The sequence below is a fragment of the Hyla sarda genome, chromosome 3, assembly GCF_029499605.1.
Source record: "Hyla sarda isolate aHylSar1 chromosome 3, aHylSar1.hap1, whole genome shotgun sequence".
NCBI lineage: Eukaryota > Metazoa > Chordata > Amphibia > Anura > Hylidae > Hyla > Hyla sarda.
The window spans coordinates 265,449,179-265,521,267 of NC_079191.1; the positions used below are offsets into that span (position 1 = coordinate 265,449,179).

General features: G+C 41.8%; 1 long non-coding RNA gene across 1 annotated transcript; it reads right to left on the reverse strand.

The window, feature by feature from the left end:
* Positions 1 to 11,268: 11,268 nt before the first annotated feature.
* LOC130360751 (uncharacterized) lies at positions 11,269 to 59,719 on the reverse strand. The gene is made up of 3 exons (XR_008890781.1): positions 59,615 to 59,719; positions 11,951 to 12,263; positions 11,269 to 11,360 (listed from the first exon to the last, which is right to left on the reverse strand). It is a non-coding gene; the product is annotated as an uncharacterized LOC130360751 (long non-coding RNA).
* Between the last annotated feature and the right edge of the window lie 12,370 nt (positions 59,720 to 72,089).

The window sequence follows — 72,089 nt, forward strand, 5'->3', positions numbered from 1 at the left end:
AACATAATATATCCTAATATATGATGAGTATCCATAGATCTACAGATACACTACTGCAGATATTGGAAAACATTTATAAATCAAAATGTATCATACGACACTCTTTATAATAATTAATGAATATATATAAAATACAATTTAAATGTAAGAAATAATGTAATAAAATTATGTGCCCAAATTTATAGTTATATTCTCTCATACCTACATATATAAGAAGGATCATTACTAACCAAGGACAGGTAAGTATATTAATAAGTCCATTGATCCACATATGAAAAACGAGGATCGATATATATGCTGTCATCATAAGGATAAGTCCACATTTAAAACTATGTCCAACTAATTGATCGTATATATTTATTTACCGCTTTGGGGCTAAAAATACGAATATATGGGGATAATCACTCTATAGCACTATTAAGGTTTGACATAATCACAAAAATGCAGCGAATGAGAAGCCCTTTGGTGTCTGACTTTGAAGCCTAAATATCCATTTAGCCTCCTCCTTAAGGAGGCAGGCATCGATATCTCCCTTTCTTTGTCCTAGTTTAATTTGGTGCAAACCGATAAATCTCAAATCCTGTGTTCTGCCACCGTGTATGGCATTAAAATGTCGGGCCACGGGTGTGTCTACATGTCTCCTTATATTACTGAGGTGCTGGCACATTCTCCTCCGAAATTCTTGTGTAGTTTCCCCTACATACACTTTAGGGCAAGAACATATGATGAGGTAGATGATGTTATGCATACTGCAGTTAATAAATTCCCTGATCTCATACCTCCGGTCATCAACAGGAGCACCGAATTACGCTAATATTTTTTTAGGGTGGTGGGAGAGCACGTTTGTTTTTTCTGATGAGTTGAATTTTTTCACCGAGCACATTTTATTTTTCAGACGGTATATAGATGACGTCCTGATCTTGTGGGACGGTACCCCTAGCCTCTTTGAAGAATTTGTGAAGAGACTGAACCAGAATAAAATAGGAATGATGTTCACTTCAGAGATTGGAGGAAGATCCATAAATTTTTTGGACCTCAATATCTACATCGATGAGGATAACCATATCCAGACAGACATATATCAGAAGCCTACGTCCACCAATTCCCTCTTGCACTGGGGTAGCTGGCATCCGGGGTCTCTTAAAAAGAGTATCCCGATTGGCCAGTACCTCAGGGCAAGGAGGAATTGCTCGGAAGAGTGCCGATTCCTACGGGAAAGTGATAACCTCTATCATAGGTTTAGACAGAGAGGATATCCCCGACAACATCTTAAGCGGGCATTTCGAAGAGCAAGGCAATCCGACAGGAACATGCTCTTGTCCTCTACACCTAAACCTACTGCATCTACACAAGTGAGATGTATAGGGACATTTGATGGACACTGTGGAGAGGTCATGGCCATACTTAGGAGGCTCTGGCACCTCTTAACAAGAGATCCAAATCTATCATCAGTCATCAGTACAAGACCGAGTGTTACGTACCGGAAAGGACCTAGCCTGAGAGACCAATTGGTCCATTCGCACTTACATAATAAGGAGAGGAGTGGCACATGGCTGCGAGACCGCAGTAAGGGCTCGTACCCGTGTGGGCACTGCAGTGTTTGTTAACATGTACCAAAGATCAAGGAAATAACCAATCCTGTTGATGACCGGAGGTATGAGATCAGGGAATTTATTAACTGCAGTACGCATAACATCATCTACCTCATCATATGTTCTTGCCCTAAAGTGTATGTAGGGAAAACTACACAAGAATTTCGGAGGAGAATGTGCCAGCACCTCAGTAATATAAGGAGACATGTAGACACACCCGTGGCCCTACATTTTAATGCCATACACGGTGGCAGAACACAGGATCTGAGATTTATCGGTTTGCACCAAATTAAACTAGGACAAAGGAAGGGAGATATCGATGCCTGCCTCCTTAGGGAGGAGGCAAAATGAATATTTAGGCTTCAAAGTCAGACACCAAAGGGCCTCAATGAGGGCTTCTCATTCGCTGCATTTTTGTGATTATGTCAAATGTTAATATTGCTATAGAGTAATTATCCCCATATATTCGTATTTTTAGCCCCAAAGCGGTAAATAAATATATACTATCAATTAGTTGGACATAGTTTTAAATGTGGACTTATCCTTATGATGACAGCATATATATAGATCCTCGTTTTTCATATGTGGATCAATGGACTTATTAATATACTTATCTGTCCTTGGTTAGTAATGATCCTACTTATATATGTAGGTATGAGAGAATATAACTATACATTTGGGCACATAATTTTATTACATTATTTCTTACATTTAAATTGTATTTTATATCTATTCATTAATTATTATAAAGAGTGTCGTATGATACATTTTGATTTATTCATTTTTTCCAATATCTGCAGTAATGTATCTGTAGATCTATGGATACTCACCATATATTATTGACTAATCATCACTGTTATCAGTGATTAATTAACTTATCACACATTCATTGCACATTTTATGTTGCGTTATAGCCATTCATTAATGAATACTTACCAGTATTCTCCTTATAAGTACACATGGACTATTTGTATTATTTTATTTTCTTATTTTTTATTTATATCTCTCCTTCATATAAACATATACCTACTTAGCTACGATACTAGTGGATCACTGACATATCATTAATAATAACATATACAGTGTCTTTACAGTGAATGAGTTAGAAGTCCATTTTTCCAAGTTCAAAAGATAGAGTACGTGCAGGTTTCTAAGACCGGACGCATGCACGATATTGAGACTGACTTGGAGATTAGTCTAAGTTCGGGCGCATGCGCGGCCGGCGGTACGCAGCGAGTACGCATGCACAGTATGAGAACGAGGCGACAGGGAAGACGTCGGCACAATGCGACATAGCGCATCACACAGAGGAGGTGCCAGGCACCCGGATTGGACATAAGGACTGGCGCTCACCCGGAAATAAACACCAGGTGAGTACCAGGATTGGATGGAGTCCACAACAGATTTGTAATCACAGTAGCCATTGGATGGTTGATGCTGTCCACCAATGATTACATCATAGGGGTAAACTATAAATACCCCATGCCGCCATTTTGGGGCTATAGTAGCCACATATACCTCTTGAAAACGCTGCGATGCAGCGAAACATGTAGGGGTGGGCATACTGTTGAGTTTTAAACAACCCTCTGACAGTACAGTGGGAGTGTCTGCAGCACCGCACTGAATACCGGAAGGGAATTTTCCCTCATTAAGCCTGCATATACCTGTCAGGGGTTATTTTAATTCCACACTGGGGAGTTTTTAATATATACCAATAAAGGTTATTTTTTAAGGGTTGAGCAATAAGGGTTTTTTCACTCTGGGCTTTGGCCTCGGGGTTAGGTTAATTTGTCTATTGACCCCCAACCAACCTGGGTAATTTTTTTCAGGTTTAGGTAACACTAGGGATGCCAATGTTTATACCATGAACAGTATTAGTGGAAAACTTTTGCATAAATGGCTTTTTTGCATTTGTCGGAAAAGCATGTGGTCAATGCCTTCAAGCCTAATGTGAAAGATTTTAGAGAGAGACCATGACCATGATAAAAATGTCTATTGGTATTTTCCAGTTATTATCCAGTATATGTATTGTTTATATACTGTTTTGTACTGTGCTGTGCTTCACACTACTTGTATATAATTTGCTGTATTGAGTTTATATCTGTAATATTAACTTCCACCTTTAGTACTAAAGACCAGGATAGCTTATATAAGGAACTGATATCAGGAAGTCGGTACATTTTGTGGCCGTGTTGCTCAATGTGGAGCCTGTATACCCCAGTTAGTGAGCTCTGATAGAAGTGCTTTGGTGCCAGAAAGGAGAGTATGGGCTGTATGGATGCAGTGTTAAGTAGACATGGGATTGGCCTGTAAAACAGGGCTGGGGTCTGTTCAACAGAGACACGTTCTATGCCAGATAGGGCTTATATCAGAGGGCATTGCTGGGCTGAAGGGCAGTGTGGAATTGTTTATCATTGGAGGTTTTGTAGGCTGGAGGTCTATAGGGGGCTTGTTCATCGTGGGCCAGAGACCTGTAAGAAATATGAAGCAGGGCATGTAGGGGTGCTGTATAGTTGGTCACTTAGCATACACTTTGGGAAACTCAGACAAGAATTGGCAATGGGCAGTAGATAAAAATGTCTGGAAAATGTTATGGAGAGCAGACAGAGAGCTGACTAAAGATTAATAGCATAGTGGGCTGAGCTAGTGTAGACACAAAAGAGGATTGCTTGCATAGTAGAGCTCCAAGAGATAATGTTGGGTATAGTAGTAACCTTTCTTCTGATTGTACAACGCAAGTTATGTTGTGAAGTTGAATTATGAATTATTAAATGTACACTTTTTTTAAAAGCCATAATGAAAAGCTGTAAAGATATTCACTGTTGGGAGATCTGTGTGAAGTTAAGGGGGGGGGGGGGGGAGGGGGGGTATTCCAGGATTTTTGTTTTTTTTTGACTATTCTACAGTGGCTGTAAAGTAAGTGTAGTTCATAATGTAGTGTACTTGTGTACATTGTAACTGTGTTTGATAGCAGTCTCACAATTCTTCTGTGATTTTTGCTCCAATATTTATTTTTAACAACATACAAAATGACATCATCTTAGGTTTTCCCAGGTTGCAGTGCGGCCTGAGATATTACATCAAAAAGGTAGCCTGTCTTTGCTTCAATAGGTGGAGTGACAGCTGGGTGGAAGGGAGATCATTCTGCAAGGAATTGTAGTTTTGCAACAGCTGGGGGCACCCTGGTTAAAAACACTGATCTATTGCATGGAAGGGAGCACAGGTGCGTTTTAATGGGTGGGGTGGATGAGGAGTGCTATCGGACAGGAGAGAGCACAGAGGAGTACAATCAGACAGGAGAGAGCACAGCGGAGTCCTATTAGACAGGGGAGAGCACAGAGGAGTGCTACCAGACAATAAAGAGCACAGAGGAGTGCTATCAGACAGGAGAGAGCACAGAGGAGTGCTATCAGACAGGGGGAGCATAGAGGGGTGCTATTAGACAGTAGAGAGGACAGAGGAGTACTATCAGACAGGAGAGATCACAGAGGAGTGCTATCAGACAGGAGAGAGCACAGAGGAATCCTATTAGACAGGATAGAGCACAGAGGAGTGCTATCAGACAATAAAGAGCACAGAGGAGTGCTATCAGACAGGAGAGAGCACAGAGGAGTGCTATCAGACAGGGGGGAGCATAGAGGAGTGCTATCAGACAGTAGAGAGGACAGAGGAGTACTATCAGACAGGAGAGATCACAGAGGAGTGCTATCAGACAGGAGAGAGCACAGAGGAGTACTATCAGACAGTAGAGAGGACAGAGGAGTACTATCAGACAGGAGAGAGCACAGAGGAGTACTATCAGACTGGAGAGAACACAGAGGAGTGCTATCAGACTGGAGAGAGCACAGAGGAGCCCTATCCGACAGGAGAGAGCACAGAGGAGTACTATCAGACAGGAGAGAGAACAGAGGAAGACTACCAGACAGGAGAGAGGACAGAGGAGTGCTATCAGACTGGAGAGAGCACAGAGGAGTACTATCAGACAGGAGAGAGCACAGAGGAGTACTATCAGACTGGAGAGAGCACAGAGGAGTACTATCCGACAGGAGAGAGCACAGAGGAGTACTATCAGACAGGAGAGAGCACAGAGGAATACTACCAGACAGGAGAGAGGACAGAGGAGTGCAATCCCATCTCACTTACTGGACTTTGTCCATGCCTGTGCTTCAGCTTGGACAAAGCCATGATTTTATAAGCCATGATTTCTATAAAAAGGAAATACAATTTTTTTATGAAGTTTGTTAGAAAGGTTAATGTTTTGTCAAGATGTACAACATATACAAAAGTTTTTGAATCTGACACTGCCCATTAAAATCATGTAAGGTAAAGCGACAAAGGGTTACAAAGATCTTATTTCTTCTTAGCATCAAGTGACAGCCCTATTTTGACAGCTCTGTAGGGCCCCTTCTTCTATTCTCTATTTAGATCTGTGATTGGAGAATAAAAATAACCCAGCACAATCCACGTAATATTCAAGATTCTATATTCTATTAAAGATATTGGGGAGATTTATCAAAACCTGTCCAGATGAAAAGTTGCCCAGTTGCCCATAGCAACCAATCAGATCGCTTCTTTCATTTTTAACAAGGCCTTTGTAAAATGAAAGAAAAAATCTGATTGGTTGCTATGGGCAACTGGGCAACATTTCCATTGCGCAGGTTTTGATAAATCTCCTCCAATCAGTCTAAAGAGGCAGTGTAAACAGAAACAAAAAGTCCACGTTTTGCACTTATTTATTCTTATTATTAAACAGGTGATTTAAAACCGATACTAATTAATGAAACAAAAATTGCTTAAGGGTACGTTCCCACACGGCGTATTTTGCTGCGTATTTGCTGCGTATTTGGTGCTGCGTATTTTCCTACCCAATGACTTCAACCGAGAAAATAAAATACGCAGCAGCAAATACGCAGCAAATACGCCGTGTGGGAATGTACCCTAATAGGTAAAGTACTGGCTAAATATGTTTCGCTAAGGTGAATTAGTTTGTTGGAGGTGCAGCCAACATAAATCTACACTGTACACTAGTACAACTGAAATTAATATAAATAAATTAGTATAAAAGTGAATATTCCTCAATTTCTTTGTTGAAACTGTAGATTTACACACTCAACTACTTTTCCGATTATTAATACTATTATTAATACATGTATAAAAATGTATAAGGCTAAGTTTCCACTTTTTTTTTTTTCTGGCAGTTTTTGGAATGCTGCCACTGCAGTTTTGGAGCCAAAGTCAGAAGTGGATCCATAAGGGAGGAGAAGTGTAAGTCCTTCCATTATATGCTCTATTCCTTTTGAATACACTTCGGGCTTTGGCTCAAAAGCTGCAGTGGCAGTATTCCAAAAACTGCCAGAAAAAGAACAAGTGGAAACTTAGCCTAAAGGAAAAATAAAAAGAAATAGAGCGTAGTTTGGTATTCACTTATTTGTAAGTGTACTAATGATATGAAACTATGTATTACCAGGCTGGCATCTTGGCATTCTTTGAGTATGAGTAACTACTTTTCTATCAAACTGTCTTCTGTAAAAATCATTAGGCGTATAAATATGTTTGTGTTGCCAACATGATTCTTATGACAACTTATGTAAAAAAAAAAAAAAAAAAAAAAAGGGCAGCCAACATTTTTTATAGACACATTGGAAAACCACAAAGAGTCATAAAGATGAATGGTAATATATTCCAAAAACTCAGATACCAATATAAACACATTAGCAGCATTGTCTACTGTACAATGGCAACTATTACAATAATAATAATCAATATCAGCTCATCCCATTGAAGAAAAAAATCACAAGATTTTTTTCACAGACAGAGAAAACATGTCTCCTACTCATACAGACTGTAAATATTAATGGATGACTGCCACCCCTAAAATAGGCATAGATGTGTTCAACATCAGGCAGCTAAAAATATATTTTTATGTGTTTTATAAAGGATATTTAACTATGTCAATAAACTATTAATTAGTCTACAAACATTATGAGAACAAAGATATATTGAATTAAACATGTGTAAATAGCAATAAAGCTTTTTTAATTTTTTATTATTTTTTTTTAAACTTTTTTATATTTTGTCTTTCCTAGTTGGGCACACACTGCAAGTTACAGAAAAAGTCAACAAAAGGGTTAACAGAAATGAAAGAATTCTTTTCATCAGATAAGCGGCTGACTAGTAACCCTAGCCTTTTTGTGACACACCAGTTGGCAGGTACATTGGTACAGAGCGGTTGGCTTCCTTCCCTCCTCCCCGTGGGACAGTCTCAGTGCTTTTGTGCCTTATTGGTCTCTTGTGACTGTCTTCCAACATTAGGAAGTCCTGCAAATATGGACCAGCTGGTAGAACTAATAGCTTCATGTTTGGACAGGCAGATGGCAGCAAAGGTGCTTACACATATGCTGTATACCTGAAGAGCTGGGCCTCGCCAAGCATCTGTCACATGGTTACTAAAGGGTCTCATTGTAGTATGCTTCCACCTCAGTTGGGTGTGCCTTGATGATTTACAAACCTTGCCTGAAGGAAATAGGTAGGGCGATTTTCCTGAAATGTCTCACCAAAAGATCTTCCAATGACTGTCCTTCTTACTTATTGTCTGTCTTCTCTCTGTTCAAGTCTTCAATTACTAGTCATCACATCTACTGCATTCATGAATGAAACGTAACATGCTAAATGACTGATGTCCATTAAAGCTTCCTGAAAAAACGATGGTCTTTATTCAAAAAAAAAAAAAAAAAAAAAAAAGCCCTCAGAAGAAAAAGAATTGTGTGCTCTTTGAATCTTAGTCTGCTGAATGTCTGCCAAATGTGGCCTGTTCAATTCAAAAGACTGAGTGAATAAATGAGAATAACATCCTTGGGGACCTTCTGGATCAGTTTACTCTGAAAATGCTCTGCCTGACAAAGGGTCAGAGTCACAAGGTAAATGAAAATGGCTAGGAGGGGACTTTGATGCTTGAGACACTGTAACAGTAGAGGACTTGAAAGAGAACTTCATGTTTTCTTCTGCTAAGGAAAAGATGGAAAGCAAAAGAATCTTTGAAATACTAAGCTACCTGAAGATATAGTGGATATGTGATAAAATATAACACACTGTAAAAGTGTGTCATTTTTTTTTTTTTTACAGAGTTGGCTTAAAATACTCTTCCTTATGTATATTCAAAAAAGACAAAAAGGAGCGCTCCATGGTGCAATAAATAACAAATGTGGAAACGCTAATGGTGATAGAGCGCTTACCAATGTAAGTTGTGCAGATGCCAGCACAACTTGGATGATAGCATGAAGCAGATCCCTCTGCTGCCACTCCACAATAAAAGCAATAAAAACAACGACCTCCAGACCAGTGGATAGAAGGGCGCTGAGGGACCAGGCAACAGTAGAAGCAATCAGCTTTATTCCCAACATGCAACGCGTTTTGCGCTAGTGCGCTTCATCAGGCAGGCCTGATGAAGCGCACTAGCGCGAAACGCGTTGCATGTTGGGAATAAAGCTGATTGCTTCTACTGTTGCCTGGTCCCTCAGCGCCCTACTATCCACTGGTCTGGAGGTCATTGTTTTTATTGCTATTATGTATGTTCAGGCTGTGTAGAAAGCAAGCAGTTATGAAATAAATTAATAGGTAAATCCAAAAAAATGCAAGTGGTTCTGAAATGTCCCAAAAGAGTCCTAAAGCTAAGAATAACACTACCTTCATCCCCTGCACTTGTTGTTTTTGGACATTCAGCCATGCGCATGATAGCGTAAAGGGTGATATTTGTGTGTGTGTGTGTAACTCTTTATGGTAGCCAGTAGGGCTTGTCTGAGACCCAAGGTGGTTGCCTAGAGGACCTGTCACTGGCTCTGCAATTCATGCTTTTTATGGTTGTTCTCACCTACAGCTGCAGTGGCCCAGAACAGTGATCTATTGAACCAACCATAATCTGCCCATGCAAGTTCAATTTGGCCAACAAATAAATTAAGAACATTTACTTGAAGACAGAAACGTATATCATTGCTGTGAGATGGGCCTTTTGTATCCAACTTTTAACTTATTTAAGGTCTTACAGAGTATTAATAAACTGTGGTCTGATTGTTATCTAAGTCAGAAAAGCATAATCTAATTTAACTAATAACACACAGACAATTGTACTGTTCATCTCATTGTGTAAACATTTGCAGTGCAGGTGAAAAAAGTAAGTCAAATTATTATTTTTTTTTTGCAAATGAACTGGTGCCAGAGAGTTTGTAAATGACTTCTATTTAAAAAATACAAGCCTTCTAGTACTTATCAGCTACTGTATGCACTGCAAAAATTCATGTTGCCTTTGAAGTTAAACACAGTGCTCTCTGCTGCCACCTCTGTCGGTGTCAGGATCAGGAACTGTCCAGAAGCAAATCCCCAAAGGAAACTTCTAGTGATATGGGCAGTTCCTGACACAGACAGAGGTGGCAGCAGGGAGCAATGTTTTTGACTGGAAAAACTACATTACTTTCTCCTGGGCATTTAGCAGCTGATAAGGCTAGATTTTTTGTATAACTGTAGGGCAAATAATTCAAAAACTTTTTTTTTCTGGAGTACCCTCTTACCAACTGATACCCCTTTAGTAGAAAGTACCTGTAGCTGCAAATACGATTAGCACAATGTTGTGAAGGAATTTTGGACCATTCATCCCTTCGAATGTACAGCAGTTTATCAATATTTCTGGCATATAATGCACTCATTTAACAAGGGATTTAGAGCTCTTTTTTTGCTTACAAAAGTCGCACAAAAAGTTAATTTTCATGCGACTTTTGGCTGTTAGCAAAAAGCTACAAAAGAGCTTACGAAAGTGAATTTCATTTCTTACTTTGCAGTTGTCAGGGATTCATCAAGTGCGAAAGTCGCACAAAAAGTCGCAACCCCTCCAAAACACCGTAAATGTAAGCCAGCTCGGAGCTGGCTTACAAAACGGCTTTGGAGAGCAGATTTTATTTTTTCCGCTTTCAGCCGTCACGGCTCCAGCGGGGAATATGATATTACAACCCTATAACTGAGCCCGGGCTGGCATCACTCTGCAGCCGCCCAGGCTCTTTCTGATTCTATCCCCACTACCCTAGCTTAATGATTTACAATAGGCCCAGAGCATCAAAAATTGTGCTCCTGGGCCTAGGTGGTAACAGGCTGGTGTTATTTAGGCTGGGGAGGGCCAGTAACAATGGTCCCCGCTCACCCTGGTAACGTCAGGCTGTTGCTGCTTGGTTGGTATCTGGCTGAGAATAAAAATAGGGGGAACCCTATGCTTTTTTAAATATTTAATTATTTATGCAAAAAAACATGTAGTGTTACCCATATTTTCATTCTCAGCAAGATACCAATCAAGCAGCAACAGCCTGACATTGCCAGGGTGGACGAGGACAGTTGTTACTGGCCCTCCTCAGCCTAAATAACACTAGCCTGTTACAGCCTAGGTCCAGGAGCGCCATTTTTGACACTCCAAGCCTGTTGGTATCAGCTCTTCCCGACTCCCCTGTGGCGGTGGGTACCGGGAAATAATTGGGGGTTAGCACTAGCTGTTTTTGTGGCTAATATTAAGCTCCAGCTTAGCAATGGACTCCATCTATAAGACAGCTTTCACTACTAAGCCTGTTAAATAAATAAAAAATAAAAAAACAGAACACATTTACAGAAAAATGTATTACAAAAAAAAAAAACTCCCCTTAAGCCCTTATTAAACATTTTATTAACATTAAACCCAAAAAAACGCTGGTCATGGTACTTCTCACAATCTAAAGTAGTCCAACAGGATACACAGATCTGAAATGAGAATTAAAAAAACAAACAATAAATGGGTTAGTACATTTTGGGAGGAAAAAAAAGTGGAATTTTTTTTTAATAAACACACACACATATATATGGATATAGGGGGAGATTTATCAAAACTTGTGTAAAGGAAGATTGGTGCAGTTGCCCATGGCAACCAATCAGATATTTTCTTACATTTTTCACAAGTCTCTTCAAAAATGAAAGAAGCAATCTGTTTGGTTACCATGGGCAGCTGCACCACTCTTCTCCTACACGGGTTTTGAAAAATCTCCCCCATAGATATATATCGCATATTTTTTTCAATGCTGCAAAGGGGTGTTCTGAAGTCATTTATTGGTTTTTGCTTGTGTGTGCTAAAAAAATTGTATTCAAAAGCGATTTTTTTATGTAAGTCAAATGTATCAACCCCGTGATAGTATGATAAATATGTCACACACAAGCAAAACTAAAGCGAAAAAAAAATGACAACAGAACTTTCTTACCTAAGCAACAATGATAAATGTCTTCAAATATGGTTAAGGACTCTGACTTGGTCATTCCACAAAAAAAAAATATTTTTCAACCCTTCTTTGACCATTTACCTGTGTTCATTTGGTACTTTGTCTTGTTGCTTTGTTGAATGTTTCTTCAGCTTGAATTAATGGACTGGTGCCCTTGCATTATATTGTAAAATGTTTCATATACCTTTAGATTTACTGTTCACTCAATGTTTGCAAGGTGTTCAGACCATGAGACAGAAGAGCAGCTTCAATCCAGGATACTCCTAAACTATGCTTTTGCTATTGGTGTGCTGTGTCAATTTTCAGTAGGTCAAAGGGGTAAGATTTCTCCTTGAGGAGAACACCATTAGCAGTGTGTGGAGATTCATAGGCTATCATCACTCCACTGGGAATTCTGGAAAGAGGGAATTTGAAAAGTAGATCATTTGTCATAACATGGGTTAATACACAGCCAGGTCCTTAGCAATACTTTTAAGCTTTTTCCAGCTGAATGCATCTCTATGACCCATCTTCTGAATGTTGTTTGCATTAGTTACAACTAGTGGAAAGTTATTTAGGTGAACAGATTTATGAGTACCTAGGCCTTGTGTATCTTATTTAAGAACGTCACAGAAAAGGACCCATATTTCAGGGCCCCATAACACCTGTGCGGCAGGAATCCACATTGCAACAGATATAAGCATATAACTAAAATGCCATGGAGTAGCAAGAATGGATACTCAATATGTTTTTAGATATTCATCCTCTCGGCGCGTTTCTCTCGGTTACGGGTCATCAGGGGAGAGTTATAGCCGAGTAGGCTTGATCCACCGGAGCTCTTGTCATGTCGATCCAGCTGGGGGTGGCGATCCTATATTTTTGTGCTATATTGCTTCTCCATGGCATTTTTGTTATATGCTTATCTCTGATGCAATGTGGATTCCTGCCGCACAGGTGTTGCGGGGACCCTGAAATATAAGTGGTGAACTGGGATATTATGCCCGTTAATGCCGTATCTTTGGCAATGTTTGTTTTATACACCTTTGTGAGAAGGCACATGGGACTAACTATGTTCATCTACTAGGTGTTAACTATGGTTCCTTTATGGAGGTGTACTTTTCTATGATTTGCTATGGGCATGCAAGGATCGATAATTAGGGACTAATGTCCATGCGATGTGTATTATATACTATATACTTATGGATTTGATGCATCGTAAATACATTACCCCATATGTGGTAAATACTGCTATTTCATCCTACCTTCCCTTTACTATCACCACTGTTGATCATTACTCACACTGACTCTATGAGATACATACCCTTGGTCTCTTATTGATCATCTTCTCAGTTGACCACTATCTTAGGGATATGTCCGGGTAGTAAGTTAGCTCATCATCAGTAGCAAGTGAGTTAGTGTACGTAGGGGAAGAGTAGCAGTGCAGGTTAGGTTCCAGAGCGGGACCGTCCTTTTTAGGATGACAATTCCGCCTAGGCATAGGTCCTAGAGCAGATCTAGCGGTAGGGAGTGTCAGGTACCAACCCCCCTCCCACCCTGTTGTCCCGCCCCAAGCCACTACCTGAGCCATGAGGGATAGGGCCTAATAGACCTCATCAGTTTGGATACTCTATTTTTGATATCTTCGTTGTATGATACTATCTGGTAACCCGATATCTGTGGTTTTCTATATCTTCAGCATGTACTGTGTTATCTGCTTTACCAGTACTTTATCATAATATTTAATGAGCTTTGTGCTCCATTACTGTATGTATTTGCAATGTATTTTGGTTTTGTTTTTCTTTGTGGCTCTTGGAGCATAACAGAAACCTAGTGGGTTTCTTTTTAGGGGCAAGTAATAAAGATTTTAGGTCCTTTTCTGTGGCATTGTTGATCTTTGGACTTGCAATTATTTCTGTCATTTGCATCTTATTTAAGGCCCAAAACACCTGCAAATGAACATAAAACGTAATTTTTCCAACATTATCCATGCTTTGGCAAATTTTTTTATCACGTCATTTAAAAACATTGAGATCTACATAGAAATATTGAAAAATCAAACTATAGATTGATTTTTCAATATTTTTAAACCTATTTCTTTTTTTTTCATGATGATCATATCCACGTGGACTAATGCTTCCAAATTTAAAGCACCTATAAAATCTACACTTTCAATCTAATCTCCTTAAAGTGGACCTGTCAACAGGAAAACAGGGGTGTAAATAATCCTCATGGCTAGACAGAGCTAGTTATCAGGATTCCAGACATACCTTTTTTTTTTCTTTTAATAGACCTCTCATCAGCCAAATTACAGTCTTTATTGTTGGGCAATCTAGCTCATGTCCACTTTATTATCACCCCATTGCCCTCTTGCATCCGCCAACCTTGTTTGACTAAGATAAAGATAAAAAGGACATAAGTTCTTCTGGGGCTCTCGTGTTGCGGAATGACCCCTGGGCACTTGAGCCCCCCTCAATCCTCATGTAGCGATTAGGTCTTCCACACTGCTTCTATAGAGTAGTTAGACCCCAAACTGCTCCAATATAGTAGTTAGGCCTCACAATGTTACAATATAGTAATTAGGCCTCCACTGCCCCAATATGGTAGTTAGGCCCCATAAAGTAGTTATGCCAAACACTGCCACCATATAGTAGTTAGGCCCCACACACTGCCTCTATATAGTAGCTAGGCCCCCCACACGCTGCCGCAATATAGTAGTTAGGTCAACCGCACTACCCTTTTATGGCATTATGTCCCCTCTATGCTCCATATAGTAGTTAGACACCTCTGCGCCCTCATTTACAGTGGGGCAAAAAAGTATTTAGTCAGCCACCAATTGTGCAAGCTCTCCCAATTAAAGATATGGGAAAGGCCTGTAATTTTCATCGTAGGTATACCACAACTATGAGAGACATAATGAGAATCCATAACATCACATTGTCTGATTTTTAAAGAATTTATTAGCAAATTATGGTGGAAAATAAGTATTTGGTCACCTACAAACAAGCAAGATTTCTGGCTCTCACAGACCTGTAACTTCTTTAAGAGTATCCTCTGTCCTCCACTCATTACCTGTATTAATGGCAGCTGTTTGAACTTGTTATTAGTATAAAAGACACCTGTCCACAACCTCAAACAGTGACACTCCAAACTTCATTATGGCCAAGACCAAAGAGCTGTAAAAAGACACCAGAAACAAAATTGTAGACCTGCACCAGGTTGGAAAGACTGAATCTGCAATAGGCAAGCACCTTGGTGTGAAGAAATCAACTGTGGGAGCAATTATTAGAAAATGGAAGAAATACAATACCACTGATTATCGCCATCGATCTGGGGCTCCACCCAAGATCTCACACCGTGTTGTCATAGTGATCACCAGAATCATGAGCAAAGATAACAGAACCACACAGGGGGACCTAGTGAATGACCTGCAGAGAGCTGGGACTAAAGTAACAAAGGCTACCATCAGTGACACACTACTCGCCAGGAATTCAAATCATGCAGTGCCAGACATGTCTCCCTGCTTAAGCCAGTACCTGTCCGGGCTGGTCTGAAGTTTGCTAGAGAGCATTTGGATGATCCAGAAGAATATTGAGAGAATGTCATATGGTCAGATGAAACCAAAGTAGAACTTTTTAGTAAAAACTCAACTCGTTGCGTTTGGAGAAGAAAGAATGCTGAGTTAAATCCAAAGAACACCATACCTACTGTGAAGGATGGGGATGGAAATATCATGATTTGGGGCTGTTTTTCTGCTAAGGGACCAGGATGACTGATCCATGAAAAGGGAATAAAATTATGGGGCCATGTATCATGAGATTTTGAGTGAAAACCTCCTTCCATCAGCAAGGGAATTAAAGATGAAACGTGGCTGGGTCTTTCAGCATGACAATGATCCAAAACACACCACCCGGGCAACGAAGGAGTGACTTTGTATGAAGCATTTCAAGGTCCTGTAGTGGCCTTGCCAGTCTCCAGATCTCAACCCCATAGAAAACCTTTGGAGGGAGTTGAAAGTCTGTGTTGCCAAGAGACAGCCCCAAAACATCACTGCTCTAGAGGTGATCTGCATGAGAAATGGGCCAAAATACCAGCAGCCGTGTGTGAAACCTTGTGAAGACTTACAGAAAGCATTTGACCTCTGTCATTGCCAACAAAGGATATATAACAAAGTATTGAGATGAACTTTTGTTATTGACCAAATACTTTTTTTCCACCATAATTTTCAAATACATTCTTCAATAATCAGACAATGTGATTTTTTGAATTTCTTTTTCTCATTATGTCTCTCATAGTTGAAGTATACCTATGATGAAAATTACAGGCCTCTCTCATTTTTTTAAGTGGGGAAACTTACACAATTGGTGGCTTACTAAATACTTTTTTGCCCCACTGTAGTAGTTAGGCCTCCCCATGCTTCCCCCCATATAAAAGTCCCAGCAGCCCACATTCAGCGGTGCAGTCAGGTGTACAGTTAAAATTTGTCCATACCACACATCTCGAATCCTCAGACAGGCCTCCTTCCCCTTCATGCACAGTCACGGTTACCCGCAATTGTGGGATCACAATTGTTACAGCCCTGGCTGTGTATATGCCTATGTTATGTATGTATTACATTGTGTCCCAGATATTCCTACTAAGAGCTTTGCTGCTCTGAAAATCCAGAGTTATGAAGAATGTGCCACATATCAATGTAAGTACTGTTAATCTTCAGGGTAAACATTTATAGTATCATGCATGTAAGCATTAGCTTATTCTTTACAGATTATGAGATATTTCATCAGAGATTACAAAGCTTTTGTTTACATAAAAGAAGTCCCATACATGACAAGTTCAAATTCATGACATGCCTTTTTTTTTTTGCTGCTTTTCTTTTATATCATAAAAAGAAATATACCTCAGTTTTCTTCTTTTTAGTATTTCCCCACACCTGTTCTATTGTAATAGGACTTCAACCATTTTCATTAAAAGTTTGAGCTGACATAAGTGACATTCACAACAAAAGACAGGTAGTAATCCTCTTATTTTGCAATGCCTTCAAGGCTGACAATGCCTCACTGTCATGCCACCCCCTGGCACTTACTTTTTTCGCATAGTTGGCTTCTTAGGCTATGTTCATATTACATTACTTTGTAATCCAACTGCAAGTTAGCAATTTGCTACTTTTAAGAATGTTCTAAATGATTGTTTCTATCACCATTAAAGTTTTTTGTGTTTTAGTTTTTTTTGGCAAAAGTAAGATAGCACCACAAATAGAGAAGTAGGAAAGATATAAAAATATACACATTAACGTAATAAAAAAATTAAATTACTTGCACATAAGTAGAGAATCTTTTAACACCTTCCCAATTTATGACGTACTGGTATGTCATGGGTCAGGTGAGGGGAATATGACGCGGGCCCGTGGGTTTGATCTGCGTCATAACCAGCAGATCCACGCTGCTATAAGCTGCTGACTGGCTTCAATGTCTGACATTGAAATGGTTTAATGCCATGATCAAAAGTGATCATGGCATTTAAACATTAAATGCCATAATCTCTGAGATCTAGGGGACCCATCAGCAGCTCTGCAATTTAATTGTGGGCTGCAGATTGGTTGCCAGGGAAGAACGGGGACTTATCTGTCCTTCCCACTTCTCCATGGATCAGTGATTACTTAAGGCTGTCTTTGGCGGCCATAAACAATCGAGCATCGAAAACATAGATCAATGTAATGCAATAACGTTACATTGAGCTATGTAAGCCACCTAATTAGATGGCTAATGATAAACCTCTAGGGGGGGCTAAAAAAAGGAGTAAAAAAAGTTTAAATTTTTTTTTTTAAATATTAAAAATCCTCCCCCTAACAAAAGTTCAAATCCCCCCCCCCCCCCCCCGTTTTCAAATAAACATATTTGGTATTGCCGCGTGCATAATTGTCTGAACTATTAAATTATGATGTTCCTGATGCTGCGCGGTAAAAGGCTTAATTGCAAAAAAATTCCAAATCCAAAATTGCTGATTTTTGGTTACATCACATCCCAGAAAATACATCATAAAAATGTATCAAAAAGTCATGTGTATGTAAAAGTGGTACCGTTAAAAACACCAGCTCATAACAAAAAAAATTAAGCCTAACATAGCTTTTCAAGTGAAAAAAATATAAAAGTTATGGGGGTCAGAAAATGGCATTGAACCAACTTTTTTTTTTCTTTTTCAAGTTTTCAATTGTTCTTTAAAATAAAACAAAAATTACCCAAGTTTGGTATAATTGGAATCGTACTGACTAATAGAATATAGATAAAGGTAGCATATTGCGAATCCTGAAAAAATTATTGCCCCTCAAAATTGCACAATTCCATATATTTTTTCAATTTTGCCTTACATATATTTTTTTTCTAGCTCCATAATACATTATATGATAAAGTATGCCAATTAAAAGTTCAACTTGTCCAACAAAAAAAGAAGCCATAATACAACTTTGTCAGTAGAAAAATAAAAAAGTTATGGGTTTTAGAATGTAAGGAGCAAAAAAATAAATAAAAAAATCGTTGGGTCATGAAGGGGTTAAAGATGAGACTTCTTGGGGTTCTAAATGACAGGTTTAGGAAACCCTATTTTCAGGAATATGGGCACCTTTGAAATGCATTTACTAATTGTTACCTTGTAACTGTCACGATTCGGCTGGCTGGAGGTGGATCCTCTGTGCCAGAGAGGGATTGGCGTAGACCGTGTTGGTGGACCGGTTCTAAGTTGCTACTGGTATTCACCAGAGCCCGCCGCAAAGCGGGATGGTCTTGCAGCGGCGGTAGCAACCAGGTCGTATCCACCAGCAACGGCTCAACCTCTCTGACTGCTGAAGATAAGCGCGGTACAAGGGAGTAGACAAGAGCAAGGTCGGACGTAGCAGAAGGTCAGGGCAGGCAGCAAGGATCGTAGTCAGGGGCAACGGCAGGAGGTCTGGAACACAGGCTAGGAAGACACAAGGAAACGCTTTCACTGGCACAATGGCAACAAGATCCGGCGAGGGAGTGCAGGGGAAGTGAGGTATAAGTAGGGAGTGCACAGGTGAACATACTGATTAAGCCTGCTGCGCCAATCAGTGGCGCAGTGGCCCTTTAAATTGCAGAGACTCGGCGCGCGCGCGCCCTAAGGAGCGGGGCCGCGCGCGCCGGGACAAGACAGACGGGGAACGGGTCTGGTACGGGAGCCGGGATGCGCATCGCGAGCGGGCGCCTCCCGCATCGCGAATCGCATCCCGGCTGGGAGAGATATTGCAGCGCACCCGGTCAGCAGGTCTGACCGGGGCGCTGCGAATGAGAGGATGCTGCGAGCGCTCCGGGGAGGAGCGGGGACCCGGAGCGCTCGGCGTAACAGTAACTATGGTACAATTTTTTTCCCTTTTCTCCATTTGTGCTTACTCTCTTCTGCAGTCTCTTCAGTTTGCTGTTGTTTCGCTCTACACTTGTATCAAGCCTGTATCATTCTTCCCAGCACACTGCTTTATGTGTGCTCACCTCTCTATCTACAGCTTATGAAAGCTAGCCAGCCACCACAGTTTCTCTCTCTCCTACCTACATTCTGAGCTGGTGTGTAACCTACTCCCTCCTTCCTGCCATTATTTCTAGCATTGAAATTGTAATGTCCGTTTATCTGTTTTTGCATTTTTCTGCTTTCTGCTACTGTGACTTTCATAGAATATGGTGACGTAATATTAGCTAATATTGCATCATCTTGGTAAGCTTGGCGGTTTTCTATTGGTCACCAATAGGGACTATGCAATCTATGGTGTAAGTTGCATCATGCATTTTATAAACCTTACTTCATTAGTTGGTTGCTTATATCATGGAAACTGAAGCCAATATACATTTTTAATGTTATTTTCATTTTTAGCACCCCAAAATTATGTAAGAACAGCTGTTTTCATGCTCGCAACTTTTTACCTGTAAAACAGTTTAATTACACCTGTTACCCAGACCAAGTTTTCATTATTTTGTCTGTGTATGTGCACTAATGTCTTTAGTTAGCCATTGCTCCATGTCCTAATTATTTGATATAGATTTTAGCTTGCCTTGTTTTAGTACCTTTGTCGGGTTTCAGTATTCTTCTGTATTGTTTGTTCTGCTTTGTGTTTCCTAAGTCCGTTTGTCAGTCCTGTTTTGATCATTGTTTGATCCTGGATCTCCTAGGACAGAATCCTGTTCTGAGCCTTGTTGTTACGCCTAGCGCTCCGGTCCCCGCTCCTCCCCGGAGCGCTTACGGCGTCTCTCTCTCCGCAGCGCCCCGGTCGGTCCCGCTGACCGGGAGCGCTGCACTGTCATGGCCGTCGGGGATGCGATTCGCACAGCGGGACGCGCCCGCTCGCGAATCGCATCCCAGGTCACTTACCCGTCCCGGTCCCCTGCTGTCATGTGCTGGCGCGCGCGGCTCCGCTCTCTAGGGCGCGCGCGCGCCAGCTCCCTGAGACTTAAAGGGCCAGTGCACCAATGATTGGTGCCTGGCCCAATTAGCTTAATTGGCTTCCACCTGCTCCCAGACTATATCTGATCTCTGCCCCTGCACTCCCCTGCCGGATCTTGTTGCCTTAGTGCCTAGAGAAAGCGTTTACTGTGTTTGTCCATACTGTGTACTTGACCTCCTGCTATTGCCTTATTGACTACGATTCTTGCTGCCTGCCCCGACCTTCTGCTACGTCCGACCTTGCTCTTGTCTTCTCCCTTGTACCACGCCTTCTTCAGCAGTCAGAGAGGTTGAGCCGTTGCTAGTGGATACGACCTGGTTGCTACCGCCGCTGCAAGACCATCCCGCTTTGCGGCGGGCTCTGGTGAAAACCAGTAGCAGCTTAGAACCGGTCCACTAGCACGGTCCACGCCAATCCCTCTCTGGCACAGAGGATCCACCTCCAGCCTGCCGAACCGTGACAGTAGATCCGGCCATGGATCCCGCTGAGGTTCCCCTGCCAGCTATCTCTGACCTCACCACGGTGGTCGCCCAGCAATCCCGACAGATCGCCCATCTAACTCACCAGCTGTCGGAAGTGTCCACCATGGTGCAGCAACTTCAGTCGCAACTTCTGCCTCTGCTACAGCAGCAACCATCTCCTCCGCCAGCTCCTGCACCTCTTCCGCAGCGAGTGGCCACTCCTCGCCTCCGCTTGTCCCTGCCGGACAAATTTGATGGGGACTCTAAGTTTTGCCGTGGCTTTCTTTCACAATGTTCCCTGCACTTGGAGATGATGTCGGACCAGTTTCCTACTGAAAGGTCTAAGGTGGCTTTCGTAGTCAGTCTTCTGTCTGGGAAAGCTCTGTCATGGGCCACACCGCTCTGGGACCGCGATGACCCCGTCACTGCCTCTGTACACTCCTTCTTCTTGGAAATTCGAAGTGTCTTTGAGGAACCTGCCCGAGCCTCTTCTGCTGAGACTGCCCTGCTGAACCTGGTCCAGGGTAATTCTTCCGTTGGCGAGTACGCCATACAATTCCGTACTCTTGCTTCTGAACTATCCTGGAATAATGAGGCCCTCTGCGCGACCTTTAAAAAAGGCCTATCCAGCAACATTAAAGATGTTCTGGCCGCACGAGAAATTCCTGCTAACCTGCATGAACTCATTCATCTAGCCACTCGCATTGACATGCGTTTTTCTGAGAGACATCAAGAGCTCCGCCAGGAAAAAGACTTAGATCTCTGGGCACCTCTCCCACAGTCTCCGTTGCAATCTACGCCTAGGCCTCCCGCCGAGGAGGCCATGCAAGTGGATCAGTCTCGCCTGACCCAGGAGGAGAGGAATCGCCGTAGGGAAGAAAATCTTTGTCTGTACTGTGCCAGTACCGAACATTTCTTGGTGGATTGCCCTATCCGTCCTCCACGTCTGGGAGACGCACGCTCACACCCAGCTCTCGTGGGTGTGGCGTCTCTTGATTCAAAGTCGGCTTCTCCACGTCTCACGGTGCCCGTGCGGATTTCTCCTTCAGCCAACTCCTCCCTCTCAGCCGTGGCCTGCCTGGACTCTGGTGCCTCTGGGAATTTTATTCGGGATTCCTTGGTGAATAAATTCCGCATCCCGGTGACCCGTCTCGTCAAGCCACTCTACATTTCCGCGGTCAACGGAGTCAGGTTGGATTGCACCGTGCGTTACCGCACGGAGCCCCTCCTAATGTGCATCGGACCTCATCACGAAAAAATTTAGTTTTTGGTCCTCTCCAATTGCACTTCCGAAATTCTCCTTGGACTACCCTGGCTTCAACACCATTCCCCAACCCTGGATTGGTCCACAGGGGAGATCAAGAGCTGGGGTACCTCTTGTTTCAAGGACTGCCTTAAACCGGTTCCCAGTACTCCCTGCCGTGACCCTGTGGTTCCCCCTGTATCCGGTCTCCCTAAGGTCTTTATGGACTCTGCCTGCCATAAGAAGTGCCTCTCCCCCCCTCCCAGTCCAGTCAGGCAAGCCTCGGTGCCTCCTCATGGCCCCCGTCCTGTTGTCACACTGCCCCGTGCCAGGCCTCGCCCTCTGCCCTCCCTCCCCATTCCCACTCCTGCCGTACTGCCTGCCGTTGAGGAAACCCTCCATTCTTTCCCGGTGTCCTCATCCCAGGGGAGGCAGTTACCGGACAAAGAGAAGGGGAGACCTAAGGGGGGGGGTACTGTTACGCCTAGCGCTCCGGGTCCCCGCTCCTCCCCGGAGCGCTTACGGCGTCTCTCTCTCCGCAGCGCCCCGGTCGGTCCCGCTGACCGGGAGCGCTGCACTGTCATGGCCGTCGGGGATGCGATTCGCACAGCGGGACGCGCCCGCTCGCGAATCGCATCCCAGGTCACTTACCCGTCCCGGTCCCCTGCTGTCATGTGCTGGCGCGCGCGGCTCCGCTCTCTAGGGCGCGCGCGCGCCAGCTCCCTGAGACTTAAAGGGCCAGTGCACCAATGATTGGTGCCTGGCCCAATTAGCTTAATTGGCTTCCACCTGCTCCCAGACTATATCTGATCTCTGCCCCTGCACTCCCCTGCCGGATCTTGTTGCCTTAGTGCCTAGAGAAAGCGTTTACTGTGTTTGTCCATACTGTGTACTTGACCTCCTGCTATTGCCTTATTGACTACGATTCTTGCTGCCTGCCCCGACCTTCTGCTACGTCCGACCTTGCTCTTGTCTTCTCCCTTGTACCGCGCCTTCTTCAGCAGTCAGAGAGGTTGAGCCGTTGCTAGTGGATACGACCTGGTTGCTACCGCCGCTGCAAAACCATCCCGCTTTGCGGCGGGCTCTGGTGAAAACCAGTAGCAGCTTAGAACCGGTCCACTAGCACGGTCCACGCCAATCCCTCTCTGGCACAGAGGATCCACCTCCAGCCTGCCGAACCGTGACACTTGTGTTGTTCCATCTATCTAGAAGTGAGTTAGCCTTGTGTCTGTATTCGTGCTTCTTGTATCTTGGATTTTTGTTTCCTCCTACGCTAGTATCCTGTTCACACTGTGGAGTGTGTCCACTAGCTAGGAGCCTATTTGCCTTTTAGTATTGATGTCCCTCCATGATGGGAGTAGGATATCTAGTGCGTTTCTTATTCGGAGTCCAGTGCTCTTAATTTCCTGACCCATTTAGTGTTCTGACATTCAGTCAACCTGTTCATCCCCTGCATCTCCTGGTTTTGCCTGCTGTATACTAATCCTCATATTTAGTCTTGTTCATATTATCATATCTTCTGTTAATCTTGATCCTGGTTCTTGAACTGTATGTTAGTATTCTATATCCTGCCTGGTATATCTGTTTGTAGCTTTGGAGTATTCCCTTTATGTTCCTGACTTATTTCCAGACATGTACACCCATGCACTTCATCACTGTATAGGGTCCGTCCTCGTGGTTGTCGTTTAGGGTGGATTGGCAATAGGAAGGGACAGTGGTTGTAGGGACATTTAGGGCTCACTAACTCCCTGCTCCCTGCCCTCTTTCATAACAGAACTGGATTTTTGTTACCTTTCTATGAGTAGCAGCTAAATGATAAAAACTTGCGAAAAATCTTACGAATACTATTTAGAAACTTGCTTAATGTTGTATTCAGGCAATGACTAATATCAGTGTTTTCTATCATCTAGATGTAGTGCTGTCTCACCTCACATAGGTAACAGAAAAGCAACAGGCATCACAAGTCTCCATACTGCTTGATGCATCTTTGCAGTACTGACACGCAGGCAAAAATAAAAAATAAATAAATAAATAGGGGCAAGGGCTCTCAATTAAGTGCAGTGTTACACATAAAATATATCAACATATAAAAAGAGAAGAAAAGCCATGAACAAGTATTATATGTGTGTTTTGGAAAGCAGCTGGAATCATGTAGAAGGGACTTGGTGGCATGTATATTTTTTTATTACTTTACAGCTAGCATTAATTGACTCAATAGCTATCATAAATGGGGCTTTAGGAACAACTATGTGTAACAAATCAGTCATACCTGGAGCTGGTCCTTCAGCATGGGTCACAGTGATTCAGATTCAGTTTCAAATTTATTTTGTTGTGGTTGAAATGTGATAAGTTTATGAATTGCTTCCCACGTTAGAATGCTACAGTGAGGTCAAAGTTCAGTGGTAGAGATGAAGGAAGTATTGGTGTGATTCTTCTACAACTCACAGTTTGACTTATGCATCTGCCAATTGTTTTATTTGGTTAACACAATTTGTATAGCCTCTAATGTGTTTAATCAGCTGTTGTGTTTTTTCTTCAAGTGCAGAACTGCATCTTTATGCAACCTGCTTACAATAGCCACCACTAAATATTACAATATAATCAAAATACAGAGCTTTTTCTAAAATAAAATCTATAAGTGGTTTAAAACAGTGTATGCCTCCCCACTTTTTGAAATAAGTTTCTGCCCCTGTACGTATAAGTGTTTGCATGGTTCCCTACACTGATATTGTAAGGCCCCACAGAAAATACACACTTAGCAGCTAGGCAGAATGCATGACCGAGCAGATGTGGTGGGCTGCTTGGAGGTACTGGACAATGCTGTACACTTTACTGCTTACATTCACTACTACTCACTACTTTGTGCCTGGTCCACTGAATGTAATGCCTAGACACTGAGTATACAGGTGCAGGAACTCCTGTCTTTTGACAAGAGTCCCTGCTCCTGTATGAATCCAATTCTGCTATTGACTCCAAATCAGATTTTATGGCCCCTTTAAGCTGATCATCCTAAAATTAAGTTTTGGAGATTCCCTCTTTTCTATCTATTACTTTAGGCTCATGTTCTAACTGAAATTTCACCCCACTTAATTTATACAAACCCGAAATGCAGATTTTTTTTTTACTGAAAGCTCTTTAAATATAGAGTGGTGTAACAAACCTACATAGACCATGGTTAAGACCAAAATAAGGAAACAGGAATTATTACAACTACTGGACGGAGACGTAAAAGACAGGACAATGTAGAAGAAAACTTTTAGGCTTATGTCAGTTCATCGGGGTGGTCTACTAGCACAGAAAAACGTTCATGGAAAAAAAAACACTACATGTAGTATTGTAGTATTAAAGGGGTTATCCCAAAAATAATCTTCATAGTAGCCCTGCCATTAAAAGCTGTTTTGAAGCTTTTAAAACTATTTTTTCATAGCCTTTTATTTCCATTGTGTACCGATTGATACTTCTGCTAATCTGTGTGTTGGGGGTGGGAAAAAACAAATTCGAACTCCTTCACTATTACGAGCTGACAAAGGTCTCTTCCAATTTCCCCTGTAGAAGAGTCTTCTAAGCTATGCTGCCATACTACTGAAAATACTCTGATCCTACCGGACAGGCAGGGCAGAAGCTATCTCTGTTGGCTGATCTGGAGTGAATAGAGGATCCTTACACAGAGACCTGAATGTGAGAAGAATGACTGAGCAAGCGTATCCTCTAACATTCAGCTCATTATCTGGATGTGTACTTTCTTTTAGACTTTATACACCAGGTGGCGCCATACTATGTACGTAAAAGTCAAAACTCTTTACTGAATCAACAAGATGTAAATGGCAAATATTCTTTACTTTTATTATCAACAACACAATAAAGAAAAAAATGTTGGAGCTGGTCCATTTAGTCTGTCCTGACAGGTTTAAATCCACTTAACTGTTAATGTACCAGCCATATCTGAAATATGAAGAAAGGGTAGAGAGGGTACTTTCATAGACTAGTTTTGGTGTACAAAGTTTCTATACAAAACTATAAAATTAAGGAAGTATTCTAGCGAAACACAGAGATACTTCATGGATCAGTAACCTTTACTATATTATATACTGTATAATGTCCTTTCTACTGCTTTTGCATATTGTGCCATAAAATTGGCTGTGGCTACATCTCTATGACAGTATTGATTATTGCTATTTAATTATTTAGGACTGTATTGCAAGATCATATAAACAAAGTATATTTATGTAAGTTGATATGTGTAACAAATACTGTATGCACAATCATAAATAAAAGCATCCCCCTTAAAAAACAGTCACATCCACACCAACCTTTATAAACAAAAGCAAGGCTCTGGTTGCTACAAATAGTGTTGCTCGCGAATATCGCATATTCGCGAATTCGCGAACATAGCACTATATATTCGTAATTACAAATACTGTTTTTTTATTTTTATTTTTTCACAGTACACATCACAGTGATAACCCCTCTCTGCTTTCAGCTTGTGTGGTATAAAGAAGGCTCTAATACTACTGTGTGAGACTGGCGTGCAAATTTTCGCATATGCAAATTTTCACTTATGCTAATTTTTGTATATGCTTATTTTCGCATATGCTAATTTTCGCATACGCGAAGATAAAAAGCAAATATTACGAATATGCGAATTAAGCGAATATATGACGAATATTCGTCCATATATTCGCGAAATATCGCGAATTCGAATATAGCCTATGCTGCTCAAGACTAGTTACAAATACACAATGGGAGTGATTTATCAAAACCTGTGTGAAGGATAAGTGTGCAGTTGCCTATAGCAACCAATCAGATTGTTTCTTTCATTTTTCACAGGCCTCTTTAAAAATGAAAAAAAAAAAGCTATCTTCCTCTGCACAGGTTTTGATAAATCTCCCCAATGTGAACATTAGTAGGTAGCAATTTTTCCCAGAGAGTTCACCAATAAATAATGCCCTATACTGAATATAGAATGTGGTACCTTGCGTGTCTAGTACATTATATATTTATGTATATTGAACACTGCAAGGCCTAAATCTCCTCCTTATGCTGAACTAGAGGTGAGGCTCAATTACACCACATCCGATGTATACTGTGATTATTTTTATGCCAATTTCTATGCCAACGTGCCTTTATAGTTTAATGGTGAATCATATGCAAAAACGATGACTGTTTGGCATATGTTTATCCAGAATATGTCTGAATTCTACAGTCCCAACGTTTACTTCAAAAGTAAAGTAAACTTTGCTTTTCAGTATAAGTGTATACAAAGCAGGCAGTACAATTCTTGGGTATGTTTTTAATGGCAGGAGTAGATATATTGTATATGCTGTGAATTAAGCGTAACCTCTATTGGAGTAGCAGGCATACTAACAAAGCAGAAGAAATGCATTATCTAAACTTTTCTTCTTTCCTTGGCTTTGAATGAACGCACCTCGCACATGGTTTATATGTAAGCACTAGAGATGAGCAAATTTTTTGAAACATTCGATTCGGCTGATTTGCTGAATTTTTAGAAAAATTTGATCCGATCCGAAAAAATTCATGGCGAATTGATATAATAAAGTGTGTGTGTCTTTTTAACTTTTTTCTCATTTTTAAATTTTTTAGGTAGCACTACTACTCCCAGCATGGAAAAGACTGTTCCATGATGGGAGTAGTAGTAGCTATACTAATAGACAGATTGCCCCAGGGTCTGACACACGTTGCGATCCTCCTATATAATGTATAGGTGGCCAGCCGCTCTTTCTTATTCATAGTTCCCACAGAGAGCTGTAATTGGCCAGATGGTTCAGCCAATCACAACTCTGCGGGAAATATGAATAATAGGTATATATATATATATATATATATATATATATATATATAAATGTATATATATATATATATATATATATATAGCAGTGCAGGGGACCAGAAAAGAGCGTCCGTGCCCCGCATCTATACATTATACAGGACAATCGCAGTGGGTATCACAGTGAGTGACACCCGCTGTGATCTTTCCTTTACTGCAGGTACTACAGCTCCCAGCATGGAGCTGAGTGTGCTCCAGGTTGGGAGCAGTAGTACCTGCAGTTAAAGCGCAACTGTCACGGATTTTAACCCATTAAACTAGCCCCAGGATGACAACGTTGTAAGAAATTACAGTTCAAGCATACCTTTTGCTGCTTTCTAGCAGCTTTAATCAGGTGAAAAACAATGTTTTTTTAAGTCAGCAACAGTCTGATATCCTCTGTATCTGATATCCTCTGTATATGTCAGCGCTGAACCCACTGTGTGATTGACACACAGGTCCCAGCTCATAGGCCCCTTATTCTTCTTATATGTGGGTGGAGCATATACAATGCCTATTCTCCTGTGCCCAGCAGTGATGCGATGCAGGCAGCCACAGCAAGCGCTCGGTCCCTAAGGCCCTATGCCCAACGTAATGCAGTAGCGGAATGAGCCGGCCGCCCATTCTCCTGTCTTCCTATAGCGCACAGCGGTGATGTGATGCACACGGCCAGCTCATTTTGCTACTGCATTATGCCGCCCATGGGGAGCGAGCGCTTGCTGTGAGAGATGGCCGCCCCATCGCATCACTGCTGTGAACAGGAGAATGGACACTGTTTATTCTCTTACAGTAGAAAACTCGCCGCCCACATATAAGAATAAGGAGCCTATCCACTGGGACCTGTGTGTCAATCACACAGCGGTCCCAACGCTGACTGTTGCTGACTTTCATAAAAAGCATTTTTTAGCCGATTAAAGTAGCTAGAAAGCAGCAAAAGGTATGCTTGAATTGTAATTTCTAACAACTATGTCATCCTGGGGCTAGTTTATGGGGGTTAAAATCTGTGACAGTTGCGCTTTAACTGCAGGTGCTACTGCTCCCAACATGGAGCACCCTTGGCTCCATGCTGGAAGCTGTAGTACCTGCATTAATTGAAAGATCGCAACAGGTGTCAGAAGTGACACTCGCTGCGATCTGTCTATTAATGCAGGTACTACAGCTCCCAGCATGGAGCTGAGTGTGCTCCTTGTTGGGAGCAGTAGTACCTGCAGTTAAATGGGCACTGTCACCAACTTTATTTTTTGATATGTTGTAGTACTTATGTACTACAACATATCTCTAATATACTTTTATTATTATTTTTTTTTATTAAAATAGTTTAATTTACATTTGAAAACCGGCCACTAGGGGGTCTCCCTCCTAGTGGCCGGCTGCAGCCTGGCGTGACGTCACGCCTTAAAGAGGACCGATGCGGCCGGGCATCGGTCCTTTTTCATTCAGCCTGCGCTCGCTCCCTGCCTGTGAATCAGACAGGCAGGTAGCGAGCGCATTGGCTCCCCGGCCACTGGCTGGGAGGCCACTCCTCCCACACATCGCCGCCGCCGCCTCCGCCTCGTCGCCGCCGCTGTCCCTGCATGCCCACTGCCGGACTCTGCAGTAAGTGTGATGGGGGGGGGGTGTGATGGAGGGAACGGGGTATGGCGCGGGGGGGGGAGGTCAACGGAGGGGACAACCTAGCGCCGCATGTAACTAATAGTTTATCTACACGGGGTGCCTCCAGCGGTTTCAATACTACAACTCCCAGCTTGCCCTGAAAGCCAATAGATGTCAGGGCAAGCTGGGAGTTGTAGTGATGAAACAGCTGGAGGCACCCCGTGTAGATGAACTAAAGGTCGGAAGTCCCCCCCAGCAGGCATCAGTGACGTAGTGCCTGCTGGGGAAGTCTGCCTGGTAGTGAGCACACTGCCAGGCAGACAAAATGCATTTTTAATATAGTAAAAATAAAAATTAAAAGCAGGGAGGGGGTTAGGGATAGATTGGCAATAAGCAGGGACAGAAAAAAAAAATAGGATGGTGGGAGCTACCCTTTAAGGACCAGTCACAGCGGGTGTCACTCCTGACACCCACTGCGATTGTCCTGTATAATGTTTAGATACGGGGCGGGGCATGGCTCTTCTCTGGTCCCCTGCACTGCTATATATATATATATATATATATATATATATATATATATATATATATACCTATTTTTCATATTTGGCCAATCACAGATCTCTGCAGGAAATATGAATCTGTGATGTGAAGAACTTAACATCGCAGAACATAGTGAAGGATCGCGCAGAAGAGCGGCCGTGCCACCTGCATATATACATTATATAAGAGGATTGCCACGAGTGTCAGACCCTGGGGCGATCTGTCTATTAGTACATGTACTACTGCTCCCATCATGGAATGGTCTGTTCCATGCTGGGAGTAGTAGTACAAAAAAAAAAAGTGAAAACTGTTGAAACACACATACTTTAACACATTATTAAAATGTACTACTAATAAAAAGTTTAACATAATGAATTCTAAAAAAAAAGATTATTTTTACATTTAAATTGTTCCTTTCTACATTTTTATTATTGCCGGCTACATTTTTAGGTCCCTGCCACCCACATAAATTGGTCCCTGTTCAAACATATATTAACATTTTGTTATAGAAAATAAAAATGTTGTTAAATTAATTTTTTTTTACTGCAAAAACTCAGTGGAATCTTAGCCTTAGGGTAACAACAAAATGGAGTGGATGAAGAAATTTGTTATTTCAAATCAAATGGAAATTCGGATTCGGTCAGAATAACATTTTTCATGAAATTTGCAACAAATTCAGACTCATCCGATTCAATTCGCTCATCTCTAGTGAGCACACACAATATGGTGTTTGTTTCTTTGCCTTCTGCACTTTGGTCCTCGTTCTGTTTAACTCAATTTCTATTCCTAGGTGGTCATCTGAAATTCTTTCACAATCCTTTCCAATGTGCAACATTCTATTGCTTCTCTAAAATAAACCGAGAAAATTACCTGTGACCTTTCCCAAGAGCATGAGCAAAACCTCTGTGTGAGTGAGATAAAGAAATTAGGACTTCATTCTTCCATGGGTTTGCTCCCAGGAATGTGTGCTGGCAAGAGGCTTGAACTAAATCAGCTATTGAAGCAGGGAGCTGGGAAGCGGACAAGCTTGGCTAAGCCCACTAAAGAAACCCGATAAGGGAATAAGAATCCTTGTTGATCAGTGTGTAGTGATTAGACTCCTGAATGCTGGGATTCTTATGCATACAGCAGTCCACTCCCTGCAGACAACTTCTAGCCTGCTTTTCAAATACACAAGACTTAGAACTGGCCACATGTTTCTTCATTTACTCAGGAAAGCCAATTTAATACTATGAGGGGGAGTGTATTTGTTTTACTAAAGGCTAAATGGGAGTTGTAGTCCCCTGGTAGCAAAACATAGTGATGTCATGTGGTAAGGTGGTCTTACTAACCTTGTGAGCCCAAAAATCCTTTTTTCAAGTAAGTTATACGCATAGTGTCAGGTGCAGGGATAAGATATCCAGAAACTTTTATAACTTATGTAAAACTTCACTTAATGTTACGTGCAGATGTATACACAATATTGTGTAGGTTACAGGTTTGTAGGTTACAGGTTTTGGGCATATCAGAATTATTCATTGTGCCTTTAACCCCTTAAGGACTGGGGGTTTTTCCGTTTTTGCATTTTCGTTTTTTGCTCCTTGCCTTTAAAAAATCATAACTCTTTCAATTTTGCACCTAAAAATCCATATGATGGCTTATTTTTTGCGCCACCAATTCTACTTTGTAATGACGTCAGTCATTTTGCCCAAAAATCTACAGTGAAACGGAAAAGAAAATCATTGTGCGACAAAATTGAAAATAAAAACGCCGTTTTGTAAATTTTGGGGGCTTCCGTTTCTACGTAGTACATTTTTCGGTAAAAATGGCACCTTATCGTTATTCTGTAGGTCCATACGATTAAAATGATACCCTACTTATATAGGTTTGATTTTGTCGGACTTCTGGAAAAAATCATAACTACATGCAGGAAAATTAATACGTTTAAAATTGTCATCTTCTGACCCCTATAACTTTTTTATTTTTCCGTGTATGGGGAGGTATGAGGGCTCATTTTTTGCGCCGTGATCTGAAGTTTTTAACGGTACCATTTTTGCATTGATAGGACTTATTGAATTTTTTTGCGCGCACGCCATTGACCGAGCGGTTTAATTAATGATATATTTTTATTATTTGGACATTTCCGCATGCGGTGATACCATATATGTTTATTTTTATTTTTAATTACACTGTGTTTTTTTTTTTATTGGAAAAGGGGGGTGATTCAAACTTTTAATAGGGGAGGAGTTAAATGATCTTTATTCACTTTTTTTTTTCACTTTTTTTTTGCACTGTTATAGCTCCCATAGGGACCTATAACACTGCACACACTGATCTTCATCATTGATCACTGGTTTCTCATAGGAAACCAGTGATCGACGATTCTGCCGCTGGATCTCAGGCACTGAGCAGTCATTCGGCGATCGGACAGCAAGGAGGCAGGTAGGGGCCCTCCCGCTGTCCTGTAAGCTGCAAAGGATAGGGCATAAGATGTCTGATCGGATCCCACTGGGGACCCCCATGATCTCTGGGCTGGCAGAGGCGGCATCCAGAACATGGAAGCTTGGAGCTTCCCCGTTTGTGACATCACGCCATGCCCCCTCCATTCATGTCTATGGGAGGGGGCGTGACGGCTAGTACGTAGCCATCACACCTTCTCCCATAGACATGAATAGAGGGGGCGTGGTGGGTTTAGTCGCCAGTCATCTGGCACAGAGCGGAATTCGCTCCATGCAGGGATGACTGGAGCGCCGCGTGGCAGGACCCTGGCAATCAGACATCTTATCCCCCATCCTTTGGATAGGGGATAAGATGTTTTTTGGCAGTGTACCCATTTAAGGCTATGTTCACATGGCAGAAGTTCTGCACGGAATTGTTCATGAAAATTCTGCTTGAATTTATGGCCAACTCACCTTTGTGGAATTGCTGCAGAAAAAATTCTACTGTGTGAATGGGACAGCAGAATCCCATTGAAGTGTATTGGCTATAAATTCATGCAATATTTTCAAGCAGAAGGCAATGCAGAAACTCTGCCGTGTGAACCTGGCCTAAGAGTTGCCTTATTAGGAGATACAACATCAGTGGAGATAAACAGGGATGGCTGCACATCTACATCTTGCACAAAGGTCCGATGCTTCTCATATAAATAAAACTAACAGGTTGTTATTGTACGTTATGATCATTATAATAATGCACTAGCCATGGCACAGCCACTTATGTGTAGTTCAAGGCTCATCTCCAGCACCTTTGGGTGCATACGGATACGGCAGCACATCTCGCTTTACTGCACAGTAGTAAAGTGAGTTACTGTCTACTAGAACCAGAATGGTGGTTTAGAAGACTAATTTGTAAATAATCATATTTATATGACTGAACTATTGTGGTAATAGATGGATGATTTTACCACAATCTCATTAAGACAATTAGGTACAATCTATGACAACTTATAAATCTGAAAAACTTCTCTTTGTTGAAATAGTTCAAATCGATTGTAAAATGTTTCTGAAATTAAACTGATCAGCAGGACAGAAATAAGATTATTCTCAGTTTGGTGCAATTGTGTACAATGTCGGAATAGTCTGCGTTGCAGAAATATATTCCGTATTTATACCGAATAATTTTCTTGTTCCTTCACATAGTCTGTTTATTTATATTCTGTTCATACAACCTTTCATATCTCTTTTCTTGATGTGGCTTTTATACATATTTATGTATATTTTACCTTTTTGATCTCAGACTAGTGACGTCACCAGGGGCGAATCCAGAGTCTAGTCTCGAAAGGGGCACAATCAGAGTATCGTGCAGTGATGTCATGTGAGGTCACATCCATGCCCCTCTTGACATCACACCACACACCCTTAATGCAAGTCTATGGGAGGGGGTGTGTTGACCCCCACAGTCTGCACCCAGCGTTCGGAACAAAATGTTCCGAACGCTGAAGCAGTGGACTATCCATTTAAGTACACAGCATAGTTCCACCCACATTTATTATGATTTTATTAGGATTATAAGATTCTGTTTGTCATGTGACACCATGACCTGGCTATGATTGTCCAGGTCTGTATATAGGCCAGGTCCATATAATAGTTTGGTATCAACTAAAGTGCTGGCTGACTTATTCTTTCTCTGTATTGTACATACGGGGGAGTGGCTACCTCCATGTTGGCCTTGCACCCCACCCACCTCTATCAGGTGTGTATATAAGGTGTCTTGGATGTTCCAGATCCTGCCATGCTTACTGAACTGTTCACACAGAGGCATATACACAGTGTAGGGTCCGTCCCAAGGAGGCTACCTTATCGCGGTGCGACGGTCCAAGCTATTTGACCGCCGGCGGAGACAAATTTGCGAGCTAAGTGCCTCACTATTTCATAGTTTCACATTTTGCATCTATTACACCATAGCTGTATAGCTCTCCATGTTTTAACTGCATATTCATGTTGCACCTATATCCTTGTGCTGGCAGTGTGCTGCTGCATTCTTCTGTTGCTGTATATATATATATATATATATATATATATATATATATATCAGTATCTTGTCACTGCATGTTATCCATTGCCTGACGATGAATCCTGCTCGAATTCAACATTTTTATGTAGCAATCTATACAGCTTGAAAAGTGTGTAGGGTGAAAACAGCACTCTATTTTTTCCAATTTATCCAAAGTAACACCAAGTAGATATTGTCCATTTTCTTCATGTAGACTTCGGTCCTAGTTGTTTTCATTGCTTATACTCGTGGATGCTACGGCAGCTAACCACAGTCCACGGCATTGCAAGTCTACAGAGGTGTCATGCCCTCAACACAACACATTGCAGTGACCATACTCACTACTTTCCCACATCGTCCTTCTCACTGACATACTGTACTCGGAGGGCACCTTTTTTTTTTAGATTACTCTTACACAGGTAAGCTCACAGAGGGAGTCAAACAACTTAGGTGCCCTCTTAGTGCAGCATTAAGCTAGTTATTTACAATGGTGGAAATTGCAGCAAGATGCACCCAAGATAGCATCGCATTGGGCTGGTATGGGTTATGGCTATATATAAACTTTAAGTTAGTGTTCAAAGGGGGCATCATGTATTGATACCTTTAAAAGTCATCAGAAGTAATTGTTCACAATCACTTTTTTTATTAGAAATATATTAAAATAAAGAATTAGTATATATTTTTATACATTAGATCATCCATTATATTGTGGGCTAGTTATCCAAGCCGATTGCATTATGTATCAATTTGTCACGGCATTTCTTAGTGCAAACAATTCTTATATTAAAACAGTTTACAGAATCTTTCGGCCACATCATAAACAATCATGTTGTCATCATTGGAATGTGCAGTATCTAGATATAAATCATACATGCACAGGTCTTTGACAGAAAGCATTTTAGGAAATATTATAGACTTGGTGGAGAGTGCCCGCTAGCTAGGAGCCTATTAGGCTTTGGTATTGATGCCCCTCCATGATTAGAGTAGGGTGTCTATTGTGTTTCTTGTGAGTCCAGTGTGAACAGTGCTTTTGATTTCCTGACCTGTTAGTATGCTATTTCCTGCCTTATTTGTATTTATATATCTATTTGTTGATTATTGTATTGCCGTTATGTTCCTGACTTGTTCCCTGAGTTTGTAAAATTCTGTTTGTTTTATTGACTTTGGCGCCCATGCACTTTTTAATTTTATGATTTTTTATTGCACTTGCTTCTAAGAAAAAAATTGTCACCATCTCTTCTCCTCACGCCCAAACTCAAGGTACAGCAACATGAAAACCGCACAAAGGGAAATTCAATATCCTAACAGCTAATTAAAAAAGCATTACCTTCCTACAAAGGATAACTATGGGTGTCTGTCACTCGGGTTTACCGAGCAAACTTTGCAGCGGTATCATAATGAATGAACCGTTCTAAAAAAAGTATGTTATTGCTAAGAACTCATAAGTACTGTTAATACCTACTCAAAAAGCACTTTCCTTCTTCAGTAAACTGAAACCTCAGCTTTACTTGTAAACATTACACCAATCTATATATATATAAAACTCAATGTGTGTGTGTGTGTGTGTGTGTGTGTGTTTGTATGTATGTATGTATGTATGTATATATATGTATGTATGTATGTATGTATGTTCCACAAAAACGTCAAAATGGCTTAAGATATTAACATGAAACTTGGCACACATGTTACTTATATGTCAACAACAAACATAGGATAGGTGATTTAACCCTTACTCACCCCCATTTGCCAGGGGCAGGGTTTATGTTTAAAGTCCCATACAAGTCAAAGGGAAATATATGTTACTGCACAACTTCCAAATGGCTGGAGATATTTCGATAATACTTGGTCACATGTTACTTATATGTCCACTTAAAATATAGGATAGTTAATTTAATCCTTAACCACCCCCATTTGTGAGTATCGGGGTTTTTGTTTAAAGTCCCATGAAAATCAATGGGAAATGTATGTTCTCACAAAACTTCTGTACGTCTGGAGATATTTCAATACCTGGTGCACATATTACGGGTCGGGATAGGAGGTCGAGTTAGGAGGTCAGGATTTGAGGACGGGATTTGAGAATGGGATGGGAGGTCGGGATATGAGGACAGGATAGGAGGACGGGATAGGAGGTCAGGATAGGAGGTCGGGAGAGGAGGTCGAGATAGGAGGACGGGATAGGAGGATGGGAATGGAGATCGGGATAGGAGGTCGGGATAGGAGGTCGAGATAGGAGGACGGGATAGGAGGTCGGGATAGGAGGTCAGGATAGGAGGTCGAGATAGGAGGTCGGGATATGAGGTAGGGATAGGAGGATTGGATAGGAGGTCGAGATAGGAGGACAGGATAGGAGGTTGAGATAGGAGGAGGGGATAGGAGGATGGGATAGGAGGTTGAGTTAGGAGGTCAGGATATGAGGATGGGATAGGAGGACAGGATAGGAGGACGGGATAGGAGGATAGGAGGATGAGATAGGAGGTCGGGATAGGAGGACGGGATAGGAGGTCGAGATAGGAGGTCGGAATAGGAGGTCGAGTTAGGAGGAAGAGATAAGAGGAGGGGATAGTAGGTGGAGATAGGAGGACGGGATAGGAGGACGGGATAGGAGGACAGGATAGGAGGTCGGGATAGGAGGTCGGGATAGGAGGTCGAGATAGGAGGAGGGGATAGGAGGATGGGATAGGAGGTTGGGATAGGAGGTTGGGATAAGAGGTCAAGTTAGGAGGTCAGGATATGAGGGGGAGATAGGAGGTGGAGATAGGAGGACAGGATAGGAGGTTGAGATAGGAGGTCGGGGTAGGAGAATGGGATATGGGGTTGGGATATGACAACAATATATGGGGATTGGATATGAAGTCAAAAGCTTCCTCCTCTGTTGATTTTCCTCCCCAACTAGGATGAGTAAGGAAAAACCGGGCAACGCCGGGTATTCAGCTAGTATATATATAAAACTCAATGGGAAACATGTATCAAAGATTTTACCCCTGTTTTGTGTTTAAATTTTTGCGCAAAAGTTTGCTCAAGCTGTTTTTTTGCATCTTTTATTGCGCACATTCTGGTGGAGCATTTCCTCCAGATGTGTAGGTTTTGGTGTACCTTGGAGTGACATATTTAGTATGCACGAATGTATTAACTGCGTACATTTCATTTACCTGCAGAAATCTTGCGCAATCACCATATTTTAAATGCAAATATAAGCCATCTTGGACTGCATGTAGCAAGATGCTCTAAATCATCGATTCCATTTTCAAAGAGTGTGTTGACGAGATTACTATGCTTCTGCCACCAGTCAGATTATCTCTGAGATACTTAAAACCTTTCCATGTACATTTTAAAAACAATGCTATGTTTATGGACTGCTTGTGATCACCCTTCACCCGGAGTCTAACCCCATACATCGGGATAATACACCCGGTTGTAGTGCGGGTGAAATACTTCCCGTCACAGTTCATACTTCGAATAGTGTAAATTTCAAACTTCCCACTGTTCTTGATGAGAGCAGGAGATTGCACATTTGTAATGTAACCATGGTGACCGTACAGCTAAGAATATACCACTGTATGTGCAGGGAGGGAGAAGGAGGTAAAACTGCTAGGTCTATGTTTATGTGTGATTGCGTGTATGAAGCAGAGTTGAGTGTGCGAGCCATGTGTATGCCGCAGAGCCGAGTGTGTGTATGTAGCAGAGTTGAATGTGTGTGTATATGTAGCAGACCTGAGTGTGTGAGTGTGTATGTAGCAGAGCTGAGTGTGTGAATGTGTGTATGTAGCAAAGCTGAGTGTGTGAATGTGTGTATGTAGGAGAGCTGAGTGTGTGAATGTCTGTATGTAGCAGAGCTGAGTGTATGATTGTGTGTATGTAGCAGAGCTGAGTGTGTGTGTAGCAGAGCTGAGTGTGTATATGTAGCAGAGCTGAGTGTGTGCATGTGTATATGTAGTAGAGCTGAGTGTGTGAATGTATGTATGTAGCAGAGCTGAGTGTGTGTGTATGTAGCAGAGTTGAGTGTCTGATTTTGTGTATGTAGCAGAGTTGAGTTTGTGTGTATGCCGTAGAGTTGAGTTTGTGTGTATGTAGCAGGGCTGAGTGTGTGAGTGTGTATGTAGCAGAGCTGAGTGTGTGTGTATGTAGCAGAGTTGAGTGTCTGAGTTTGTGTATGTAGCAGAGCTGAGTGTGTGTATGCAGTATAGTTGAGTTTGTGTGTATGTAGCAGGGCTGAGTGTGTGAGTGTGTATGTAGCAGAGCTGAGTGTGTGTGTGTGTGTGCAGCAGAGCTGAGTGTGTGAATGTGTGTATGTAGCAAAGCTGAGTGTGTGAATGTGTGTATGTAGCAGAGCTGAGTGTGTGAATGTGTGTATGTAGCAGAGCTGAGTGTGTGATTGTGTGTATGTAGCAGAGCTGAGTGTGTGTGTAGCAGAGCTGAGTGTGTGTGTATATGTAGCAAAGCTGAGTGTGTGCATGTGTATATGTAGCAGAGCTGAGTGTGTGAATGTGTGTATGTAGCAGAGCTGAGTGTGTGTATGCCATAGAGTTGAGTTTGTGTGTATGTAGCAGGGCTGAGTGTGTGAGTGTGTATGTAGCAGAGCTGAGTGTGTGTGTATGTAGCAGAGTTGAGTGTCTGTGTTTGTGTATGTAGCAGAGCTGAGTGTGTGTATGCAGTATAGTTGAGTTTGTGTGTATGTAGCAGGGCTGAGTGTGTGAGTGTGTATGTAGCAGAGCTGAGTGTGTAAGTGTGTGTATGTAGCAGAGCTGAGTGTGTCAATGTGTGTATGTAGCAAAGCTGAGCGTTTGAATAAGTGTATGTAGCAGAGCTGAGTGTGTGATTGTGTGTATGTAGCAGAGCTGAGTGTGTGGGGGGTGTATATGTAGCAGAGCTGAGTGTGTGTGTGTGTATGTAGCAGCGCTGAGTGTGTGAGTGTGTATATGTAGCAGAGCTGAGTATTTGTGTGTATGTAGCAGAGTTGAGTGTGTATGTAGGAGAGATGAGTGTGTGAATGTGTGTATGTAGCAGAGCTGAGTGTGTGAATGTGTGTATGTAGCAGTACTGAGTGTGTGATTGTGTGTATGTAGCAGAGCTAAGTGTGTGTATGTATGTAGCAGAGTTGAGTGTGTGAGTTTGTGTATGTAGCAGAGCTGAGTGTGTGGGGGGTGTATATGTAGCAGAGCTGAGTGTGTGAGTGTGTGTATGTAGCAGCGCTGAGTGTGTGAGTGTGTATATGTAGCAGAGCTGAGGATTTGTGTGTATGTAGCAGAGTTGAGTGTGTATGTAGGAGAGATGAGTGTGTGAATGTGTGTATGTAGCAGAGCTGAGTGTGTGAATGTGTGTATGTAGCAGTACTGAGTGTGTGATTGTGTGTATGTAGCAGCGCTGAGTGTGTGAGTGTGTATATGTAGCAGAGCTGAGGATTTGTGTGTATGTAGCAGAGTTGAGTGTGTATGTAGGAGAGATGAGTGTGTGAATGTGTGTATGTAGCAGAGCTGAGTGTGTGAATGTGTGTATGTAGCAGTACTGAGTGTGTGATTGTGTGTATGTAGCAGAGCTAAGTGTGTGTATGTATGTAGCAGAGTTGAGTGTGTGAGTTTGTGTATGTAGCAGAGCTGAGTGTGTGTATGCAGCAGAGTTGAGTGTGTATGTATAAGTAGCAGAGCTGAGTTTGTGAGTGTGTATATGTAGCAGAGTTTAGTGTGTGTGTATGTGGCAGAGTTGAGTGTGTGAGTATGTATGTAGCAGAGCTGAGTGTGTAAGTGTGTGTATGTAGCATAGCTGAGTGTGTGAATGTGTGTATGTACAGAGCTGAGTGTGTGTGTGTATGTAGCAGAGCTGAGTGTGTGATCAGGTGTATGTAGCAGTGTTGAGTGTGCATGTGGTCATGCTTACACATAATCACACATTCAGCTCTGCTGCATACCCATGTCGAACACTAATTTCTGCTACCAGGGTGCCTCCAGCTTTTTCAAAACTGAAACTTCCAGCATGTCAAGTTTTGCAACACTTGGAGGCATTCTGGTTGGTGAACACTGATATAGAAGTAAGGGGACAGATTGTTAATCAAAAGTATATATTTTCTAAACCCAGACATTCTGGGGGAGATTCTCAAAAACTACTGTAATTTCTGTTCCAGCGAAATTATTCACACCTTTTTTTCTCCTCACATTTTCAAAGGTCTCTTTTGCTGCTTTGAAAATATTTTTGCACCACTTTATTTTTTTGCACCAAATTTTTTTTTTTTTTGCAGCCATATAGTTTATGATTTTTTTTTTGCGCCAAAATTGCAGAGTTTGGTGCTAAAAATGGCAATTTTTGTGCCAACTTTTACAGCCAAGAAAATTCTGGTGGAAACATCTCACAAAATATTCCATTTGTGGGGAGATATATGATTTTACTATTGTGGAAAGTTTTGTCCGGCACAATTATATGTTACTGCATAGCTTCCGAACGGCTGGAGATATTTCGATAATACTTGGTCACATGTTACTTATATGTCCACTTAAAATATAGGATCGTTAATTCAACCCTTAACTACCTTCATTTGTCAGGGTAGGGGTTTTTGTTTAAAGTCCCATGCAAATCAATGGGAAATGTATGTGTCCACATAACACATATGGTACACATATTATGGGTCAGGATAGGAGGTCGGGATATGAGGACGGGATATGAGGTTGAAATAGAAGGTCGAGATAGGAGGACGGGGAATGAGGTCAAGATAGGAGGTTGGAATATAAGGACGGGATATGAGGATGGGATATGAGGTCGGGATAGAAGGTCGGGATAGGAGGTCAGGATAGGAGGTCGGGATAGGAGGATGGGATATGAGGTCGGCATATGATAACGGGATATGAGGTCGAGATAGGAGAACAGGATAGGAGGTGAGGATATGGGGGCTGGATATAAGGTCGGGATAGGAGGTCGAGATATGAGGACGGGATATGAGGACAGAGATAGGAGGATGGGATAGGAGGACAGGATATGAGGTCGAGATAGGAGGTCGGAATATGAGTACGGGATAGGAAGACGGGATAGGAGGTCGAGATATTAGAACGGAATGAGGTCAGGATATGAGGTCGAGATATGATGACTGGTTATGAGGACGGGATATGAGGTAAAGATATGAGGACGGGATATGAGGTTGAGATATGAGGACAGGATATGGGGTTGGGATATGACAACAATATGTGAGGATGAGATATGAAGTCAAAAGCTTCCTCCTTTGTTGATTTTCCTCCCCAACAAGGATTAGGAAGGAAAAACCGGGCAACGCCGGGTACTCAGCTTGTATTAAATAAAATAAAACATAAAAAAAAATAGAAGGAAATACAGCATTGTGAGTTTTCATCCCAAAGAGAATGTATATGTCATTTAGAGCAGAATCCCAATCTGGGCTATTTATGGCAGATCCACAGGATATTATAGAAATGTCCCCTAAATGTGGGAACTACCTCTGGGAAATCTTGACATCAAGGGCTTCCTAGTCCCTTATGGCCTGTTTGTAGCTTCAAAAAGAGGTCATAGCTCATGGTGCTACAGTGTTTACATAACTTCCATTAATGTAACTGGGAGTTATATAAATTGTGAAAAGCAGTTCCCTCCATCTGCCACAAGCAGAGGAATACCCCTTTAAGTTAGAAAAGCAGCCCAGCAGATGTTAACTGAGCAAGGCCTTTAGGGGGGGAATTTATAATTGGTTTTACACAGTTTTTGTGGTGTTCATTTGTCACACAATTTGTCTTAATTTCCTTTTAGAGACTTTTTATTGTGACTTTTGCTTTAGAAGTGTCATGAAAGGGGGGCAGGGAGAAGTGAGCCCTAAGCTGTCCCGAAGACAACTCTTCCTGCCTACTTGCCTAGATACACTTGCGGTGAATGACAACTGGGTGCCTGTCCCTTCGTGCGCTAAAGTGCATGGTCACCAAAGTCAATAAAACAAACTGAATTGTACAAAGTCAGGGAACAAGTCAGGAACATAACGGCAAAACAATAATCAACAAACAGATATACAGTAGAAATACAAATTACGCAGAAAATAGCATACTACCAGGTCAGGAAATAAAAAGCACTGTTCACAAGAAACCCAATAGACACCCCATTCCAATCATGGAGGGGCATCAATACAAAAGCCTAATAGGCTCCTAACTAACAGGCACTCTCCACCGAGTGATCAGGATACTAGCCCAGGAGGAAACAAAAATCCTAATTTCAAGCAAACACGTGTACAGATACAATACTAACTCACTCCTAGATAGACAGATTAGCTCAAGGCTCAGAACAGGATTCTATCCTAGGAGATCCAGGATCAAACAAGGTCAAAACAGGACTGACAAAATGCACAGTGTAAATACGGACTAAGGAAACACAAAGCATATGCAGAAGGAACAATACAAGGATACTAAAACCCGACAAAGGTACTAAAACAAAACAGACTAAAATCTAGATATCAAACAGGACAGATAACTATGGTTAATACTCAGGACATGTGCTCAAACAAGCATAGTGAACATTATGCAAACATGGTCAGAGTAACAGGTCTAATAACCAGCAAATGACAGCACCTGAAGAGTCCTTATATATACTTCCAGTGCTGAAGTCAGGAAAGACAACTCTTCCTATCCCCGGGAGAATTAACATAGAAACTGTTCAGACACAAACATAATGTCTGAACAGGACCCAAAGCAGAAAACACATAATATAAATAAACGGACATTAGAAGAAGCTTTTTGTAAAATAGAGTAGCTATGCCATAGCCTGGTTATATTGTTGCATTGGTCGTGAATTTATCATGTGAGATTTGTAGCACAATTAGATATGTAGCAAATCTACACCAGTTACAAAACTCGCTGTAGACAGGATTTATAAAAAGTCAAGAACATTTTGACGCACGCGGTTAAATAGTAGTGTAATGTACAGAAGTATCATTTAAAAAATGTGTACCAGCACCATATTTATCGCATGTCATGGAACAATTTAATAAATTTGCTGCACATACACATTCCCACTACAAAAATTAAAGCTGTAGAAAAATCATTAACCTGCGCTAGCCTTGATAATCTGCCCCCCCCCACCCCTATTGTGCTTGAACTTAGTTTATGCTTTGCCTCTCAGTGTATACGGGAGCAACTCCTGATCTCACTTTTGATGCCGAATTAGCAATTTAATCAAAATCAAATCAGACAGCTAATTCCAGCAAATAAACTTAATTGAGAATCATTTGGATACATTTACTTGTATCATTTACATTATATTGAGAAAGTGCATAAACCAGTATGTGGAGGAGAATGGAAAAAACTGTAGGAAGCTGTAGGCATTTTGAATCCCACGTTTGGAAGCAAGATACCTGAATAATATGAATTATAAAACATTATATTTATATACAGTAATGGCCGTATATGTTGGCACACCCCTGAAATTGTTTTAGAAAATGAAATATTTCTCACAGATACAGAGCGGATTGCAGTAATACATGTTTTGCTATACACATGTTTATTCCCTTTGTGTGTATTGGAACTAAACCAAAAAAGGAGGAAAAAAAGTTTATTATATACAGACATTCATAGTTCTTACTATATATACGGACATTTTCAGGCCATGTTACGTATCGATTTAGGTGGTTGTTCTATTTTCATGTTCTTTCTATGCTAACATCTGGTGCAAGGGCCCTGCCCAGATGTGAAGTGTGACATTTTAGAAATATTGTTCATATTATTCTTAAAAACCTTGATTCAGGTTTTCTTTATGTTCTATATTTTTACTGTCCATTCTTATCACACTATTATTATTGAGTAAGTAGTTTTCCTATTTTTTTATTCCTTCATTCTTCTTTTATTTCTCTTTTCTCTCTATTTATCTCGTTTTCTTTTCTCTACTATCCTTTGAGGACTGGTCATATAATATTTATTATATACGTATTTTCAATATAAAAATCACACCTGAAAGCAGATAAAAAGGAGAGAAGTTCACTTAGTATTTGCATTGTTGGGAAAAGGCGCCCTTCCAATAAAAGAGACCTGGAGCAGTTTGCAAAGGAAGAGTGTTCCAACATTCCGGCTGAGAGGTGTAAGAAGCTTATTGATGGTTATAGGAAGCGACTGATTTCAGTTATTTTTTTTCCAAAGGGTGTGTAACCAAATATTAAGTTAAGGGTGCCAATAATTTTGTCCATCCCATTTTTGGAGTTTGGTGTGACATTATGTCCAATTTGCTTTTTTTCCTCCCTTTTTTGGTTCAGTTCCAATACACACAAAGGGAATAAACATGTGTATAGCAAAACATGTGTTACTGGAATCCTTTTCTGTGAGAAATACTTCATTTTCTTGAAAAATTTCAAGGGTGCCAACATTTACGGCCATGACTGTGTATATATATATATATATATATATATATATATATATATATATAAATATATATATATATATATATATATATATATATATATTTATACAGTATCTAACATAAGTGAGTACACTCTTTCCTTGCTGGGTTGGCACATAGCGCTCTGCCCAGCAAGCGGTTGCAGTAATCCAGCGATCTATACATATTGCTAGATTACTGTATGGTAACCAAAAAGTTAAGTTGTGCAAATGTTTCAGTAAAGCAGCCAACTAAAAAGATTGCTGGTTTACTGTGACAGAGGAGGCTGGGCGAAAAAGCTATTTATCCACTATTCACCTCATAGGGCATAAGTGTCTGACTGGGCTTGGGAGGGGGGGAAGGTCCAACAGCTGGGACCCCTGTGATCTCTTGAATGGGACCTGGCTCTCAGAGAGGAAATTGTGCTTCTCTTAGGAGCACGAACACCATTCATTCTCTATGGGAGCGCTGGAGATGCCGAGACGGCCCCGTGATCAGACACTTATTCCCTATCTTGTGGATAGGCGATAAGTTGCATTACACAGCAGCACAACTTAACTCTTTTGTATTGCTGGTTCGCTGCGACCTTGCTCAATGTGAACCGATCACTTCCGGAAGTTTGGCGAGCTTGGAGAGACGAACTATCAGAAATGTTGCTCATCTCTACAAAAGACCACCTAAAATTGCATATAGAAAAGTGTCCTTCTTAAAGAAAACTGCCATTATGCAAAATGTGTGATCAGATTGCTCACACCAAGCTGATGTGGTTTTCTTCTTCTCCAATACAAACTGCATCAACTGCAGACACTATAGACTATATAGGGCACTAATTCACCTAGCAGCGTCATCTGAGCTGAACACTGACCCTGCAAAAATCCCGGACTGGATGAAAAGGGTATAATAGGCCCATTCCCAATTATTTCACAGGTCTATACAAATTCAGGCCCAAAATAAAGACTTAGTAAACCTTGGAAAATTGAGCTTTCCCTGACATTTCTAGTTCACTCAACAGTATTCAGCAAAGGTTAAAAAGAGGGCAAATAAATAACTATATACCTTTATGGGGATTGGATACGTGAGGCACAGTATATGTGAAGAAATACTCTGTGGCTGAAACCAATGAAACTTTGCACAGTGCCAAAAAATGTAACATAGCCAAGCCAGGTCCTGTCAGCATTGGACTGATTGCTTTAAATAAGAATAGATTTCCTGAATGTTTAAATTGAAACTTCGACTTTGATTAGCGCAATGAAGAATACCAGGATGACTTCCTAACTATTCAGTTCCTCGAAGTCCTGTGAGGTCTGGGGATGACAAGTCCAATTCTGATATGTAGCGTTTTATACTCCACAGACTGTTGTAAAAGAGAAAACAAATCAAGCTCTTGTTTCCGAGGTCCTTATTCTAAGATGTTTTCTTATTTACACTTCAAGGAAATATGTGGAAACTCACATGAGCTGAGGAGGTCTCTGGAAGGTAAAAAGCTGATTGTAACTGTTGCACATATAATGTGGGTATTTCTCAATATTTTCACGTTAACATATAGTTATTCTTTATGAATTCATCATTTCAATATAGATTGCAGAGAAATGTGGATGTACTGTAATTTTTACAAGGTTGGTTTTAGGTTTAGCGTGGCCCTAGGTAAAATCAAAAGTGGGGCCCCAAAAGTCGTAATAGTGCACTAACCATATTTGCCCATTTTTGGTCACGTCAAATACCATAAAAATATCTAACAAGCAATTGAAAAGTCCCATTAAAACAAATATGGTACCGATAAAAACCACAAATCACAGCACAAAAAAATGACCCTCATACATCCCCATATACAGAAAAATAAAAGAGTTAGTTATCAGAATAGTATATATTATTTTATATTTTTGTATATTTCCCCCACATTAGGTTGGCAGTACAGTTTCCCCCACATTAGGTGTGCAGTACAGTTCCCCTACATTAGGTGTGAAGTACAGTTCCCCCCACATTAGGTGTGCAGTACAGTTCCCCCACATTAGGTGCAGTACAGTTCCCCCCACATTAGGTGGAGTACAGTTCCCCCCACATTAGGTGCAGTACAGTTTCCCCCACATTAGGTGCAGTACAGTTCCCCCCACATTTGCTGCAGTACAGTTCCCCCCACATTAGCTGCAGTACAGTTTCCCCCACATTAGCTGCAGTATAGTTCCCCACATTAGGTGCAGCACAGTTCCCCACATTAGGTGCAGTATAGTTCCCCACATTAGGTGCAGTATAGTTCCCCAAATTAGGTGCAGTATAGTTCCCTCACATTAGGTGCAGTACATTTCCCCATATTAGGTGCAGTACAGTTACCCCACATTAGGTGCAGCACAGCTCCCCGACATTAGGTGCAGTATAGCTCCCCCACATTAGATGAAGTATAGTTCCCCCACATTAGGTGCAGTATAGTTCCACACATTAGGTGCCGTATTGTTCCCTCACATTAGGTGCAGTATAGTTGCCCCACATTAGGTGCAGTATAGCTCCCCCACATTAGGTGCAGTATAGTTCCCTCACATTAGGTGCAGTATATTTCCCCCACATTAAGTTACATAGACAAGAAAAAAATACTTTGGGAGCGGCCTCTATCTGAATACATACATATATGTTTAGAAAACATATATGTATAGTGACGTACACTTTGTGAGTGGTCGTATTTACAGACCACTCACACACAATTCAGGCTCATCGCACATCGCATGGAGGGTATGAATTTTATCCGCTGAATCCTATACTGGGGGATCCGATCCAATCACCCAGATAGATAATGTACTAAAGAAAAAATAAAAAGGGAGAGGGAGAAGGGTTGTCCGCTGTCCATATTTTTTTTTCTTTAGTACCCCACATTAGGTTGGCAGTATAGTTCCCCACAATTGGTGCAGTATAGTTCCCCACATTAGGTGCAGTATAGTTCCCCACATTAGGTGCAGTATAGCTCCCCACATTAGGTGCAGTATACTTCCCCCATAGACATACAGCCTCCTCATACAGCTGTATATCTGTGCACTGCCCCACGTCAGTGTTACGACCACCAGTCCTCCGGTCCAGGGTCACGATTTACTGCTATGGCCTATAGGCCATAGCAGTAGGTCCCGGGAACGGAGGACCAGTGGTCAGAGCATCAAAGAGGACGTGCCGCTGGTGACTTACCATTTCGGCCGGTGCGCATTCCAGCTGGTGCGGAAATGATTTTTCGGGACACAGGGATGTCCAGAATGTTACGGGGCCCCCTGCGGGCTGCTCAGTGGCGGCCGCGGATCCCCCGGGCTTGATTAGGCCTATGCTGAGCAGCCGGCAGGGGGCCCCCTGGGGGATGGGGGCCCTAGGCAATTGCCTGGTTTGCCCCGCCCTAACGCCGACCCTGGTTGCATGCAAGACATGCTAATAAGCCACTATGCCACAATAAAACCACTATGACGAATATATAATGAGGCTACATAGGGGTGGAATAAAAATTTATAAGGTTCCCTACCTGGCATGATGATTTCAACTATAATGATCAAATATACCTTTTGCCAAGTTAGGGGAAAGTGTTAAAGGGGTACTTTCTGGAATTATTTTCAGTCTGACCACAATACTTTCTGGTGACAACTCTGTCCATATCAGGATTGACTTGCTATGGGGATTTGCTTGTGCTCTGGACAGTTCCTGACATTGGCAAAGGTGTCAGCAGAGAGCACTGTGGTCAGACAGAAAGAAATTGCAGAAATACAATTTCCTGTGGAGCATACAGCAGCTGAAAAGGACTGGAAGGATTAAGATTTTTAAATAGAAGTAATTTACAAATCTGTTTAACTTTCTGGCATCAGTTGATTTAAAAAAATGTTTTTCCATCAGAGTACCCCTTTAATTGGGCATTGTCATTAACCTCTTCAGGACAGAGGGTGTATGCATATGCCCTGCACCCTAAGTCCTTAAAAGGGAACTCAAGTGGAAAACTTTTTTTTTTAAATCAACTGGTGCCAGAAAGTTAAACAGATTTGTAAATTACTTCTATTTAAAAATCTTAATCCTTCCAGTACTTATTAGATACTGAATACTACAGAGGAAATTATTTTCTTTTTGGAAAACAGTGCTCTTTGCTGACATCATGACAACAGTGCTCTCTGCTGACATATCTGTCCATTTTAAGAACTGTCCAGAGTAGGAGAAAATCCCCATAGTAAACATATGCTGCTCTGGACAGTTCCTAAAATCGACAGAAATGTCAGCAGAGAGCACTGTGGTCATGATGTCAGGAGAGAGCTATGTGTTCCAAAAAGAAAACCATTTCCTCTGTAGTATACAGAATCTAAAAAGTACTGGAAAGATTAAGAATTTTTAATAGAAGTAATTTACAAATCTGTTTAACTTTCTGGCACCAGTTGATTTAAATAAAAAAAAGTTTTCCACAGGAGAACCCCTTTAAGGACGTAGGGCGTATAGGTACGCCCGTGGGAATTTTGGTCCCTGCCGCTAACAGGATGCTTGCTAAAATCAATCAGCAGGCATCCAGGCACATCGCCGAGGGGGGTCCTGTTTAGACCAGCGATCTGCGGCGATTCCGGGTCATACGGGTCTCCGATGACCCAGAAAATAAGGTCACCCCCGATCCCCCTGAAGGTATAGAAATGAGGTGGCACCAGTGCCACCCCTCCTATCCCTGCTATTGGTCTGTCAGAAGTGACCGACCAATAGCAGATCGGGGGCGGGGCGGTTAAAGTTCGGGTCCCCCATACTGCCCACCCATGGTAGTAAGGGCAGAACGGATGAACTGTAGTGTGACCGTCGGTGGTGGTGTAGGTCCCTCACCATCGATTGGTGGCGGCGATCCTCTCCCTGGTGCGGCGATCCTGATGACTACGGAAGTTGGTGAGTTGCCTAGCAACATCTGGAGGGCTACAGTTTGGAGACCACTATACAGTGGTCTATACAGTGGTCTCTAAACTGTAGCCCTCCCGATGTTGCAAAACTACAACTCCTAGCATGCCCAGACAGCTGTTTGCTGTTTGGGCATGCTGGGATTTGTAGTTTTGCAACAGCTGTAGGGCTACAGTTTAGAGAAAATGTGCAGTGCTCTCTAAATTGTGGCCCTCTAAATCTTGCAAAACTATAACTCCCAGCATACACGAACAGCAAACTGCTGTCTCGCCATGCTGGGAGTTGTAGTTGCGTACCTCCATCTGTTGTATAACTACATCTCCTAGCATGCCCTTCGACGATCAGTACATGCTGGGAGTTGTAGTTTTGCAACAGCTGGAGGCACACTGGTTGGAAAATACTGAGTTAGGTAACAGAACCTAAGTGAAGGTTTTTCAACCATTGTGCCTCCAGCTGTTGCAAAGTACAACTCCCAGCATACATGGTCTGTCATGACTGGAGGTTCCCCCCCCATGTGAGTGTACAGGGTACATTCACATGGGCGAGTTTTCAGTGAGTTTCCTGCTTCAAGTTTGAGCTGCAGCAAAGTCCCCAGCGGGAAACTCACCGTAAACCCGCCCATGTTAAGGTACCCTAAAAACACTACACTACATTAACACATATTAAAGGGTAAAACACTACATATACACCCCCTTACACTGTCCCCCCCCCAATAAAAATGAAAAACATATCGTACGGCAGTGTTTCCACAACGGAGCATCCAGCTGTTGCAAAACAACTCCCAGTATTTCCGGACAGCCACTGACTGTCCAGGCATACTGGGGGTTTAACAACAGCTGGAGGCACCCTGTTTGGGAATCACTGGCGTAGAATGCCCCTATGTCCACCCCTATGCAATCCCTAATTTAGTCCTCAAATGCGCATGGCGCTCTCTCACCTGTCGTCCTTCAAGGAAACAGTTTAGGGCCACATATGGGGTATTTCCGTACTCAGGAGCAATTGCGTTACAAAGTTTGGGGGGATTTTTCTCCTTTTCCCCCTTATGAAAAGGAAACGTTGGGGTCTACACCAGCCCGTTAGTGTAAAAAAAATAAAAAAATTACACTAACATGCTGGTGTTGCCCCATACTTTCTATTTTCACAAGAGGTAAAAGGAAAATACCCCATAAGTGGATGGAAAATGGTCTGCAGACGAACAACAAGGCTCAGGAGTGAGAGCGCACTATGTACAGTTGAGGCCTAAATGGGCGATTTGCACAGGGGTGGCTGATTTTACAGCGTTTCTGACATAAACGCAAAAAAATTAATACCCATGTGTAACCACATTATGGAAACTACACCCCTCACGGAACGTAACAAGGGGTATAGTAAGCCTTAACACCCCACAGGTGTTTGACTAATTTAAAGTTTGACCTTAAAGTTGGATGGGAAAATGAAAAAAAAAAATTAACTAAAATGCTGGTGTTACCCTAAATTTTTCATTTTCACAAGGGAAAATAGGAAAAAAAAGCCCACCAAAATTTGTAATCACATTTCTTCTGAGTAAGAACATACCCCATATGTGGATGTAAAATGCTCTGCTGGCGCACTACAATGCTCAAAAGAAAAGAAGTGCCATTGGGCTTTTGGAGAGAAAATTTGTCCAGAATTAAAGAATTAAAACTATGGACCCCGTCCCACATGTGACCCCATTTTGGAAACTACACACCTCATGTAATGTAATAAGGGGTGCAGTGAGCATTTATGCCCCACAGGTGTCTGACAGATTTTTGGAACAGTGGTCCGTGAAAATGAAAAATATAATTTTTCATTTGCACAGCCCACTGTTCCAAAGATCTGTCAAATGCCAGTGGGGTGTAAATGCTCACTGCACCCCTTATTAAATTCTGTGAGGGGTGTAGTTTCCAAAATGGGGTCACATGTGGGGGGGGGGGTCCACAGTTCTGAAACCATGGGGGGCTTTGTAAATGCACAAGGCCCCCGACTTCTATTCCAACCAAATTCTCTCTCCAAAAGCTCAATGGCGCTCTTTCTCTTCTGAGCTTTGTAGTGCGCCAGCAGAGCACTTGACGTCCACACATAGGGTATTTTCATACTCAACAAATCACGTAACGAGATAGGGTTATGCTTAAACCGATATTTTCATACTCAGAAGAAATTTTACTGAGTATGAAAATATAATTTTACTGAAAAAAACATTTCATTTATACATCTGACTTTAACGAAAAGTCATCAAACACCTGTGGGATGTTAAGGCTTACTGTACCCCTTGTTACGTTCCTTGAGGGGTATAGTTTCCAAAATAGTATTTTCATCAAATTTTGGAATTTTTCACCAAGAAATGATGCAAGTATCGACGGAAATTTACCACTAACATAAAGTAGAATATGTCACGAAAAAACTATCTCAGAATCAGAATGAAAAGTAAAAGCATCCTAGAGTTATTAATGCTTAAAGTGACAGTGGTCAGATTTGCAAAAAAAGGCTGCGTCCTTAAGGTGAAAATGAGCTGCGTCCTTAACCCCTTAACGACCAAGGACGTTTATTTGGCTGGCTCCCGCGATATAACGCAGGGTCACGCGGTCCTACAGCTGCTTCCTCTCAGCCCTGATGCGCGCGTCCCCTTCCTTTAGGGCGTGTGCGCGAGCGCTGGAGCTTTGAAATTTAAAGGGCCAGTGCGCCCATAATTAGTGAATTCACCTGTCACCATGTTATAAGTTATTTGCATCTCCCACACCCCTCTGCTGGATCTTCAGTGCTTATTGCCTAAGAGAAAGCGTTCCCATTGCCTGTTTTACCTACCCGTGTTTCCTCACCTTCCTGCTAAGTTTTTTGACTCCGAACCTTTGCTACGTTGACTACGTCTCTGCCTCATACTCCGCTACCCCGCCTTGCCCAGTTACCTGTGTGGTCAAGCCGTGTCGGGGGTAGCGACCTGGGTGTCACCTGCTGCAGCAAATCCATCCTGCTTTGCGTCGGGCTCTGGTGAAGACCAGCGGCACCTTAGACTCCGCTCCACGATACGGTCAGAGTCATCAGCCACACAGGTAGAGGATCCACATTCAGTTTCGTGACAGCCCACATTCAGGTGCGTTACACTCACAGGCCTAAACGAAATCTCGCACAACCGCAGTAATCCCACTCGGTGTTCTCGGTGTTCAAGCCTTAGTACTACTGGTGTGCAAGATTTCACCTGTGAGTAACATCAAGGCAATCAACGTCAAGTGTGGCTCAGTATAAAGGGTAGGTGTTGCTACAGGAGCTGGAGGAAGTTTGCCGGCATCTTACTAGTCCTCTTGCCCCCAGTGGGAGAGGAGGAGATCAAATCCCTGCCCAGAGCCCCCTTCTTCTGCTGTAGGTGGATGTTGTAGTGGGCAGGGGAATTGGTATGTAGGATGTTCTTTTGTCCAGTTTGGGGAACCAGTTACCCTTTTAACAACTGGTTAAGTAAACCGGTAAGAACCTAAGGTTATGTTGCTGTTATCTGTAAAATGGGTAGCTCAGCCACTACTTCTCCACAGGGAGGTCCCCACTCTGCCAATCATTGGCATCAGAGGCATGGCACCTCTGCAGGCAGTCATTAACTGAGCGGACACAACCTGGTGTTGAGACATAGACATGAAAGTGTCTCAAAGTGGAACCGAACACTGCTGGCACAGTGGCAGCAGGGAAGCGAGATGCGGTCCCCTACTCGCTGGGTGGTCTCACGCACGTATAGGAGACCGCATGGACATTTGATGGAATAAATGACATTCTTGGAGTCACAGGTATAAAAGGATTTTATCTTGATGTTTTCTCCACTATGGGGATGTTGCAATATGTCATCCCATTTTTTAAATTACACGGGCAATCTCATTAAAACAAATTTTTGCTATTGCACTTATCCAATCATAACTCCTCTTACACTTAACTGCCGTTTGCTGTTGGTTGCAGAGTGTGGGAGGAAATTCTCCCCTATATGGCTTCAGATTATGTCTCACCTGCTGGGTAATGCCCCTTCCCAGTCTGTGAAACCTGAACCTGAGCAGAAAATACAGAGCAATATGGCAGGGGGTGGTTTATCATGACGGGGGCAGTCAACTGGGAGGACAATAACATTTATTAAGTTAATGAGAGGCACTCTTTAAGTTCACACCCATCTGACTGATTTTTTTGTTGACCATATTTTTTGGGTTGCCCACGGGTCCTATTTAATAATTGTTCCTTTACCAATACATGGTACATTCTGCAGTTATAGCCAAGATTTTTTTTTTCAGTTTCTGTCAGTTAGAAGTTACATTTTCACACACTGATTACTAACGTAAACAACTTTTTTTTATGTGGATTTCTACAATGTTAATCTAGTCTATATTCCAGGAAGTTACATTTTATTTTTTTTTACTCTTAGACAAAAATGACAAAATTCTCTCCTGTCAGTGCAAATGTAAGTTTCTCTTGACATGTTCTCTAGTGACTATTTGTTTATAAAATAAGTAAGCTCAGGCTGTAAAATATAAATATATACTCACCCTCCAATAGACATAATTCCACTATCCGCTGCAAAAATCTTCTTTTCCTTATACCTCATCATTCTGCCAGAATGGGTTACAATATTGCCCAATTAAGGTTTCAGGTCATAGACCACGTGGAGAAACCTTGTAGGAGAGGAAACATTAAGAAACTACTGTTGAGAAAGGAGGCCTTTTGGCTTAATCGTTTGAAAACCATAGAATCCAGGGGTCTCAACAGATATTATGAATTGAATCAAATTTTGTGAATTTATTTATTGTTTATCATGTTTTTTAACCATTCTCAATTTTCTGTTTTTCCGGACACCATTGATACTCTGTTCACCTTCTTCTACAAGCTTGGCGCACGGTCTGAATGATTCCTCATGAATCTCTATATAGCCTCAGTACAGGTTGTATATCCTGATACATTTATGTTACTTAGGAGTGATCTATTGCTTCATTTTATTTGTATATTGTGATGTTTTTCTTGTGATGGTTTCCCTTTTCTCTCCCCCTTTCCCCCCTCTTTGTTTGTTTTCTGAGGACTTATCATTACTATTGTAAGTTGCACATGTCTTCCGGTTCTCGGACAGGTGTGTTTTCCACCTGTGACCCAGAAGAAGATGGCTTCCTCTGTGTATATATATTCCTGTTCCTGTTACTCAGGTAGATCAGTTGACAAAGGCCATGTGTTGGCCGAAACGCGTCATGCGAGTCGCAAACACCTTTTCTATGTGTGAATAAACACTCAAGGTGAATAAGCATTATTCGTGAGTTCCGGGATTTCTTTACCTACTTTTCTGACTACCTGTCCGCAGGCACCACACTACGGAGGTGAGTGCCGACTCCCTACTACCTCTATAAACTTACATTTGCACTGACAGGTGAGAATTTTGTCATTTTTGTCTAAGAGTAAAACTAAATAAAATGTAACTTCCTGGAATATAGAATAGATTAACATTGTAGAAATACACATAAAGATAAGTTGTTTACATTAGTAATCAGTGTGTGAAAATGTAACTTCTAACTGACAGAAACTGAAAAAAAAAATCTTGGCTATAACTGCAGAATGTACCATGTATTGGTAGAGGAACAATTATTAAAGAGGACCCGTGGGCAACTCAAAAATATGGTCAACAAAAAATCAGTCAGATGGGTGTGAACTTAAAGAGTTCCTCTCATTAACTTAATACATTTTATAATCCTCCCAGTTCACTGCCCCCGTCATGATAAATCACCCCCTGCCATATTGCTCTGTATTTTCTCCTCAGGTTCAGGTTTCACAGATTGGGAAGGGGCATTACACAGCAGCTGTGACATAATCTGAAGCCATATAGGGGAGAATTTCCTCCCACCCTCTGCAACCAATAGAAAATGGCAGTTAAGTGTGAGAGGAGCTATGATTGGATAAGGCTGGACACCCCCCCTCAGCACTCCAGATTGCATTTCCTGTGTTTGGACTTCTGCCAGGCCAGCAGGAGTCCAAAGTCTGTGCAAATGATGAGGGTAAATGTGCTCTGGACAAGTAGGGAGACACTTAGTGGCAAGTTTTTGAACACAAATAAAAAAAATTTTTTTAAACAAACTATATTACAAATATTTTTATTTTCCATAAGAAGTGCAATAGCAAAAATGTGTTTTAATGAGTGTGCCCATTTAAGGCAAGATTATACAGTCATGGTGTGTGTATTAGGCATTAACACTTCCTGATTGCATAATCCTGCCCATCAACTGATTTACCCATTGTTAAAATTAAAGTGGAATGCCCATCTCTTTAATCATGTATCTATGTGTAGAGCATGGCAAATCAAGTGGGGTTTGTAATTGGCTTCATTAAGCAAACTTGCCTGGTTTTGTGCATATCTCTTGTTATCTCTCCTCTTGTTGACAGCTAGTTACCGTCCACCAGCTCTGCTTTAGAAGCAGTGGTGACATCGCTCCCTGTGGAAAGAGCTCTTAAGCCAGGTACACATTGCACATGAAGCTTGCTGCTCTACCTTCTCAGGGCTTATCTCAGCACAGACAGTGGGGCAAAAATGTATTTATTCAGCCACCAATTGTGCAAGTTCTCCCACTTAACCCCTTAAGGACGTAGGGCTAACAGTCCCGCTGACAGGGTTTAAACCGTTCTCACAAGTGGAGAACGTGCTAAACCCCGTGGGTCCCGATTGCTACGGGCCGCCAGGACCCACGGCTAATGCCGGGCACCACCGATGGGGCTGATGCCTGGCATTAACCCTTTACACACCGCAATCAAAGTTGATAGTGACAGAATCGAGACTAGACGACAGAAGGGTCCTCACCTGCCTCATGGTTGTCCAATCGGCAATCTACTGCTCCATGCCTGTTCAGCATGCTGGAGCAGCAGAGCACCGATAACACTGTTCAGTGCTATGACATAGCATTGATCAGTGTATGCAATCAGAAGATTGCTTGGTATAGCCCCCTGTGGGGGCAAAAAAAAAAGTAAAAAGTGTAAAAAAAAATAAATAAATTAGAATACATGTGAATAAGCCCCCCCCTAAAAAAATCATATGTGGTCCTGCCACGTGCGTAAATGTCCGAACTATTAAAATATAAGGTTAGCTACGTAAAAAACACGTAAAAAAAAAATACCTAAGTCCAAAATTGTGAATTTTTGGTCACTTTATATACCATAATAATATTAATAAAAAGCAATAAAAAAAACTAAACAAAAATGGTACTGACCACTGACCAAAAAAATAAAAAATGTAAAAGTTATATAGGTCAGAAGATTACTACTTTAAACATACAAATTTTGGTGCATGTAGTTATAATTTTTTTTAAGTAGTAAAAAAAATAAAACCTACATAAATTGGGTATCCTTGTATCCATATGGACGTACAGAATAAAAATAATTTGTCATTTTTACCGAAAAGTGCACTGCATAGAAGCCCTAAAAAGTTGCAAAATGGCATTAGTTTTTTTCATTTCACCCCACAAATAATTTTTGTTTTGTTTCGCCTTTCGTGAGTCCTTAAGGGGTTAAAAAGATGAGAGAGGCCTGTAATTTTCATCATAGGTGTACCTCAACTATGAGAGACAAAATTAGAGAAATCCATAAAATCACATTGTCTGATTTTTAAATAATTTATTTGCGAATTATGGTGGAAAATTTGTTTTTGGTCAATAACAAAAGTTCATCTCAATACTTTGTTATAAACCCTTTGCTGGTAATGCCAGAGGTCAGACCTCTGTCTGTAGGTCTTCACAAGGTTATCACACACTGTTGCTGGTATTTTGGCCCATTCCTCTATGTTTTGGGGCTGTCACTGGGCAACACAGGCTTTCAACTCCCTCCAAAAGTTTTCTATGGGGTTGAGATCTGGAGACTAGCCAGGCCACTCCAGGACCTTGAAATGCTTCTTATGGAGACACTCTTTTGTTGCCTGGGTGGTGTCTTTGGGATCATTGTCATGCGGAAAGACCCAGCCATGTTTAATTTTCAATGCCCTTACTGATGGAAGGAGGTTTTTAACTCAAAATCTCACGATACATGGCCCCATTCATTCTTAACTTTACACGGATCAGTCGTCCTTGTTCCTTAGCAGAAAAACAGCCCTAAAGCATGATGTTTCCACCCCCATGCTTCACAGTAGGTATGGTGTTCTCTGGATGCAACCCAGCATTCTTTCTCTTTCAAACACGACGAGTTGAGTTTTTACCAAAAAGTTCTACTTTGGTTTCATCTGACCATATGATATTTTCCTAATACCCTTCTGGATCATCCAAATGCTCTCTAGCAAACTTCAGATGGGCCAGGACATGTACTGGCTTAAGCAGGGGGACACGTCTGGCACTGCATGATTTGAGTCCTTGGCGGTGTAGTGTGTTACTGATGGTAGCCTTTGTTACTTTGGTCCCAGCTCTCTGCAGGTCATTCACTAGGTCCCCCCATGGGATTCTGGCATTTTTGCTTACCGTGATCATTTTGACACCACGGGGTGAGATCTTGCGTGGAGACCCAGATCGAGGGAGATTATCAGTGGTCTTGTATGTCTTCCATTTTCTAATAATTGCTCCCACAGTTGATTTCTTCACACAAAGCTGCTTACCTATTGCAGATTAGGTCTTTTCAGCCTGGTGCAGGTCTACTATTTTGTTTCTGGTGTCCTTCGACAGCTCTTTGGTCTCGGCCATAGTGGAGTTTTGAGTGTGACTGTTTGAGGTTGTGGACAGGTGTCTTTTATACTGATAAAAGTTCAAACAGGTTCCATTAATACAGGTAACGAGTGGAGGACAGAGGGGACTCTTAAAGAATAAGTTACAGGTCTGTGAGAGCCAGAAATCTTGATTGTTTGTAGGTGACCAAATACCTATTTTCCACCATAATTTGCAAATAAATTCTTTAAAAATCCGACAATGTGATTGTATGGATTTTTTTTCTCATTGTGTCTCTCATAGTTAAAGGGGTACTCCGGTGGTCAACGTGTTTTTCCGTTTTTGACTTACTCTATTTGTTTTGTTTCATTTCTATTCTTGTTGTTTAGCCTACTCTATTTCTGTTCTTTGTTGTCTTTTTATCTCCCACTTTGTTTTCCTATCTTTGCTTCTATTTCCTGTTTCTTGCTGTGCTAAAAAACTACAAATCCCAGCAGGCCACATGCCTTGCTGGTTTGGGGCGGCTCTTTTTTTTTTGTTCCGCCCTTTACCCACCCTAATATTTTCCCGGGTCAGCCCCCTTATACACAGCACACTAATATAATCAGCCTTGGTTGGGATACACTGGTATACACACACAAAAGGGACTACAACTCCCAGCATGTGTCCTTCAGGAGTCTTCAGTCTGTGGTATAACACCAGTATGCTGCATCTGTAGTCTCCTGGGGGTTGTAGTTCACCACACCTCTGTAGGGCATACATCAGTGTTTTCACACCAGGGAGCCTCCAGGTGTTGTAAAACTACAACTCCCAGCATGCCCTGACAGCCTTTGGGCATGCTAGGAGTTGTAGTTTTGCTGGAGGAACACTGGTTGGGAAACACTGGTGTAACATGATGTGTATGCTGAATAGGCTAGAACAGTGTTTCCCAACCAGTGTACCTCCAGCTGTTGCAAATCTACAACTCCCAGCATGCCCAAAGTCTGTCAGGGCATTCTGGGAGTTGTAGTTTTGCAACAGCTGGAGGCACACTGGTTTGTAAACACTAGCATACACACACACACACACACACACAACAGGGACTACAACTCCCAGCATGTGTCATTCAGGAGTCCCCCCCTCCCCCTTCACATATAGGGGGAGATTTATCAAAACCTGTGCAGACGAAAACTTGCCCAGTTGCCCATAGCAACCAATCAGCTTCCTGCTTTCTTTTTTATGAAGGCCTGTGAAAAATGAAAGAATCAATCTGATTGGTTGCTATGGGCAACTGGACAAGTTTTCCTCTGCACAGGTTTTGATAAATCTCCCCCATAGAGATCATTCCCAGTATGAGATTTATTCCCCTGCAGTCCATACATCCCCAGCCCGTGCACCTTCTCATCCTCCCCTTCAGATTACACTCATCTTCTCTGTGAGGTCCTTCTCCTGTGCAGACCTGCGTCCTTAGAATACAGAGCAGGGGGAGGGGAGGAGCTGTGTACTCAGCTGGATGAGATGAGGGGGCGTGGCTTATTTCTCTCAAGCAGCTATGACATCTTGTCCACAACAGACTCAGAACTGTGGACAACAGTAAAGAAAACCCTCTGAACTACAGAACTTCCTGCCCAACAAACAGGTAAGAAAAACACATACATGCTGCCAAAACATATAACACATGTATATTGCAAAAAAAACTAAACTTACAAAGAAGATGCCATATAGTCAAAAAAATTAACCACCGGAGTACCCCTTTAATGTATACCTTTGATAAAAATTACAGGCCTTTTATCTTTTTAAGTGGGAGAACTTGCACAATTGGTGGCTGACTAAATACATTTTTTTGCTCCACTGTACATCATGTCTGACAGTTGTAGGCATAGTGCTTTAGCTTGGGAGCTTTCAGATATGGAAGCAGATGACCTGCCCATCCACCAGCAGTTCTGAGAGTGTGAGCAGAAGCAGAGAGAGGTGGTTGGGTTAATGAGAAAATTTTAAATCCTTCTATTTCAGGAACAGATAGGCATATCAAGGGATCTGTTACGAAGGGATAGGTTACGAACCTTTCCTTAATAAGTTATATTACAAAGTTTCTTGCATTCACTTGTGCAGTGTCCCTGTACCACCATACAGCCCCCAAAACTTATATCTATTTGTCCTTTAGTTAAACACAACGGAGTGTGTCAACCCCCTGCACAAAGCCCGACATGCCCCCTCAATGTATCTCTGTGGGAGAGCTGAACGTGTATCTCTGGCTTTCCCATAGAGGAACACGGAGGGGGCGGTTTGCCCATGCAGGAGATTGTGGGGGGGTCCCAGTAGTCTGATTTCTCACATGATATAAAACTTATTCCCTATCCTTTCGATAGAGGGTATGATTTTCTGCATGATAGTTCTCTTTTAACTCTTTGTGGACTTCCGTCAGTGTTAGTGCATATCAGCACCACAGAGAACCAATTACCTCATTAGACTATATCTAGCTCACTAGAAACACAAAAACGGGTGACACCAACCCTAGCAACGCCACTGCTAGAGACTTTTAGTCAGTGCGACTGCTTATAAAGTAACTTAAAGGGGACTGTGACTAATTTCCATACATTCACCCTGACGTCTTGTAACTTGCAACCCTGTGCTATAGAGAGATTAATGGGGAGATTTATCAAAACTTGTGTAGAGGAAAAGTTGACCAGTGCCCATAGCAACTAATCAGATTGCTTCTTTTATTTTTCAGAGGCCTTTTTAAAAATTAAAGAAGCAATCTTGCTATGGGCAACTGGTCAACTTTTCCCGAACAGCTTACAGGACAGCGGGAGGGTCCCTACCTGCCTCCTCACTGTCCGATCACCGAATGACTGCTCAGTGCCTGAGATCCAGGCATGAGCAGTCAAGCGGCAGAATCATCGATCACTGGTTTCCTATGAGAAACCAGTGATCAATGATGAAGATCAGTGTGTGCAGTGTTATAGGTCCCTATGGGAGCTATAACACTGCAAAAAAAAAAGTGAAAAAAAAAAGTGAATAAAGATCATTTCACCCCTCCCCTATTAAAAGTTTGAATCACCCCCCTTTTCCCATAAAAAAAAAAAAAACACAGTGTAAATAAAAATAAACATATTGTTACGCTGAGCGCTCCGGGTCCCTGCTCCTCCCCGGAGCGCTCACAGCGTGCTCTTATTCGCAGCGCCCCAGTCAGACCTGCCGACCGGGTGCGCTGTGATAATGCTCCCAGTCGGGATGCGATTCGCGATGCGGGACGCGCCCGCTCGCGATGCGCATCCCGACTCGCTTACCAGACCCGTTCTCCGTCTGCGCTGACCCGGCGCGCGGCCCCGCTCCTTAGGACGCCCGCGCGCCGGGTCCTTGCGATTTAAAGGGCCGGTGCGCCGCTGATTGGCGCATGAGGTTTTAATCAGTACTTTCACCTGTGCACTTCCCTACTTATACCTCACTTCCCCTGCAATCCCTCGCCGGATCTTGTTGCCATTGTGCCAGTGAAAGCGTTTCCTTGTGTGTTCCTAGCCTGTGTTCCAGACCTCCTGCCGTTGCCCCTGACTACGATCCTTGCTGCCTGCCCTGACCTTCTGCTACGTCCGACCTTGTCTACTCCCTTGTACCTCGCTTATCTCAGCAGTCAGAGAGGTTGAGCCGTTGCCGGTGCATACGACCTGGTTGCTACCGCCGCTGCAAGACCATCCCGCTTTGCGGCGGGCTCTGGTGAATACCAGTAGCAACTTAGAACCGATCCACTGACACGGTCCACGCCAATCCCTCTCTGGCACAGAGGATCCACCTCCAGCCAGTCGAATCGTGACACATATATGGTATCACCGCGTACGGAAATGTCCGAATTATAAAAATATATTGTTAATTAAACTGCTCGGTCAATGGTGTACGCGCAAAAAAATTCCAAAGTCCAAAATAGTGCATTTTTGGTCACTTTTTATATCATTTAAAAATCAATAAGTCAATAAGTCCTATCAATGCAAAAATGGTACCGGTAAAAACTTCAGATCACGGCCCAAAAAAATGAGCCCTCATACCGCCTCATACACAGAAAAATAAAAAAGTTATAGGGGTCAGAAGATGACAATTTTAAACTTATTAATTTTCCTGCATGTAGTTATGATTTTTTCCAGAAGTACGACAAAATCAAACCTATATAAGTAGGGTATCATTTTAATCCTATGGACCTACAGAATAAAGATAAGGTGTCATTTTTACCGAACAATTTACTACGTAGAAACGGAAACCCCCAAAAGTTACAAAACATGGTGGCGCTAAAAATAAGCAATCATATGGATTTTTAGGTGCAAAATTTAAAGAGTTATGATTTTTTAAAGGCAAGGAGAAAAAAGCAAAAATGCAAAAACGGAAAACCCCCCGGTCCTTAACCCCTTAAGGACAATAGACGTACTCCTACGCCCCCGTTTCCGAGTCCTTAAGGACCGAGGACGTAGGAGTACGTCCTGTCCTTTCCCGGCCCCCCGCCGCTAGCCGGAGGGGAGCCGGTGCCCGATTCCTGCTGAAATCGTTCAGCAGGGATCGCGGCATATCGCCCAGGGGGGTCATTATGCCCCCCCCCCCATGTCGGCGATAGCCGCAGATCGCTGGACAATTCAGTCCAGCGATCTGCGGCGATTCCGGGTCAATCGGGTCTCCAGAGCCTGCAGGGGTGAGGTGGCACTGGTGCCACCTCACGATCGCCCTGATTCGCCCTGATTCGTCGGCCAATCAGGGCGCCTGCTGCGGGTGTCACTCCCGCACCCGCTCCGCCCCTCTTCCGGAGGACGTGAGCGGGTGCGGGACGTGCACCCCTGGTGCTGGGGACCCCGATCCCCGGCGTTAATGTTGGGATCGGGGCCCCAGGAGCGACGGCGGCGGCGGGACTGACTTGTGCGGCGATCAAGCAGCAGCAGGAGGTGAGTGACAGCCTCCTGCTGTTGCTTAGCAACAGCTCCCAGCACGCAAAAAGGGCATGCTGGGAGCTGTAGTTATGCAACAGGAGGAGGCAGACCACCACAACTCCCAGCATGCACTTATGGGCATGCTGGGACTTATGGTTTTGCAACAGCTGGAGGCACATTCTTTCTATGGAAAAGTGTACCTTCAGCAGTTGTGTAACTACAACTCCCAGCTTGCACAAACAGCTTAAGTGCATGCTGGGAGTTGTAGTGGTGCATCTGCTGGTTGCATAACTACAACTCCCAGCATGCCCGTTGGCTGTCGGTGACTGCTGAGAGTTGTAGTTTTGCAACAGCTGAAGGCACACTGAGTTAAGTAGCAAACCAGTGTGTCTCCAGCTGTTGCATAACTACAATCCCCAGCATCCCCAGCCAAAGTAGTATGCCTCCCGCTGTTGCATAACTACAACACCCAGCATACCCTTCCGCTGTCCGTACATGCTGGGGGTTGTAGCTTTTGCAACAGCTGAAGGCACACTGGTTGCAAAACACTGAGTTTGTTGCCAAACTCGGTGTTTCACAACCTGTGTGTCTCCAGCTGTTGCAAAACTACAACTCCCAGCATGCACTGATAGACCGTACATGCTGGGAGTTGTAGTTTTGCAACAGCTGGATGTTCCCCCCCCCCCCCAATGTGAATGTACAGGGCACACTCACATGGGCGGAGGATTACAGTAAGTATCCAGCTGCAAGTTTGAGCTGCAGCAAATTTTCTGCTGCAGCTCAAGCTGCCAGCGAGAAACTACTGTGAACCCCCCGCCCAAGTGACTGTACCCTAAAAACACTACACTACACTAACACAAAATAAAATAAAAAGTAAAAAAACACTACATATACACATACCCGTACAATAAAAATGAAAAACGTCTGGTACGCCACCGTTTCCAAAATGGAGCCTCCAGCTGTTGCAAAACTACAACTCCCAGCATGCACTTATAGTTTTGCAACAGCTGGATGTTTCTTCCCCCCCCCCCCAATGTGAACGTACAGGGTAGACTCACATGAGCGGAGGGTTACAGTAAGTATCCGGCTGCAAGATTGAGCTGAGGCAAATTTTCTGCCGCTGCTCAAACTGCCAGCGAGAAACTACTGTGAACCCCCGCCCGTGCGACTGTACCCTAAAAACACTACACTACACTAACACAAAATAAAATAAAAAGTAAAAAACACTACATATACACATACCCCTACACAGCCCCCCTCCCCTCCCCAACAAAAATGAAAAACATCTGGTACGCCACTGTTTCCAAAACGGAGCCTCCAGCTGTTGCAAAACAACTACTCCCAGTATTACCAGACAGCCACTGACTGTCCAGGCATGCTGGGACTTTTACAACAGCTGGAGGCACCCTATTTGGGAATCACTGGCGTAGAATACCCCTATGTCCACCCCTATGCAAGTCCCTAATTCAGGCCTCAAATGCGCATGGCGCTCTCACTTTGGAGCCCTGTCGTATTTCAAGGCAACAGTTTAGGGTCACATATGGGGTATCGCCGTACTCGGGAGAAATTGTGTTACAAATTATGGGGGGTATTTTCTGCTATTACCCTTTTTAAAAATCTAAATTTTTTGGGAAACTAACATTTTAGGTAAAATTTTTTTTATTTTTTTTACATATGCAAAAGTTGTGAATCACCTGTGGGGTATTAAGGTTCACATTACCCCTTGTTACGTTCACCGAGGGGTCTAGTTTCCAAAATGGTATGCCATGTGTTTTTTTTTGCTGTCCTGGCACCATAGGGGCTTCCTAAATGCGGCATGTCCCCAGAGCAAAATTTGCTTTCAAAAAGCCAAATGTGACTCCTTCTCTTCTGAGACCTGTAGTGCGCCAGCAGAGCACTTCTCACCCCCATATGGGGTGTTTTCTGAATCGGGAGAAATTGGGCTTCAAATTTTGGGGGGTATTTTCTGCTATTACCCTTTTTAAAAATGTAAAAATTTTGGGAAACCAAGCATTTTAGGTAAAAAAAAATTTTTTTTTAACATATGCAAAAGTCGTGAAACACCTGTAGGGTATTAAGGTTCACTTTACCCCTTTTTACGTTCCCCGAGGGGTCTGGTTTCCAAAATGGTATGCCATGTGTTTTTTTTTTGCTGTCCTGGCACCATAGGGGCTTCCTAAAGGTGACATGCCCCCCAAAAACCATTTGAAGCTCCTTCCCTTCTGAGCCCTCTACTGCGCCCGCCGAACAATTAACATAGACATATGAGGTATGTGCTTACTCAAGAGAAATTGGGTTTCAAATACAAGTAAAAATTTTCTCCTTTTTACCCCTTGCAAAAATTCAAAAATTGGGTCTACAAGAACATGCGAGTGTAAGAAATGAAGATTGTGAATTTTCTCCTTCACTTTTCTGCTATTCCTGTGAAACACCTAAAGGGTTAATACACTTAGTGAATGTCATTTTGAATACTTTGGGGTGTGCAGTTTTTATAATGGGGTCATTTATGGGGTATTTCTAATATGAAGACCCTTCAAATCCACTTCAAACCTGAACTGGTCCATGAAAAATAGCGAGTTTGAAAATTTTGTGAAAAATTTCCAAATTGCTGCTGAACTTTGAAGCCCTCTGGTGTATTCCAAAAGTAAAAACTCATAAATTTTATGATGCAAACATAAAGTAGACATATTGTATATGTGAACCCAAAAATGTTTTATTTTGAATATCCATTTTCCTTACAAGCAGAGAGCTTCAAAATTAGAAAAATGCAAAATTTTCATTTTTTTCATCAAATTTGGGGATTTTTCACCAAGAAAGGATGCAAGTTACCATAAAATTTTACCACTACGTTAAAGTAGAATATGTCACAAAAAAACAATCTCGGAATCAGAATGATAACTAAAAGCATTCCAGAGTTATTAATGTTTAAAGTGACAGTGGTCAGATTTGCAAAAAACGCTCTGGTCCTTAAGGTGTAAAATGGCCTGGTCCTTAAGGGGTTAAGGGGTTAATGCTTTCATGCTACAAATACAGTTTGAAGTTTATATAAATTTAAAGGGGTTGTTTCACAAAGCAAAGTTGGTAAAATCATATGTGTACCACATACATATATGCAAAAGAGTACAAATGTACTGGTTTTAAGTAAAGTGATCTGTATTCCTTTTAGAGTTATTCTCCTTAATATATGGATCTGATCACTTCCTGGTTTCTTTTCTGAACTGTGGCTGTGCTGTTGCAGTGCAACAGAGTACATATTTTCCCACAATCCCCCTTGCTTGAACATGCAGTGGAGACTAAACCAATACCTACTTGACATAGTAGGAGATTACAGTTGAACTGAGCATGCCTGACCCACCTTAGTGGGTTATAACCAAGGGCAGCAGGTTATCAAAACAAAGCAGGCACATTGGGAGATTAGGAATAGTGTTGAGCGGCATAGGCCATATTCGAATTTGCGATATTTCGCGAATATATGGACGAATATTCATCATATATTCTAGAGATGAGCGAACTTACAGTAAATTCGATTCGTCACGAACTTCTCGGCTCGGCGGTTGATGACTTTTCCTGCATAAATTAGTTCAGCTTTCAGGTGCTCCCGTGGGCTGGAAAAGGTGGATACAGTCCTAGGAGACTCTTTCCTAGGACTGTATCCACCTTTTCCAGCCCACCGGAGCACCGGTAAGCTGAACTAATTTATGCAGGATAAGACATCAACTGCCGAGCTGAGAAGTTCGTGACGAATCGAAGTTACTGTAAGTTCACTCATCTCGACCATATTCGCTAAATTCGCATATTCGTAATATTCACGTTTTATTTTTGCATATACGAAAATTCGCGTATGCGAAAATTAGTATATACAAAAATTAGCATAAGCGAAAATTTGCATATGCGAAAATTCGCATATGCAAATTTTCGCGCATGTGAAAATTCGCCCGCCAGTCTCACACAGTAGTATTAAAGCCTTCTTTACACCACACAAGCTGGAAGCAGAGAGGGATGATCACTGTGATGTGTACTGTGAACAAAAAAAAAAATATATATATATATTGGTAATATATGCGATATATTACCGATATTCGCGAATAAAATTTGCATTGCGAATATTCGCAAGCAACACTAATTAGGAAGTTTATATTCCTCAAATAGTACATTTTAGTTAATGCTTGTACATTTGAAATATGTTTTATTTTACATAATGCATCAATTTAGACCTATAAAGCTTCATGAGAAAACCCCTTAAATAATTAGAAATGTATAATAAAGGAATTTTGGACATGTACCTGTTAAAATGCAGTTGGATGATGGGCCCTTAGGTTATGTTCACACAGGGGAATGTCCTCATGGAAAATCTCCATGTGGACACTCCTCTGACAGCGGAGTGCGGACAGAACATGCCAGTGCTAGGACCGCTTGGAGTACGCAGTAAAAATAGACATAATAGACAAAAAAATAGAATAAATATTCTTTCTGCAGATACTGGAACTTGAATTTCCACGCCACATTCTGCAATTTGAAAAATACAGCAGAATCCCATTGAAATAAATGGGACTGCTGCTGAAGAATCTCTGTGAACAAAGCCTTAGTCTTTTCTCAACAGTTGGCTTCATGGTAGTCCAGTCTAACTAAGAACTGGCCTGATATTTTTATATATTTGGAGAATTGGGGATTTATTTGTGCATATCAAACTGGATAGTCAATGTAATTGTTCAAACCTCAGATGACAACCAGCTGTGTTTTGGTGGAAATTGTAAAATAGTAAAAACAAACATAAAAGTAAAGAAAAAAGTATGTCAAATGTAACGCTCAGGCAGTCCCACATTACTATAAATTATTGTATTTCCCATAAGTTTTGGCAATTTCTCAATTTTAATATCAAACAGGTGTAAAATCAATTGAATATTTTAAAGCTTCTCAAAATGTATTTCCTTATTTTAAATAGAGATTGTTTTTAGGTTGAGCTGTTGACACCTCATTTTCACTGGAGACATTCACTTGCCCCACACTCTACAACGCACTCCTTGGGAAGGCTTTTCTTTGCCCGTTACCTGAACTAATAAAACATTATTTTTGGATACTATACATACATCTAAGTCTTGAAACATTTTCAACGGCCTATGTTTCTAACCAAGCCGTAAACTCAACTCTTTTTCAGCAGCTTGTCATTTTACTATTATTTGTACTTTTTTTTTAAGATGGTAATTTTTTTCTTCTAGATTTATACTCTTGATTCTGTACACTTTTTGCCAAACTACATGCCTGAAAATAACATTTTTCTTGGCTCATTTTGTTCCAGATAAAACATGTATGCTTTGCCAAAACTATATTAGATTTTCTATTTAATATACTACTTTAAGAAATAAAAAAGAAGCTTAACACTGCAGTATGTGTAAAGTTGTGAGTTACTAAACTTGTTAAAACAATTAACGTAGTTAACACAAGTATTATACATCAATGTTACTGTCAGGAATCATAAGGAACAATGCATGGAGAGCGGTACTAATGTTATTTGTCCTTATCAGTATATTAGGCCCCGGCTTTAGAGACACTTTGTCATTTGCTATATGGGGCTGGCAATTGACTCTTTTGCATCAATTTGTGATTAGTAGGAAAAGTTTTGGGGGCTTCATGTGGGCATTATAGCTATCATAAGTAGTAATATAGTTTTATTTGGGCATTATGGCTGCCATAGATTGTGGTTGTTATGGGTTATTGTGTGTGTCACAGGGAGCATTGATTCCATTGTCGCTGGTATTGGGGTATTGTGTTTAACACGAAAGGCAGTGTTCCCTCTAAGCTGTGTGCTCTGGAAAGCAATACGTTAATACATCATTCTAATGAAGTCTACAAGCCCAAAAACAGATCTACTAGTCAGCAGGATGTGGAATTTTTAACTCTAACTACAACTTCCAGAGCATGTAGTTTAATGGGAAAGGTGATAGCATTTTTGTAGTCATGGAAAGTATATTGTGTAAAAAAAAAAAAAGCAGAAAGCCAAAGATCCCAGAAAACTCTATAAGTGATCACACTAAATGGATGAGGCTTTCATTGCTGCCTGGGCCAGATGGAATTGTAGTAAAAGTAAATTACCACAGTCCAAGAAGAAGTGTGAGATATTGGATGTAATTGTTGTTTATTCTCCAAATGCACCTGCTGAGGACTGTATTAACCTGACTGGTATATGGGGATAAACACTGGTCATAGGATGATGGTATATAATATTTGAATTTAAAGGGGTATTTCAAATAAATTTCTAATAAAACGTATATTATATAATATATAATATTTGTAAGGGTGCATTCACACCATGTTTTGTACATACTGGTGCCAGATCGGCGGGGGGAGGGGCAAACCGGGAGCTCCGTACCCCGGCCGGATCAGCCCATGACTCCATTTACTTTAATGACCCGACCGGAGTCAAACGGGGACTCCAGTCGGCTCAGTTTTGACCCATATGCGGTTTCCTGACCGGACCGAAAACCGTAGTTTACTACGGTTTTAAGTCTGGTCCAAAACTGCATATGGGTCAAAACTCCCAGGGTACGGGAGTTCCCGATTTGCCCCTCCCCCCGCCGAATCCGGCACCAGTATGTACAAAACGTGGTGTGAATGCACCCTAATTCAATGTATTAATTAAGTTGTATGACTTTGTAATATATTTACATTTTATTCAAGATTTTGTTCAAGTTTTTAAAGGCCTTTGTTGGCAGTAGGAAGCTCTGTACAACATGGGTAGCAATGGTGTGTGTAGAGTGGCATCAGCATGCAGCACAGATCCTTTGATACACACGCATGCAGATTCCCTGCTTTGTGATGGGTATACCTGTCACAGAGCATTAAATGGGCACTCTCATTAAAACAAATATTTGCTATTGCACTCCTTATGGTAAATAAAAAATCGAATGTACTTTGTTTAAAAAAATGACGTTTTCTATGTTTTATTTGTGTTTAAAAAAGCTGCCACTAGGTGTCTCCCTACTTGTCCAGAGAACATTTACCCCATCTCTTGCACAGACTTTGGACTCCTTCTAGCCTGGCAGAAGTTCAAAATCATGAAATGCTGAGGGGTGTGTGTGCAGCCTTATCCAGTCACCGCTCATCTCACACACTGAACTGCTCTGGGCTGTGTGTAGCAGAGTGAGGGAGGAAGTTCTCCCCTGTATTGCTTCAGATGATGTCACGCCTGCAGGGTAATCCCCCTTCCCAGTCTGTGAATCTGACTGAGACTGAATGGAAAATACAGAAAAATATCAAAGTAGAAAACTAACAAATAATAAACATAAAGGCAGGGGGTGGTTAATCATGATGGGGGTAGTTAACTGGAAGGATTATAACATTAAACAAGATCATGACAGGTACTCTTTAACTATCTTCCTGCTACAATGTCAAATAGTGGGAAAGGGCTAAGCACACTTATTTTGTCAAAAAAGTTTTACAATAATAGAAAACCTATGTAAACACAGGTATCATTTTAATCATATTCAATCACAAAATAAAGATTACAGTGAACATTACATGTTAAGTGTACTGGAGAACCCCCCCCCCCCCCCCACCCCAAAAAAAAAAAGTTGCCAAATTACATTTATTTCCAATTTCCCTTCATGAAAAACATTTTTTTGTTTCAACGTACATATCATGGTCAAACCAAATGTGTCATTGCAAAGTATAATTGGTACCACAAAAAAGAAGCCCTCCTATAGCCATGTAGAAGGAAAAATAAAACATTTATGCCACCATCGTATTATTGTAACTTTTACCGGGTAATAGAGGTTTTCTTTTCTTTTTTTTAAAGCCAACTACATGGTTAAATGTTATACTCTATGAATCATTCTGAAGCAATCCACAAAACTAATATCTGCAAAATGAAACTGCAAATTGACAGGAACACATAAATGCAAACAGAAAGCATCATAGGAAAGTCATGCAGGTTGTAGGAAAATGAAATTAAAAAGTACACATTGCCAGAAGTAGGATTAACAGTTTGCCAGCGCTGCTTCTAATGTGTTAAAATGCCTTGCCAAATTAGTAGAGGATAATGTTTATGGCCTGCAAATAGATGTGTTTCTTATACATACATTATGCTATTTTATTCCGGAGTGTTAATTTAGGAAGCGGCTTTTTATAAGGATTTTATTTTTTTCTTCCTGCTGCAAAGTGCACTACGTATGTGTTATTCAAGACAGGTTACAGTGGGGGAACTTACAGCTCATGTTCCCGAGATTGGAAGCAGTTAGATAATTTATGTGGTTTCCTTTCGTACCAAGAGAAGGACAGAGGTTGTGAAACTGAGATGCCAGCAGGAATTCATGGCAGTGGTTCCAGTGGAAAATGACCAAAACAATTACAATTGCCTCTATGGTATTAACAAGGTTCAAAGAAACTACTAAAGCTACATGTATTATAAACGCGCTACCTTGATAAACCAGTATTAGGGTACGCTCACATGTACAGGATCTGCTGCATATTGTTGCTGCATATTTCTTGCAGCTGATTTTGCTACCCATTGAATTAATAGGTAACGAAATCAGCTGCACAAAATATGTAGCAAAAATATGCAGCAGATCCTGTACGTGTAAACGTAACCTTAGAGTGAAAAGCGTATATGGTGAAAGCAACAACATGTATTTGCAAGAAAATACTAGGATGTTAGGAGATAAGGCAGCATAATAATGTTGGTTACATCTTCATTTTACATGGTAATTTACAGGCTAAAGTCTATTAATACTAACCTAAGTACAGAGGCGTACCTAGGGCCCCTTGTGACCTTGGTGAGATGTTTTATCTGCACCCCCCAAACCTCGCCCCCAGACCCACCATGGCCATGCCCCTGCCCCATATTTATATAACGAAGGCGCTGTTTTTAACAACATTTAGGTATGTGCTTTATAGCACATGGCCCCTGACTTCCATTACAACCAAATTCTCTCTCCAAAAGCCCAATGGCGCTCCTTCTCTTCTGAGCCCTGTT